Here is a 71,604-nt window from a genome sequence, read left to right on the forward strand (position 1 = left end):
CACTATATGGGAGTTCAGTAGCTCACGAGTTGGCAGACGCAGTATACAGCAGTGCTGTAGCCTGGGAGTAGAGAGAAGCAGTTTACAAGAGTTCTGTATGCTGTGTGTAGAGAGACATGGTGTGTGGGTGTTCTGCAGCCTGACTGTAGGAGATGCAGTGTTTGGGAGTTGTGTAACCTGGGTGTGGAGAGACACAGTATACCTTCATTCTGTAGCCTGAGTGCAGGAGACGCAGTTAGCACTGAATCTACAAATTTCTTTTGGTAGAATGGACATTTTGATGGTATTGATTCTTCTAATCCATGAGCATGGAAGATTTTTCCATTTTTTGGTATCATCTTCTATTTCTTTCTTTAAGAAATTCTGTAATTCTCATTGTAGAGATCTTTAACATCCTTTGTTAAATTTATTCCAAGGTATTTGATTGTTTTTGTAGCTATTGTGAATGGGGTTGATCTTAGAAGTTCTTCCTCAGCCATGGCATTGCCTGTGTATACAAAGGCTGTTGATTTTTGTGCATTGATTGTATATCCTGCTACTTTGCCAAACTCTTCTATGAGTTCCAATAGTCTCTTAGATTCTTTGGATCCCTAAATAAAGAATCATATCATCTGCAAAGAGGGATAGTTTGAGTTATTCCTACCCAATTTGTATCCCTTTAATTTCTTTTTCTTGCCTAATAGCTCTGGCTAAAACTTCCAGAACTGTATTGAATAGCAGTGGTGAGAGTAGGCATTCCAGATCTCAGTGGAACTGCTTCCAACTTTTCCCCATTCAATAGGATGTTGGCTGTGGGTTTTTCATAAATTGCTTTGATTGTATTGAGGAATGTTCCTTCCATACCCAGTTTGCTTAGAATTTTCATCATGGATTATTTAGGGGGGAGCGGCAAGATGGCGGAATAAGCAGGGAGCACACTATTAGTCCGGGGGGAGAAAAAGTTTAATATATGTGGAGATACTGCAGGGTCAAGGAAGAGTAGGGGAAGAAACAGCAGAGGAAACTCTTCCGGAACTAGTGATTCACAGTGGACCTGCGTGGAGAGCATGGGAGCCCGAGTTCGGGACACCAGTAGCAGACTCAACACACCAGTGCTGGAACGCGAGGTGAGCCGAACCTCAATAGCCCGAGATACCAGCGGGCAAGCGGAAAGAGGAGGCTAGAGGGAACGAGGCTTGAAACTCCGTGGGGAAAAATTCACCAGGCTAACTAGAAGAGAGAGAGGAAAAAAATAAAAAAAGTAACCGATACAGACACAAGTTTCTCTCTCTCCGCTCACCTCTCAAAGGCAAGCAAGACAGAGCAGGTGCCATTTTGGACATACGTCATAAGCAGGGCGACCTCAGGTCTGCACCAGCCCTGAGCCTAGCAGAAAAACCTGACTCTGGGGGGAGGGGTGAAATAACAGGAGATTAGCATCTAACTTGGCAACCCAGTGGGAGACTGCAGGAGAATTGGAGCCCACACTGAGGGCAGCAGAGATTCCCTGTGTGGTCCGTGGGAAAGAGCTTCCGATCTCTGGCTCCTGTGGGTATATCATTTGCCTGCTAACTACCTCCAATTACGTTCAGCTGTGCGGAATTACTTCCCTTTTAAATCAAAAAAAGAAAGAGAGATTTACCATGCCTAACCTGGGAGTGTCATCTTTGACACACCCTCAACCCTGAGGAACCAAACACAGCTCTCAGTCCACACTCATCTCAAGCCTCTAAGGCTCCACTGAAAGCAGACAGTCCACTTAATATAGAGCCATAGTGTAACAAGAAAAAACACCACAGTGAAGAAACCAAATATCTCCAACATGCCAAACAACAAACGCAAAAACCAAGCTAACAAGAACAAGGAAGACACTATGACGCCCCCAAATGAAAAAGACACCCCAATTCAAGATTATGAAGATGATGAGATCAAAGAAATGCAAGAAGCGGATCTCAAAAAATTGATAAGAACATTAAGAAGTTCTCAAAAACAAATTCTTGAACTACAGAAATCCTTAATGGACAAGATAGAAAATCTCTCTCATGAAAATGAAATATTAAGGAGGAATCAAAATGAAATGAAACAACTAGTGGAACAAGAAACTGTGATAGTGACGAGAAATCATAATGAAATGAAGAATTCAATAGATCAAATGACAAACACATTAGAGAGCCTTAAAAACAGAATGAGCGAAGCAGAAGAGAGAATATCAGACTTAGAAGACAGAGAACAGGAAAGGAAACAGGCAAACCAAAGAAAAGAAGAAGAAATTAGAAATCTAAAAAATATTGTCAGGAATCTACAGGATACTATTAAAAAACCCAACATTCGGGTTCTAGGAGTTCCTGAAGGCATGGAGAGGGAGAAAGGATTAGAAGGCATTTTCATTGAGATACTAGCAGAAAATTTCCCAGGTTTGGAGAAGGACAGAGGCATCTTAGTACAGGAAGCTTATAGAACCCCTAAGAAACATGACCAAAAGAGATCCTCACCACGACATGTTGTAATCAAACTCACCACGGTGAAACATAAAGAAAAGATCCTAAAATGTGCAAGAGAGAAACGTCAGATTACTCTTAGAGGATCTCCAATTAGAGTCACAGCAGACTTCTCATCAGAAACCCTACAAGCTAGAAGGGAATGGCGAGACATAGCCCAGGTACTAAGAGAGAAAAACTGCCAGCCCAGAATACTATATCCTGCAAAGCTCTCATTTGTGAATGAAGGTGAAATTAAGACTTTTCATAGCAAACAGAAACTGAAAGAATTTGTCGCCACTCGGCCAGCCCTGCAAAAGATGCTTAAAGATGTGTTACACACAGAAACACAGAAACATGGTCACCAATATGAAAGAAGGTAAAGGAAGGAAACCTCACAGCAAAAGATCACAGGAAGCTCAATTTCTCTTTGACATAGAATTAAACTCTGATGCTCTGTTAAAGCAATGTGTTAAAGTAATCTATTATGTTCTCTTGATGTCTGTTAAATTCTAATTGTTCAAAAACAGCTGAATTTTTATTAAGAGCTATGGGTTATTTAAATATGTGCTTATTTTCAAAAATTTGAATAATCACCTTGTAACAATGATCAAATTTGGTCTATGTTATGTCATGATTTTAAGAAATCTTATTTCAACCAGATAGTTTGGATTTTGAGCCTTCTTGGCATTCTTGACAGGCATTCAAAAAATCAGTTTCAAACAATCTGGTCTCTAAAATTTCCAGTAAATCCTGGACTTTGGTTTTTCCAGTTTGGGCCCAACTGAAAAAATCGAAGGACCTATGTCTCTCATCTTATAGAGACACCAACTAATCAGTCTATTTGGATTATATTTGAAGGACTGTCAAGATGTGATGTGGTACCAGACTTTAAGTTTCTATAATGGAAAATGCTATTAATACAAATGTTTGAGAATTAAAAAGTCTAATGATCTTGTGTTACTAGACATGATAGTTATCTTAATGAGAAAACCCCAGAGGCCTAAAGGGTTAAATACTTGTAAAATCCTCCAGGTGCTTTCAAAAATACTGTGAAGTAAGCAAGTGCCTCTTGTTGGTTGATAAGTTTATAATTTTAAACATGGCGACTTAAAGTCTTTTGTCATCCACAGTTATATATGATGTGCTGCTCATAAAACTAAAGCGTTGTTGGTTCTGTGTTTAGCTGTCCTCCTATAGGTTCCTATGGACTTTTTCCAGCCACTTTTATTGTATTCAGTACTTTGGGATGGCTCTGTAAACAGATGAAGCCAATAATGTATTAACAGTACCAACTGAGAGAAAGTATGGTTAACTGAGGTGACTAAAAAGAAAAAGCAATTCAAATCAATTGGCAATCTACAAAAAGAGTTAAAGATTTTAAAAGCTATTATTAAAATTGCTATATTGGTCTATTATGCTATATTATATGTGTGTACATATTGTATGTCCACATGGGGAAATTTTATTAAGAGTTTTATTTTAAATGGCTTATAGATAAGATTGTCCATAAATTTAAGCTGCTAAAATCCATCAAAGATACATTTTAATTTGAGGGACCTGAATCTGTGTATCATATGTTTTAAACGTGTTGGTAGAAAGAAACTAAAAACATTTTAGATGGTTGTGCTTAAGTTTACTGGCTAAACAAACTACACCATGTTAGATATTTAAGAGGTGTTTTCAAATACATGATTCTTAAAATTTATAGAAGGCATTGGACCTTCTGGTAAATGTTTTCTTAAGTTGTTATCTAGTGGTTGAAATGGTTTGCTAGGTATTCATGTGATATTGCTATTGTCAGCAAGCGATCTAGGACTTGCTCCCTCATTTCTCTATTCTAAGCCCAACTTGTTCTTTCATTTCTCTATTCTCTTCAAGGTAGGAAACTAATTCTATTATGAAGGAATCTGTAGGATGCACAATTTAATCTTTAGACCTTATAAAAGAGATGGCTAACATGTTTCTGTAATAGCATAGCCAAAATAAGAACTTAAATAATAATCTCATAGCTAGATTCACTTCGCCATCAGCGAAGTATACAGTAAGTAGAAAAAAACCTCCCTTTCAGACCAAAGGGAAAGAAAGTTTTAAAGTGAGAATATAATTTTCTTCATGGGCATTGTCTACGTTAGAAAAACTACTACAGAACATGCCTGTGACTATAGACTTGTAGTTCAGGCCACCGAAGATTAGAGATGGGACTTGGGCACTCCCTTGACTTGCATCCTCTGGTCTGCTTTAACACAAACCAGGAGGAAAAGAAAGCTAGGCATCAGAAGCAATGGGTGGCAGGCCTATTAATGGCTGATCTGTACAGTGATCTGCCCTCAAGGAGACCCAACAGGCCAGTCCACTGCAGTGGCTTTCCATGTGGTAAGCCTGGGCTTCAGCAGAAGTCAGCTTGTGAAGAGCCCTGGCAGCTCTGCCAAGAGTTGGATCACTGGAAATGGACCTGCCCTGGAGTCGAAGGATGCCCAGGTCAGAGCCACATATCTTATTGGCTCTAAGCTGAAAAGCCCTTCACTCAGCCCAACTTCCAAAGTGACCACTGCAGCTGAGGGGATGGTCAAGTAGGGTCAGCAACATTGCAGGCAGAACTGTAAATTTCTTGTTAGAGATGCCCCCTGCCTTTACCTGGCCAGCTCTCCTCCCAGGCCAGCCAAGTAATGAAAGTCAACAGAGTGCCTTCCCCTAGGAGGTTCACACCTCCCTTAGGATATACCCCATGTGAAGAGATATATAGGTCTGTGCCTCTGAATTTACAAGGCCTAAAGCCCACCAGATTATTATCAAGCCCCTTCTATCAGGTTCTATTTGCCTCTCAATCAGAAAACTTAATTGTAGCTTAGACAGCACCTTTCTTAGCTCCTCTAATAATGACTCTGTCCTTTGTTCTAGGTCCTGTCTAGTGCACTTGGGCCTCATTCCTTTGTAATCATAACCTCTACTCTACCACCAATGGCTCTACTCCCAGCCTGTGTGTACTGATGGTCCTCTTCCCCACTTAATGCTGTATAACTGTTCAAACCTGGTAAATGCCACTCTTAGGATCATTGGTTACTATCCTCACTCTGTCTTTTATGACCTTGTCTAAATATGATCAGAGTCGGTAAACTTGGAAGGCTTCCATAGCCTTGGCAACTCATGACGACAGCCTAGGATGGTTACTGGCGCCATAAACTAGAGTGTCAATTTGTTGGGTCAACAACAGGAGCCACTGTGCAGTTGCTCCTCATGTGGGATCTCTGTCCTTAATGTGCTGTACATTGTGATTTAATGCTATAACTAGTACTCAAACAGTATGTTTCACTTTGTGTTTCTATGTGGGTGCAAACTGTTGAAATCTTTATACTAAATTGATCTTCTGTATATAAAGAGAATTGAAAATGAATCTTGATGTAAATGAAAGGGGAAAGGGAGCGGGAGAGGGGAGGGTTGCGGGTGGGAGGGAAGTTATGGGAGGGGGAAGCCATTGTAATCCATAAGCTGTACACTGGAAATTTATATTCATTAAATAAAAGTTAAAAAAAAAGAATTTTCATCATGAAAGGGTGTTGTATTTTATCAAATGCTTTCTCAGCATCTATTGAGAGAATCAAATGGTTTTTCTTCTGCAGTCTGTTAATGTGGTGTATCACGTTGATTGTTTTGCAAACATTGAACCACCCCTGCATACCAGGGATAAATCCCACTTGGTCTGGGTGGATGATCTGATGTGTTGTTGCATTCTATTGGCCAGAATTTTATTGAGGATTTTTGCATCTATGTTCATCAGGGATATTGGTCTGTAATTCTCTTTCAATGCTGCATCTTTTTCTGGCTTAGGAATTAAGGTGTTGCTGGCATCATAAAAAGAATTTGGGAGGATTCCTTCTTTTTTGATTGTTCTGAATAGTTTGAGAAGAATTGGAGTTAGTTCTTTAAATGTCTGGTAGAATTCAGCAGTGAATCCATCTGGTCCTGGGCTTTTCTTTGTTTTGGAGGGCCTTTATTACTGTTTCAATTTCTGCGTCAGTTATGGGTTTAGGTTTTCTATGTCTTCCTGGTTCAATTTAGGTAGGTTGCATGTGTCCAGGAATCTATCCATTTCTGATAGATTTCCCTGTTTTCTGGCATACAAGTCCTTGTAGTAATTTCTGATGATTCTTTTTATTTCTGTAGTGTCTGTTGTTACGTTTCCTTTTTCATCTCTGATTTTATTGATTTGGGTCTTTTCTTTTTTTAGTTAGTTGGGCCAATGGGGTGTCAATTTTGTGTATTTTTTCAAAAAACCAGCTCCTCGTTTGGCTGATTTTTTGTAATTTTTTTTTTATTCAATCCTGTAGATTTCTTCCCTGATTTTAATTATTTCTCTTCTCCTACTAGATTTGGGTCTGGTTTGCTGCAGATTTTCTAGATCCTTGAGATGACTTGAAAGCTCATCTATTTGGTGCCTTTCCAATTTCTTGATGTAGGCACCTATTGATATAAACTTTCCTCTTAACACTGCTTTTGCTGTATTCCATAAGTTTTGGTATGTTGTGCTGTTATCCTCATTTACTTCCAGATTTTTTTAGACCTGAGGTCGCCCTGCTTATGACATATGTCCAAAATGGCGCCTGCTCCTTGTCTTGCTCACCTTTGAGAGGTGAGTGGAGAGAGAGAAACTCGTGTCCATATCGGTCACTTTTTTTTTTCCTCCCTCTTCTAGTTAGCCTGGTGAACTTTTCCCCATGGGATTTCAAGCCTCGGTCCCTCTAGTCTCCTCTTTCTACTTGCCCACTGGTGTCTCGGGCTATTGAGATTCGGCTCGCCTCGTGTTCCAGTGCCGGTGTGTTGATTCTGCCACTGGTGTCCTGAACTGTGGGCTCCCACGCTCTCCATGTAGGTCCACTGTGAATCACTAGTTCCGGAAGAGTTTACTCTGCTGTTTATTCCCCCACTCTTCCTTGAACCTGCAGTATCTCCACGTTTATGAAACTGTCTCTTCCCAGACTATCAGTGTGCTCCCTTCCTATTCTGCCATCTTGCCCTTTGAATCCATCCTTCAATCCAGGTTTCCCACACTGGCATCAGGGACCCAACCAGTTGAGCCATCTCTGCCACTTCCAAGAGTCGTATGAGTAGGAAATGGGTAGGAGACAGAATCAGGGGCTGGAACCCAGAGGCTCTGATGTGGCTTGGGTATCTTAACCAGAGACTTAGCTGCAGAGCTAAATGCCTGCCCCTTGGTGTGTGACTTTATGCACATCTTGCTGGGAGATGGTCTTAATGTTTCCTGCACCTATAGTGCCTGAAGCTCCAAGTTCCTACACTTTCCTTGCTGAATCGCTGTCCCCAGGATCTCAGGGTTTTCCTCACCACTTCCCACACAGAGCCTCCTTGCTGCTCTCTCAGCTGTGTTTTCTATTATTACATTGAAACCCCATCATTTTGTGGTACAAGGTGGGGGAATGAAAACATTCTAGAATCATGTGATTCAATTCAGTTCAGTTTCTGTCCACCTGAGTCCCTGGATGCTCACTTTTAGAGTTATCACTTTGTGTACTCTTTCTCCTAAGACAGCAAAGCCAGATGGGACTGGAGTTGTCCACAGCCTCATCCAGGTCACACAAGGCTCTGGCAGTTTCCCACTAGGGCCGTGACTTGTCGATGAGGATCACCTGGGAGTACGTCAACCTGGCTACTTCCCCCCCCCACCCAGTATTTACAAATGAGGATTTTCCCTCTACCCTGGACCCAGGAGATTTTCTTCTACCCTTCACCATGGGCGCTAACCCTATGAAAATACAGTGGCCCATCTTAGACTGGAATGTCATGGTTTTTTGCTCTGAAGCTAATGTAAACTCAGCCTTGGCAATCCATCCAAATTCCCATTTGAATATTCCTACCAATGACAAGTTCCACTGTCTTCTGCTTTAGCTGATTTCAGCTGTGGTTCTCAGCATTTGCCTTCTGGAGGTTGAAACTGCACGGTGGTCACTTCCAGTTTGTTCAGCTGTCCTTGTGAGGATAATAGAGATGACATTCACAATCTTTTTATGTCCAAGTGAAACTTTCAGAATCGATAACTTTTTATTTTATGGACATATAAATGAGTTTCCCCTAAAGTCACCTGTTTCCCTATGCAATGACAGTAGTTTTTTATATCCACCCAGGTGTGCAGACATCACCAATACTTTAAGAAGCACATTGTCACCCAAAGGAAAACAAATCCCTCCACCAGTCCAGTTCCACTTGCTTCAGTCTTATGCCCTGGCAACCATGAAGGGGCTTCCTGGCTTTCCTCACTATCACTCCATGAATGGATAGTATACATGTCACATACAAATACAAGAGATGCTATGAAGACACAAGCATGAGTTGAATTTTTATTCAGAATACAACACAGATGGACACAGTAAAACATGCTTACTGAAATACAGCAGTCACAGAAAGTCAGTGAGCATTTCTTTACAATACAGTACCTACAACAGACAAATTCAAAAGAAGGGGAAGTAGAGACATATGTTTGTGTTGTAATTCAGAATTTGTGTTGGGCACAACGCAAATTGTTGGTGCATATGGTGGCGATGGGCACATGGTATGTCATTGTAATTAATGTCCCTGAAATCTACTAACAAATTACAGAACAGTCAATGTTACATATCATACACACTGTAACAACTAAATGCCCAATGGAATCCATGGCAAACATGGTAGCAGTTTACGTAGATCCGCACAAGCCGAATGATCTTGGGACAGGTCAGGAGAAAAGCAGGGATTTCCCTGCCTGCAGTGTGGGCACCAGCAGGGAGAGATGCCCTCATCATGTCACACAGTGCAGAGAGCATTCACCAACTTCTACATTGGTTCTTTCATACCGTTTGGTTGTCTGTAGCAAGAAGGCCAAGACTTCGTTTCTCACCGCTTCCCTGATCCTCTCCTGGGGCTTCTTGACTACACCGAGGACGACGACTCAGCAGTGCCTGAGTCTGACTGTTCACTGACCACCTCCACACAACCTAGTCCCATGTCCGCAGCAAAAAGTCTCCCTGCCTAACTCTTCCACAAGACCAATTCACTGACAGTTACCCTGTGTTCTCCTAGTTGTCCCTGAGGACCTGGTGGAAGAGATTCAAAGTGAACGGCCAGGTGAGGTGTCAAGGTTGCCTTTCTGTGTCAGACACAGAAATGTTGTTTATTTTTGGCATCCTTTTTTATATATAAAAATATGTTCGTGCATATTTAACATGGCCTAAGCTTTTTCCTCAGTGGGGGAGATTCAAGTGCAGATCTATTATCCATTGAGACTAGATTCAAGATACTATTCAAAAATGACAGCCTGAGTCTACACCTCAAGTCCAACTTTCGCCTCCCTCTCATTCCTAAGACCTCCCCATCACAGCCACTGTTCCTGCACTCAGAGGGCAACATGGCAATGTGCAAACAGAAGGAAGTGAAGATTTGCAGGGAACTGAATTCCTCTTGACCCACTTTCTTTCTCCTCCTAAGCTCTTCACTCCCTTTCTGTGCCACAGGTGATGATTCTCATCCTGAAGGACCGGCGTCACCCAGGCAGTGGATACACTTGCACCGGGGATGCAGCCCTCCTCTCTCACTTGATGAGCTGCCCTCACTCCTGACCCCCAAGTTGCACTGTGATGTCATGCTGAGCAACCTAACTGGCCCTGCAGGAGCTGTAGCAGGAGCAGGTAAGCTGGGACCCACCAAGCTCAGAAGAGAGAAACCCAGGGAGTGTGATGGTGGCTTTGGTGCCCCCAAAACAAGGCTTATCCTGTACTGCAACATTTGCAGCATGCAAAGAATGCTTACTGTTTTCATTCCAGAGGTCTACATGTTCTCTCCAAGTGAATTACCCAAGAGCATGCAGGACGTAGAAAACCTTGACCCAGAGGAGGGAGAGGGAATGTGAGGAGCAGGCAGATAGGGGTAGTGGTGAGAAGTCCACATGGACTCCACTGCTTCATGTGCTTTAAAGCACATCACGCAAGCCAAGGAAATGGAACCCCAAACTGGAAAGGTGACCATCTTGCCTAAACCAGCAAGAGAAGAAAAGTGGTTGTACAGGATCTGGGCAGGCAAGAGAGGTATGCACCCTGGGAAGGTGCCAAGGCCAAATCCCCATTCTGTGTATGTCCCTAGGCCTGCTTGGCTGAGCCCTCCAGTAACCCTTAGGAGAGTCCAAAGGTCCTGGTAGGATCAGCAACTGTGTGAGAGCATTGGGGCCATTCCTAGAGGTGTGTGTGCAGAGTAAAGGCAGAGCTCGCAGACATCTCTGTAGCATTAGCTGTAGCTAATGCTTCACCTGCCCAACCTCACCAGTGGGGCCTGACCCAGTAAATCACTGCAGTTTGTGAGATATGGGAAGATGCCCCTGACCTTCCCTATCTCTGGCCTCTTGGGAAGAGCATGAAGCACAGAGAGGTCCCCAGATCTTGGCTGAGCACTGTAGCTCTGTGGGCACTCAGTGGCTCCTGACATGACCTGGGGGAGATGACAGAATACAAGCACTACTGGCATTTGCCCAAGACCTGGGCTCCCCTCAGCCCCTTGAAGGATGGGGGTCATCTCATGGCACCTTTCTTTTGAGGATCAAGGGAGTTTTCTATGTATAGGTCTTTTTTTTTAACTTTTGATATGATTAAGGTTTCTCTCTCTATCCATCAAATTCACTCATATCACTTGATGGCAATTCACTGCAATGTTCCTTTGAGTGAATTATAGGAATAGGACCACAGATCAGTTATGTTTCCTACATTTGTTTCCTAATTCTATATTTAAGTAACGTACATACTACTGGCTTCATTACTCTTTAAAAAGAAGTGTCTCAAATTGTCCATTTCACTTCAATTGACTGCATTATAGATACTCAGCAGTTATTTTGGATCAAGGAAAACATATTTGGGCTGGTTGTTTATAGCCCTCGTGTCTTCCATTGAGGAACAGTCCCTTTTTCTTCATATTATTTGTTGAACTCTTACTTAGTGTGGGGTTAACTTTACAACCATTAAGTGAATTGAAAATAGATCTTTGTAAAAATTAACAGTGGGGATGGGAGAGGGAGGATGAAGAATGGTTGGTGTGTTGATGGGAGGGAGGGAAAGGTGGGAATTATTATATTCCTAAATCTGTATATATAAGAGACATAAAAAAATAAGTGTCTTCCATAACTCTGTTGGTGCTGTAATATACTTCAGTGTCTTAAATACAACAACACAATTATTTTTCAACAAAACATACAGAGATCAGTTTTATGGTGCAGAGAGACACAACTTTACAGATGAGAAGAGAAAACCAAAGAGCTCTGGCAAGTTTTCCATAGTCAACACTCAGCTCTGTGAGGGCAGGAGCTGGATGCAGCAGTTAAGTCAACACATGGGATGCCCACAATCCATACCTCAGTGCCTGGTTCTGATGTGGGAAGGGAAGTAGTGAGGGGAGGAGTCAACTCATGTGGTACTATGAGCCACTGCTGGGCAGCTCAAGCCAACACATGCAGCAGTGCCAGCCACTACATGACTGCTCTGGCCCAACGCATCATGGGATGGCACCATCAGGGCAATTGTGAGTTGACAGCAGCTGCAGCTCACCCCTGCAGGACAGCCTGGGCCTGCCCACAACTCAACACTCCCTTTATGTGCAGCATCCACTCACACTTCCCATGCACCACTAAGCCCACATACTTCCAGGTAGCAAAAGGAAACACAAAACCCACACAAATTCCTCAACGCAGCAAATGTACAACCAGTGCTAGCTGTAAATATGCAATACGGCTGCAGGGTATGTCCCCACAATACCTTTAGGTCATTATAATGCCATTATTTTAAATTTACCATGGCCAGCACTCCCATTCCCATCAAGCACCTGAAGTCATGACAATCTGATAATTTTAAATTCAATTAAGTCCTACCCCAGACACCAGCTCTCACACTTACCAATAGCATAAAAGCGTGGTCTGAGCCTTGTTGAGGTTTCTGCAGTGTTGAAGTCTTTTTTCTATTTTGTCTGTGTGTTCACTCTCTCTCTCGAGCTGGCCTGACTTAGCTCTTAAATGTGCACTTTTCCTGTGCTTTACATGAATCCTGCATTTCTATGCACTTTTTGTCTCCACTTTGAATTCTTTCACATGTGGAGTGAAGAATCTGGAATAATCCCAGCCTAGGACCCCACTGCAAACAGTTTGATTCCAAGGTTCTCTGCTTCCAATTCAGTGTCCTCTAATGTACACCTTTCAGTCTAGATGCCCAAAGGAGTTTTCTTCAAGGTCAAGATTTTACTGGAATATCACTTGCAATCAGTTACTCCCACTGAGAAACCAGTAATCTATTCAGATGGAATTTGAAAGTATATTTCCATTGACAGAAAAAATTGAATTATTTTCAACATTACCTTTGTATCCCCATTTTGTTTTTTTCCCCAAGAACTTCATTTATACTTCATATTTCCTCTGGTTGCATCTGTATTCAACTATTTCTCTCAAATAGTAAGGAATCTTCTACTTGATTTCTATTCTTAATGTTCTCCAGGGTTATACAAGCACACTCCTGGCTTCCTGACCTGGGGATGCTCTGCTGCTCACTAGCCATGGACTCCCTCTGGTGGGGCAGCTGCACCAGGATCCCAGCTGCATCTGAAATAACCCCCGGCATCGCTTCTCAGCAAGAGACAAGAGTTACTTCACACAAGCCCTTCCCACCTCTGGCACTCCATACCAGGGACAGGTGACCTGCCACAGAAGAGGCTAGTACAGGTTGGAAGGATGCATGGATGATATGGTGCATCCTGGGACTTCAGAAATGCAGGCAGGGTAAGCAGTGGAGGTACTGGTCAGGCAGGGTGGGCAGTGGAGGCACTGGTCTGACCTCCTGGTGCACATGTGCATGACAGAGACAGTCTGGAAGCAGCAGATCCACACGTGAAGACAGCAGTGGGTGCAGCAGCAGCTAAGGCCTCATGAGACACGAAGAACTCCCCATGGGTGCCCTCCAGAGTGTGCACTGGGATCAGGCTGATCTGTCCATCCAGGAACCTTCCCTGTGGAATCTGTACAAACAGAAATGTCCAACCTGAGTGTGTGCCCAGACACATCCCAGCACTCAGACAGTTTGGTCAATTAATTAATGCAAAGCAAAAATGTACAAATAGCCATTGTTAGGACATCTGGGAACTACATGAAAGCTTTTCAAATAGTTTAGAATCTCTGGCTTGAAAATTACAGCAATATTCCAGAGGAAATATCCACAAACTTACAAATAGTAAATTCTATTGAAATATTGCATCTGGGAGAAAAAAATGTTTGTTTCAAAAGCCTGTGTGTGTGAGGAACTAACTATTAATGGAGAAGACAATTCTAAGATTAACATTTCAGTGATTAAGGTGACTACAAAGCATTTTGAATTGTATACTAGAGTCCAAGGTCACTTTTAAACTATGGCCTCTATAATGAAGGGCAGTGTTAGAGAAAGCACTAGATTTCAAAGCATGGATTTACATTTTAAATTAAATTCACAGGACGAAGGCCAAGCAGGAAACTTAAGCTGACTGTTCCATAGTAACACGTACAGTGACACTGCAGTTACTGCCAAAATGCTCTGAAGCTCAGAATCGGCAGAGAACCTGAAGTACCAGGCACAACCTGAGAGCAGTCACATTTATACAGGGTAAGAAGAGCAATTTCACTTACTGTGCATCATCCCCTCACCTATCTGGGTTTAGCAAACACAGACAAGGCTGCCTTCACCCCTGATTTCTGCAGGAAAGAACATGAAACTGCACAGCACACCTGGCCTCTGACCTGCTCATGTCGCCCTCCATGGGGTCAGGGTATGAGCTGGCTCTTCCTGCACAGTGAGCAGCTCACAGAGCCTGACTGATGGGATAAGCAGAGACAAGAGGAAGGTCAAGGCCTGCACTCAGAGCCAGGGATCATCCTGGATATTTCAGTGAGGTTCAGAACTGAGTTCCTCCCTGTGAAATGGGAAGGGGAGCAGTGATGGGGACTTGCGTGTGCCCAGCCTTACAGAGCACACCCTAGGCTAAGTCTCTGTCTCGCCTCCAGCTGATCACTGCTGGGTTCTGTGGACATGCCCCATGAAGACTGTGTATAAAGAGTGGGAGTGGTGGTTGCTTCTCTCAGTGCTCATGGGGAGTGAAATGCACGATAACAAATCTGCAAATTGCTGAATGAATGTCAAAAAGTCACTTGAATGGAAGCTCACTGAGTTACACAAGGCATGCATAGACTAGCAGATAAAATCAGGAAAAAGTACATATATCAGAACTCTTCAGATGTTAATGATAAAGAAGAACCATGGGGCCAGCGTCCTGGCTCACTTGTTAATCCTCCACCTGCAGCGCCAGCATCCCATATGGGTGCTGGGTTCTAGTCCCAGCTGCTCCTCTTCCAGGCCAGCTCTCTGCTATGGCCTGGGAAGGCAGTGGAGGATGGGCCAAGTCCTTGGGCGCCTGCACTCATGTCGGAGACCAGGAAGAAGCACCTGGCTCCTGGCTTCAGATCGGCACAGTGCGTCGGCCATAGCAGCCATTTGGGGGGTGAACTAACGGAAGGAAGACCTTTCTCTCTGTCTCTCTCTCTCACTAACTCTGTCAAATAAAAAAAAAAAAAAAAAGAAGAAGAAGAACCACACAGAATTACTGGAGATGAGGAATTCAATATTAATTTTTAAAAAATCTTCTAAGGAAGTAAAAAAAAAAAAATGGCACTGGAGTGGTTGCTTGGCCTTGCAGCTGAGATGCAGGGAAAGAGGCTTGATTCCATGCGCTAATGCTTGGCTTCAGTTCCCAGATCTAGGTTTGAGCTGCTACGGACACTTGGAAGCAGCAGATCAGGGCTCCAGCAGCTAGGGCCTTGCCACTCCTGGACTGAGTTCCCAGCTCCTGATTTGGCCCCAGTCCACCCCAGCCATGGCAGGCATTTGGGGACATAAGCAGTGGATGGAAATGTATTTTCTTCCCACCCTATCCCTCTCATTTGGTCAAAAACAAGTAAATTTAAAAAACTGTAAATGTATTTTTCCTTGTGAGAATTACCTAAATAAAGATGAGAAAAACTAACATCCAGTTTACATGAAATTGTTTTTTTAAAGAGTAAAATCATTTAATGAAAACGTATATTTTGAAATAACTAATCATAAGTTTCCTCTATTGGTGTCATATTTTACAAAAAATTCTTCACAGCTGTCCTAATGTTTGCATGAACAAAAATATTGTTAAATCCCTAAGCATTAAAATGATTTGGACAGAAGCTGCATGTTGGGCCTGCTGACCCAGGTAGATGTGCAAGCAGGGAGCCTAATTACGGTCCCAGCATTCAAGGGTGAAGAGTGTCACTCTAGCTAAAGGAGGTGTGTGGGGACTATACTGCCCATATACAAGGCCAGGACAGGTTAGGAAGCTGAGCCTTGTTCAGTCCAGCTCCTCTCTGAGTATAGCTCAGTGAGGTTTCCAGATGTCTTCTGGATCATCAATAACAGGTCACAACCTGCATGGTGGGACCAGTGTTGTGATGCAGTGGGCTAAGCTGCCACCTGCAATGCCAGCAACTCATATGGGCTCTGGTTTGAGTCCCAGCTGCTCCACTTCCAATCCAGTTCCCTGCTAATGTGCCTGGCAAAGCAGAAGATGGCCCCTGCATCCATGTGGGAGATGAAGTTCCTGGCTCCTGGCCTTGGCCTGGCCCAACTTAGGCTGTTGGAGCCATTTAGGGAGTGAACCAGCAGATGGACCATCTCCATCTCTCTCTCTCTCTCTCTCTCTCTCTCTCTCTCTCTCTGTCTCCTCTCTGCCTTTCAAATAAAATAAGTAAATGTTTGGGAAAAAACCTGTATGGTGTCCCTATTGAAAACATCCTCTTGTGGTAACACTTAGTTGTGTGCACTTGTGTAAGTGGATAGAAAAACTGAAGGAACTCTAAGGTATACACAAAACTGCAAAAATACTAAAATGAGCCTAGATATAGAGAAAGTTGCCCTACCTGTGTAGCTGTATCCTTGGGCCAGCATGCTTCAACAGCCTAGGAGGGAGGGATTTATTACTACCATAATTTCTAGAAATGTATACACACAAAATACATATACACGTATTATGTAATAATATAACTGGACATAAACCTACATCTCCTAAATACCTGAGTTTATAACAAGAAACTATACACATACACTAAATATACATGAAAAGCATATATATATATTTTTTTTTTCCCCCAGGGCACATTTGAGTTTATTTTAGGAAAGACATGTTCAAAGCAACAAATTACAGAGAGAAGCAGCTGAGACCCCGAGCCCTACTCCTTGCCCTTGAAGTTCCCCCAAAGCACCAGCCCCTCAAACCGTTCAGTCCCACACGGCCCCACACCAAGATCCACTGAATGCCCTGGCCACGTACAGGAGGCACCGGAATGGCAGTGCCAGAAGAGCTTCTGCCTCCTCAAGCCTGGGACAAGTGAGCCCACAAACAACCATGGTTGCCACCATCCCAAGCCCAGGCCCATGGTGGCACAGCCACTCCCAGCCCCTCAGAGCCGAGGGGAGAAGCCGGCCACCACGATGCTCTCGCCGGTGATGTAGCTGGCATCTGGGGAGCACAGGAAAGCCACAAGTCCCGCGCAGTCCTCTGGCTGCCCGATCCTCTGCAGCTTCTGGTTTTCCTTAAAGAGGTTCCAGAAAGCCTTGTTTTTGTGTAACACTTTGCTGAAGTCCGTCTCAATCAGCCCTGGGACGAGGCAGTTCACCCGGATGTCCCTGGGGGCCAGCTCCAATGCCAGGGTCCTGGTGAGGCCCAGCAGGGCAGTCTTGCTGATGTTGTAGGCTCCCAGCTCCACTTGAGGCATGTATGCCGAAATGGAAGTGACCAGGACGACGGCAGCGCTCCCCCTCCGCTCCGTGTGGGGTAGCAGCAGGCTCAGGAGCAGAGCTGGGGACTTCACGTTCACGCTCAGGATCTTGTCCCACACCTGCTCGCTGGCCCCTAGGGTGCTCCCCACCAGAGGGTTGAGAGCAGCATTGCACATCAGGAAGTCGATGCCTCCGCAGCGCTCCAGGGCCATGGCCACCAGTCTTTCCTGGTCCTCGGCCTTCCCTCATACTCATCACACACATTACACACGTAGTAATGTTTATGTCAGGCAATACTGGGCCCACAACTCACCTGATAAAGATCATGGGGGCATAAACACCCAGAGTCCCTCTGCTGCCAGACACAAGGGACCCTGGCAGACACCAATCACCAGGTCCACATCACTGAGACAACTGACACCAGATTTGTCACTCTCAGTGTGGAACTGGCTACTTCCCAAAACTGTCCACTGGAAGGAAAATGCATCCTCTCAATAACCTATCAGGTGTTCAGGTTCTCAGGTGCCACAGGGGTGGCTGCAGCTGGGCCCCTCCCTGGAGAACATTCCCTCATTCTGTGTTCTGAGGTGACCATGGCAGCAGTGCATGTACACATGAGCTCAGATAGCTAAAGGACAACTCAGCCCGGGTGCCAGTGGAGAGTGGGTGTTTGGGGACTTTACAGAGCCAGGGAAAGGCCCCATTCACTGAAGGCTACATGGGATGACAGACTTTGGTCTCAGAGTGGAGTCGACAAGGGGTACTTTTAACTTCATGCAGAGCCTAAACTGTGTCTCTGAGATTTACCTACTCTGGAAAAGTCTGAATTCTTCAAATGAATTCATAGAGCAGAGGCTGATTCAATTGGAATCTCTTCCTGTTATTGAAAAACAAGGATTGACAGCCCACATCTTCAAAGCATACTACATGGTATGGTTTCCTTGTAAACCTCATTCCTGGAGCCCAGAGCAGCCCTGAGCACCAGGCAGTACTGAAGAGGTGGGGCTGAGGGTGCCTCGTCCCAGTGGAAGCTACCAAGGGATGCTATCAAGGACAATCTCCCTGCAGAAGTTTGCGTCACCACAACTGGGGACATGGCAAGAAGCAGCCTCACATTTGTGGGAGTCAGAAAGGAGTCAGAAAGAAAGGACTCCCAAGGAGTCAGAAAGGAAGTCTCTGGTAAGGGCCATGGGAGAGGTTTGAAGATAGTATTATAGCAGTTAGGAATGAGCAGGAGCACCTGGAAGGGGGAAAGTCACCTTGGAGTCTATGGGGAAAGCAGAAGATGCTGCCAAAGATGAGGTTTTCGGTGCTTGAGTCAGTAGAAAGAAATCAGGGGGCTAGCACCATGGAAGAGTGGGGAAAGCCACTGCCACTACAGATCCAGCTCTCTGCTGTGGCCTGGGAAAGCAGTGGAAGATGGCCCAAGTCCTGGGGCCCCTGCACCCACATGGGAGACCAAGAAGAAGCTCCTGGCTTTGGATTTGCACAACTCTGGCTGTTGTGGCCAACTGGAGAATGAACAAGTGAATGGAAGATCTCTCTTTCTGACTCTTCTTCTCTCTCTGTGTAACTCTGACTTTCAAGTAAATAAATAAATAAATGTTAAAAAAAAAAAAAAGAAAAAGAAATCAGAAAAGAGACCAAGGAAAATGGTAGCGTGTATCAAAGTAACCATACAGATGGCTTTTGGTCACCTCCTCATTACAAGGTCAGCTGCTATATGGGTGGGGAAGGCTGTGTTTAAAGCCTGGATGGGTACTGTTAGTATATCGGGCATCCTGTAGCTAGTTCATGTTTTTGAAAGGTCCAAAATCTATCTGGTTTCTTCACTGGATCTGTCACTGACAAATGATAGTGCCGGGTGGTGTTGGTCTTGCACTTGCATCTCACTTTCCTGATCATATCTATAAAGTACAATTCTCACTGTGTGTAGGCCAGCAATGGTACTGAAGCCATAACCCATTCACCAAGTCCTAAGAGACACATGGGATGGAAACAAAGGGCTTCACAGATGGCTACTCCCTTTCATAACTAAATTGCCTGTGCTTCATTCTGAAATGGTGTGGGCCATGCATGTGCCCTGTCATCCACCTTCATCTGAAGATGTGGGGTGGAGGTTACATGCAGCATTCAGAAACTAAATATTTAATGGTAATTATAAGTATCCAAATTTCACTTTCATCATTGACCTCAGTGATTTTATTTTTGAAATTTCACAAAGCAAGTGGCCCAGAATCTAAGAGATTCCTACAGAATGAACCCTAATTCTATCTTATAGTATATTAGTCTTTTACTCAAAATGAAATCCACATGAACTACACTGGAACAAAGACAGACACTATGAACAATAAATGAGGTCACAGGACAAGATATTCTCTCCGTGGGATACAATAAAGTGCAATTCCTGTGCACTGTCCCTGGACCCACCAAATTCTAAAGTCAGAAAAAAAAGTTGTCTGGTACCTCACCGGTTAGTAGGAATCATTTTTTTCATTTCTTCTGGTCTATGGATCCATCTGGGACTGCTGGTAGGCTGGACACAGCACTACTTCCACACCCAGGTCTGAGTTCCAGACATTGTCTCAGACTTCTGGTCTCCAAATGGAGACATCTGGCCCTGGTTGAATCTAATTTGTGTCAGAGTCTATTTGTCTGGTAGTTCCTTCTGTATTGTTGTGTTTGTGTTGTCATTGTCATAGGGATGGGGCATGGATCATTACTTCCTGCTGATCCACCATTGGGTTTTGACAAAATTTCAGTGAATTTAAAAGGCACACAGCTAGATCTTTTATTTCACCCTAAATACTTATGATTTCCAGCTCTTCTGTGAATGAGAGTGGCTGTCAGGTAGCCAACACGGAGTTGCCACTGGAGGGATCTACTAACCTTTCTATAGCTTCATAGGTCCAAAAGGTGATCTACAGAAAATCTGGTCAACCTGACCAGATTCCATACAGTGAAACCTGGATTGATTTCCTTTCCAATCCTCACCATGGCTAAAAGGTTACCAAGAAGAACAGGTAAAAATGATAGGGGGATGGCATGTCCTCTCAGTTAAACTGAATGGTAGGTGCCACCACTTCCTGTTATTCAGGGCCCCCTGGGGTATCCATTCGCACTAGATGACCCCCTGTTATGGAACCAGTCCATTGGTCTCACCTCAGGAACCTCCAGTGACCACTATGCCAGAGGCCCCCTACTCTTCACAGATGATGGACTGCCACCAGGTGCACCATCCTTTCAGCCCCCCACATATGTGCAGTGGATCGACATATCACCTGAAGCCCTAAGGAATACCTGATTCTACACAGCCACCTGAACTGGTCTATGTTCCATTTTCCACAAGTGACTTGTATAATTGAAAAAATAAAAACTCTTCTTTTTCTGAAAAGACACAGGGATTAATCTCTCTCCTTGAATCTATCTTTTTCACATGTCAGCTGACTTGGGATGATTGCCAACTACTATTCCAGACCCTCTTCACCTTTGAGGAAAGAGACCACATCTGAAGGGATGCTCAAAAGCTAATCATAGGACCAGATGGTCAATCAACCTCTGAACCAGCCCAGTTGGAGGCAGTTTTGCCTGCAGTCTGACCCCAGTGGGACCCAAATGATGACAGAGGTACAGAGGCTCTTGATTGGTATTGCCAGACTCTAATGAGAGGGGACTTAGTGATGGCCAGGAAACCAACAAACCTTTCTAGGGTGTGTGACTTTTTTTTTTTTTTTTTTGTATTTTTGACAAGCAGAGTGGACAGTGAGAGAGAGACAGAGAGAAAGGTCTTCCTTTGCCGTTAGTTCACCCTCCAATGGCTGCCACGGCTGGCGCGCTGCGGCCGGCGCACCACGCCGATCCGATGGCAGGAGCCAGGTGCTTATCCTGGTCTCCCATGGGGTGCAGGACCCAAGTACTTGGGCCATCCTCCACTGCACTCCCTGGCCACAGCAGAGAGCTGGTCTGGAAGAGGGGCAACCGGGACAGAATCCGGTGCCCCGACCGGGACCAGAACCCGGTGTGCCGGTGCTGCTAGGCGGAGGATTAGCCTATTGAGCCACGGCGCTGGCCACGTGTGATTCTGTCTAAAGGCCGGACAAGTCTCCCTCAGCTTTCCTTGAATGACTCCTTGAGACTTACTGCTTATATACCCCTAGAGATCCAGAGACCCCCCCAAAATAGGGGTGCCATAAATGTAGCCTTTGTTTCTCAATCAGCACCTGATATTCAGTGTAAATTATAGAAATTAGAGGGATTTGAGGAAAAGCTTCTTTCTGAGTTGGTGGAGATAGCCCAAAAGGTTTATAACAGGAATGATCCTGTTACCTCTCAGACAAAAACGATGGCCAAAATGTAACTCAGGGCCATCTTCTCTAGACTTGTTCTGTGAGCAGGGCAGCCACCAGCTGGCTAGTAAAGACTCCTTGATTTGATTTTATTGATTAGAGTGGTCTTTGTTTGATGTGCCCCACAACAGAAGTTAATATAGAAACAGTACACAAATTGCATGGACATATTATTTGCATATAATTATAAATACTTCTTTATGATTTATATCCTGCACATTATATCACTTTCTCTTATGTTATGATCATTGTCATGAATTTGTGATATTATTATGTCTGTTTTCACAAAACTAAACACAAAATACCTTATTATGAGCTCTAGTCACTGTGCTGTGGAACATTAAAATTTATTTATTCTACATTTTTATATTCCTTATCTAACCTTTCTCTAGCCTACCCTGATAATACCCAGTCTCTAGTAACCATTATTCCAATTTCAGGTCTACTTTTACTAAACTTTCATGTAAGAGGGAAAAAGGGTTGTATTAAAATTTCTATGTCTGATTTCACCTAATATAATAACCTCCAGTTAAATCTACTTTGTGGCTAATGTTAAGATTTGATTCTTTTTATGGCTGAATAATATTCTGTTGTTTTTATATGTTGCATTTTTTTCTCTATTTACACATAAATAGGCACCTAGGTTGGTTCCATACTTTGATATTGTGAATTGTGCTGGATATGGGAGCTCAGGTGTTTCATGTGTTTATTTCATTTCATTCAAACACATGACTAGGTATCGGATGCTGGATCATAGATCAGATCTATGTTGAATTTTGTGGGGAACATCCATACTGGCCTCCAAAATGGCTGTACTAACTTTCATTCTCACCAGCAGTTTATGAGGACTCCTTTTTCTCCACATCCCCACCAGCATTTATTTTTTATCTGAGAACAGCTACTGGAACTGGAGTTGTAATTTGCATAATTAATTCTTGGGGGAATAGAGATCCTAAACAGACCAATAACCAAGGCAGAGATTGAATAAGTAATAAAGAACACATACAATCTAACACAATTGACTCCTGAGGCCACAGAAAACCAAACAGACAGAGATTCAATCAGTAAAAAAGACCCTCCCAAATAAGAAAAGTCCAGGAGTGGATGGGTTCAGTGCTTAATTATACCAAACTTTTAAGTGGTACTAGTTCCAATTCTTCTCAAACTATTCAAAACAACTGAAAGGGAGGAATTTCTCCCAAACTGCTTATATGAGGCCAGTATTACCTTAATTCCAAAACTAGAAAAAGATACAACAAAGAAAGATAATCATAGACCAACATCCCTAAAGAACACAGATGTAAAAATCTTCAACAAAATGCTAGCTAATAGAATCCGACAATACATCAGAGATCATTCATTCACCTAGGCCAAGTGGGATTTATCTTTGGTATGCAGGATTGGCTCATCACATGGAAATCAATAAATATGACACATCACATTAACAAATAGAAGAAAACCATATGATTATCTCAATAGATGCAGAGGAATAACTTGTTAAGATACAATATCTTCTCATGATAAAAACCCTTCATTCATTAACATATTCAAGGCACTTTATGACAAACCCACATCAGCCTCATACTGAATGGGCAGAAGTTGGAAGCATTTCCACTAAGATGAAGAGCCAGGTGAGGATATTCATTCTCATGATGCTAGTCAATATTGTTCTGGAAATTTTAGCCAGAGCCATTTTGACAAGAAAAAGCAACCAAAGTGACACCAATTGGAAAGGAGAAAGTCAAATTATCCCTGTTTGCAGATAACACAATTCTATATATGGTGAAATCAAGAGTCCCACCAAAAGACTACTAGAATTCATGAGAGTTGATAAAGTTGCAAAATATAAAATCAACACACTGCCAATAGTCTTTGTACACAATGCCATGGCTGAAAAAGAACTTATAAAAACAGTAGCATTCACAATAGTTACAATAAATTAAATACCTTGAAATAAATTTTACCAAGATGTGAAAGATTTCTACAATGAAAATTACAAAACATTAAAGAAAGAGAGGACACAAAAAATGGAAGACACTTCCATGCTTGTGGATTGGTAGAATTAATATCATCAAAATGTTCATTCTACCCAAAGCAATTTGCAAGCTCAGTGCAATCACAACCAAAATACTAATGGCATTCTTCACAGACAAATAAAAAAATGATGTTAAAATTCATGCAGATGGGTCAGCATTGTGGTGCAGCTGGTTAACGCCCTGGCCTGAAGTGCCAGCCTCCCATATGGTTGCCAGTTCCAGTCCCAGCTGCTCCACTTCCCATCCAGCTCTCTGCTATGGCCTGGGATAGCAGTGGAGGATGGCCCAAGTCCTTGGGCCCCTGCCCCTGTGTGGGAGACCTGGAGGTAGCTCCTGGCTTCAGATTGGCATAGTTCCAGCCAATCAGAAGTTGTGGCCAATTGGGGAGTAAACCATTGGATGGAAGATCTCTCTCTTTCTCTCTGCCTCTCCTCTCTCTGTGTAACTCTGACTCTCAAGTGAAAAAAAATTCATGCAGAAACAAAAGAGACCCTGAAGAGCTAACTTAAACAACTAAAACAAAACCAGAAGCATCACAGTATCGGATTTTAAGAACACATTTATAGGACAGTTATAATCAAAAAAAGTCTGGTACAGGTACAAAATAGACATGTAGACCAATGGAACAGAATAGAAACCCCAGAAACTAACCTACATACACACACAACCAACTAATTTTTCATAAAGAAGCTAAAATCAATGCCCAGAGAAAGGGCAATATCTTAAAAAATGGAGCTGAGAAAATTGGATCCATGTATACAAAAGTATGAAACAAGATCCCTATTTACACCTTATATAACAATCAACTCAAAATGGATATAAGATCTATGACATGATACCATCAAATTAACAGAGGTAAATGTGGGTGAAGCTTTGTAATGCATTGGCATAGCCAAAAACTTCTTGGAAAAGACTGCAGAAGCACAGGCAACAAAAGCAAAAAATAGGCAAATGAATTATACTAAGAAACTTCTGAACTACAAAAGAAACTCTTAACCTAATAAAAAAGCAATCAACAGAATGGAAAAAAATGTGAATTATGCAATAAAGAAATAATATCAACAACAACAAAAACAAACTAGTTAAGAAATGTGCATAGAACATGAAAAGGCATTTTTAAAAGGATGGAATTCAAATGGCCAATAATGGAAAAATGCTCAGGATCACTAGTCATCAGAGAAATGCCATAAAAACCACAATGAGGGGTTGGTGCTGTGGTACAGAATGCAAAGATACTGTCTGCACTATTAGCATCCCTGTGGGTGCCAGTTTGAGTCCCAGATGCTAAACTTTTGATCCAGCTCCCTGCTAATGCAACTTGGAAAGTAATAGAAGATAACCCAAGTCCTTTCACCTCTGTACCACGTGGGTGGTCCAGATGAATCTTCTAGCCAAGCCTTGACCATTGTAGTTATTTGGGGAGTGAACCAGTAGCTGGAAGATTCTCTCTCTGCCTCTGTCTCTCCTTCTATATAACTCTTTCAAATAAATAAATAAAGCTTTAAAAAATAAACAAAATAGCCTGTCACTTCATCCCATTTAGAACATCTATAGGCTGGTGCCGCGGCTCACTAGGCTAATCCTCCACCTGTGGCACTGGCACCCCAGGTTCTGTCCCAGTTGCTCCTCTTCCAGTCCAGCTCTCTGCTGTGGCCCAGGAGGGCAGTGGAGGATGGCCCAAGTGCTTGGGCCCTGAACCTGCATAGGAGACCAGGAAGAAGCACTTGGCTCCTGGCTTCAGATCAGAGCAGCATGCTGGCCATAGCGGCCATCTGGGGAGTGAACCAACAAAAGGTTCACCCTCTAATGGCCACTGTGGCCGGAAACAGAGTTTAGATTAATGGCATTCTGGGGTTAATGGTGGATGAGGAGTTACTGTAAATAATAGGAATTTAGAGATTAACAAAAATGCATTTATATTAGACTGTGCTTATGGTTATAGAACTCCAAAATTATGATAAGCATGGAATAGTCACATGGGCAGAGAGGCTCCTGACTTTCACAGAAAAAACTGAAGACAAACAAATAAGACAAGGTTGCACATATTTTGCTCAATTTTGTTCAAAAATATTTAAGACCCTAAACACAGGGTCTTACAATTCAATGAACAATATTCAGTATGAAAAAAATTACACACATTTAAGAAATTTTTGCACCAAAAATAACATTTAATTCCATATTTCTTATTTGCTATTACCTAATTCAAATTAATTCCAAATACACTTAAAGAAATACTTCATTTTTCGTATGTGAAAAAAAGTAAAAGAAAGATGTATTTGGCATCAATTTAAGATAAAGTACTACCTTCTAATCGCTCCACTTAGCATAATAAAATACCAATTCTGTTATTTCCAGATTATGTTAGTCTTAATAAACTACTTCCAAAGGCAATAATATTAGAGGTGAAAATAACTTAAATGTTTTAACACTGCTTAACCTTATACACCAAGTAAGATGCTGTTTGGAGTTTATTTCTTGGCATTAATTATACACACATATGGCCTACAGAGTGAAATTTTAATTCATGCATACAATGTGTACTGATGAATCAGGGTAAACAATTTTCCCTACTTTGAAGTGTAATACTTCATTATCAGAGCCTCGGAACACCTCTCTTCTAATTGCTCATAAAATATAGAATAGATTACTGTGGACTATGTCACCCCACCATTCTATGTAACACTAGGAACTCACTTCTAAAATCTAACTCTGATTTGGTACCAATTACTCCAAGTAGTTTTTACAAATTTCTTAATTAATGAGTTTGAAAAAACAGACACACAGAGAGAGAGAGACAGAGAGGGAAAGATAATACTCCCATCCACTGTTTTACTTCACGGAGGCTCAGCATTGCTAATCAAGACCACAAGGGTTATGACCTCACAGATGTAAAAATGGCTATTATACAAAAATAAAAATGATAACAAGTATTGAACCGGATGTGGGGGAAAGGAAATATATAAAATTGTTTGTGGGAATGTAAAATGGAAAACACTATGGTGGTGTCTCATACAAAATTAAAAATGGAACTAGCAAAACAAAGCTTTCCCACTACTGGATATACATCCAAAGGAACTAGAATCATCTATCTAAAAGATAACCTGGGGATCGGCGCAATGGCGCAGTGGGTTAATCCTCCGTGGATGTCATCGGCTTCCCATATAGGTCCTGGTGGTCACGGCTGCTTCTCTGCTATGACTTGGGAAATCATAGAAGGATGGCCCAAGTGCTTGGGCCCCTGCACCCACATGGAAGACCGAAAGAAGCACCTGGCTCCTGGCTTTGTATTCACACAGCTCTGGCCATAGCGGCCATTTGGTGGGTGAACCAATAAAAGGAAGATCTTTCTTTCTCTCTCTCTCTCTCTCTCTCTCTCTCACTGTAACTCTACCTCTCAACTAAATAAATAAAATCTTAAAAAATAAAAGTTACATTTCTTCATATGAAGACAAGAACAAGACAAGACTGTGTGAAAAGCCACACAGTCAACAGATGAATACAGAAAACATGATACATACACAATGGTATCACATTCAATACTAAAAAATATATACTATTTTTTCACAGCATGGATCCAAATGTATGAATGTGGACATCAGAATGCTTGAAGTAAGGCACAGAAAGATAAATACCACACATTGTCACTTACAAGAGGAATCTAAGAACATCAAACTTAAGCACAGAACAGAATAGTGGTTACCAGGGGCTGAGAATGAAGGAAATAAGATGGTGGTTTAAGGACACATATTTGCAGTTAGGAGATAAATTAACTCCTTGAGACCTAACACACAGTGCAGTATATTGAATATAAATACAGTATTAGATGGTCACAATTTGTTAAGATCTCAAGTACTCTTCTATAAACATATAATCTGAATTTGTTAATTTGATTGTCCTATCATTAAATAATGTATATGTACAGAAGAAACAAAAAGGTTAAAAATATGATTAAAATGTGAATTTTCCACAAACTTGAAGTCCGCTCACAAAGACGTTTGTGAAAAATAGGATTACAAGATAATGTGAATTTTCCATAATCTTTTAAAAGTTCCCTCACATATCAAAACATCAATTCACAGAATCTGAGTATATACAAATTTTGGGTGTCAATTATACTCAAATTTCAAATATTCTTGAAAATCTACCTTATATTAAATTATAAATTAAAAATAATTTAGGAATCTAGACTTGCACCTTTGGGATTGGGAAGGTTATCAGGGAACAGAAATAATTTTTAAAGCACTCATAATATGATTAGCTGAAATTTCTATTTTGAAAGTTCAAAGAGGGATAATCACCTGTCAAGGTAATGTGTAAGGGCTACGATGACATCCAAGTACCAGGTTACAGTGGCCTCCTGCCCCTCTAACGCTTCAACAAAAACCCTGAGCCAAATAAACCTGTTTTGTTTTTAATTTCCCAGGTCTGTGACACTTATGTCAGCAACATAAAGTTAGGTCAGAACCCCAGAAAGAGCTATGCTGAGAGGCCAAGGTCCAGAACTGAGTCCCTGATTCCGACATCTTCAGGAAACTTGGAGAGTTTCAGGTCACCCTGGGAAGAACTGAGCACCCCATAAATGACAGCCCCTCGTCTGCATAGACCCCATCACACAACCTGCTTTCTCCCTAGCGACCACCTGGTCCCCACTCACTATTGGGGAAGATGCGAGGCTGCCAACACACAGCTGCCCAGAGACGACTCCTGGGCTCCTGGGCCCACAAGTCTCTGCCAGGAAGGGACAGGACTCCTGGGGTCCGGTGCCAGCCCAGCCCCGACCCTGTGGACAGAGGGGCTGAGGGCAGTGCTGGGCCGGCAGCGAGACGGGGCCACAGACTCCAGAGCCCTCCCCGCCTTCCCCATTTCTGCACGCCCGCCCTGCACTCACCTTCTCACGGCTTCTGAGGGGTGCGGAATCCTGTGGGGAAAGACCCTTGGAGAACGGGGGATGAACCTCCCAGCAGCTCGGCCCCCTCCCCGGACCTCTCTCCGCTGCAGAACTGGACGACGATTATGGCGTCAAGATCCTGCGCGATTACGTAGCGTTTATTCTACTGCTCCTGATTGGACAGTTTAGATAGCTGTGAGCACGTACTAGTCACAAAGGATGCAACCAATCACCATCTCCACAGCGCTGACGTGCCAGATAGGAAAAAATAAGAGGGAGACCTGGGTTCAGTACCGAAACTTCCTTCTCCAGGGCTCCACCTTGACTATAGAAGGAGGGCTTTTCACCCCTGGTCCTGCCTCACGCTGGGCTCCCTCCTGCTCCCTGGTCCCTGCCACTCAGAGGATCCTACCTGGAGGGTGCAGGAAACTGCTTCAGATCAGTTACAATCTACTGGCTGTGTACTGAAATCTGAGCCTTCCTTTCAAACTTACATGTGACACATTTTTCTGTTGAGTCATTTGTGTTGTTTTAAATATTGATTTAAAGAATATTTTTAAAACATCATAGTATCACTTTGCTCCTAAATCCGTATATATGAAGCACGTGAAATCTGCTCACTTTATTTAAATATTTTTAAAATAAAAATAAATTAAAGGGAAATGAAAACTGGATTTTCAATAGTATCAAAAGGAATAAATACTTAAAAATGAAGTAAATCAAGGAAATAACATATCTAAAAACTGAAACTTATAAAGGATTATGGAAAGTATTAACGATTGAAAAAATTTGTAGAAATTTTTAGTGTGTTCATGAATTATAAAACATATATGTGAATTCATTAAGATTCTAAGTGACCTATAAATACAAATGATTCTTTATAACATCTCAGTAGTTACTTTTAACAGAAAAACTTAAAAACTGTAGAGAAATTCATGTGGAATATAAAAGGATCCAAATACCCATAATAACTCAAAAATAAAATCAAAGGGAGGATTCAAGATGGCAGCATGGAAGGAAGCTTACTACTCTAGTCTAAGAGAATATAGTTTAAAAAAAAATGGATAGAGTGCGATCTCTGGGAAGGGGTAGGGAGACAACAGTAGAGGAAACTCCATGCAAATTGGGGGCCACTGTGGACATACGTGGAGGGTGATGAGGCACAGAGCTCAGGACCCCAGTAGCCAAAGGCCTCTGCACCAGCTCTGCAATGAGATGAGACCAGAATGCAACAGCCCAAGTCACTGGTGATAAAGCTATGGGAAGAACCTGACATGGGCCCGGTTTGGAGCACTGGGCTAGGGGGGGTACAGTGTATCTGCCTACTTGGAAGAAAAAAAGGGGACACATTTCTCTCTCCCCAGTCATCCAGCAGTGGCATCATGTAACTAGCCGAGAGAAGGTGGGCATCATTTTGGACATATGTAAGAGCTGCACCAGCTCATGTCTGTGTGCCCATCAACCAGCTGAGGGAAGAGACGCCTGCATCTGAATGGGAGAACTGACGGGGGCTGAATGCTCATGACTGTGGGATGCTCGGGTGCCAGGACTGTGGAAACACGGTGACTGTGTGAGAGGGTGCAGGGTGTGTCAAGACCTTTGGCCAATCACTGTGGGTGGCTCCACATGCTTGGGGCTACCTGAGTTCCTGGTGGGGTCATTGCAGCAGAGTCCATGTTCACAGGGAGGACTGCATAGATTCTTTGTGTTGTTCTTGTGGTGGTGAGGATGAAAACTATACCCACTGGGGCTCATACACAGGTATTGTTCTCCATTGAAGAGAGGAGGTGAGCAGGAGAATATGCCAACAGAACAGAACAAATCTCCCCTCTAATAAAAAAGAGATTTACCACGTCCATCTTGGGTGTCACCCTGGACATCCCCTTAACCTTGAAGCACTGTGCAGAACTCCCTAACCACACCCAGCGTTCACCTCTGGGTATTCACTGAAAGAACAGACACTCTCCTAAGCCAAAGACAGACAGTTCAAAGATAAAGGACATCACAGAGGAAAAAAAAACAAGTATCACCACAAATGATAATAATAAATGAAACAATTCAAGAAAGAAGATTATGACAATCCCAAAAGAATAAAACTCTTCAATAATAGAATGTGAAGAAGTGATTAAAGAAATGCCAGAAATGGAATTCAAAAAATTGATCACAGAATTGTGAGTGATAAAAAAATAAATTTGTGAACTAAAGAAATCCATAAGAGGAAGGCATCTTGGCATAGCAGGTGGAGCTGTTGTGTGCAGTGCTGGCATCCCATACAGGTGCCGGAAGGTGTCCTGGCTGCTGCACTTCAGATCCAGCTCTCTTGTGTGGCCTGGGATATCAGTGGAAGATGGCCCAAGACCTTGGGTCCCTGCATGTCCACCGCAAGACCAAGTCCCCCATGTGGGGACGTGGAGCAGAATCCTGGTTCCTAGCTTTGGATCGGCGCAGCTCCAGCCCTTGTGGCCAACTGGGGAGTGAGCCCCATATTGAAGACCTCTATTTCTTTCTCTCTCTCTCTTTCTCTCTCTGCCCCTCCTTCTCTGTGTAACTTTGACTTTCAAATAAATAAATAAATCTTTTTTTAAAAAAACAAGAAATCTGTACATAAGAAAAAAGAAAAGTTTCCCTGTGAAATTGAGATTTTAATTTGAAATCAAAATGAAATATTGGATATGAAGAATTCACTTGAACAAATAAAAAATACAGTGGAAAGACTTAAAAACAGACTTGATGAGGCACAAGAAAAATATGAGTTAGAAGACAAATCTCTGGAAATTTAATATACTGCTCCAAAAAAAAAAAAAAAAGATACTATGAAATGACCCAACATACAGGCTTTATGAATTTCTGAAGGTGTGAAAAGAGAGAATGGATTAAAATGCCTATTTAGTTAAATAATTAAAGAAAACTTGCCTAATTTGGAGAAAGGAAGGGATGTCCAAGTACAGGAAGCACACAGAAAAACTAAGGGTATGAACAGAAAAGATCTGCATTGTGACAACACAAAGATTGTAAAATGTGCACCAGAGAAACACCCAGTTTACTTTCAGAGGTTCTCCAATTAGACTCACATTAGACTTCTCATCAGAAACCCTACAGGCTAGGAAAGAATGGCAAGATATATTCCAAGTCTTAAGAGAAAAAAAAAATGTCAACCCAGAATACTATACTCTGCAAAGCTCTCATTTATGAATGAAGGTGAAATAAAGAACTTCCATAACAAACAGAAATTGAAAGAGTTTGTCACCGCTCTTCCAGCCATACAAAAGGTACTTTAGGATGTGCTACACACAGCAACACAGAAATAGGCATAGATATTTTAACACTTCTATTCAACAGTGTAATGGAACATTGTGCTAAAGAAATCACACACACAAAAGAAAAAAACTCCAGATTGCATACAAAAGAGCAAACATGACTTGTAATATCTAAGACACATTTATAAGCGAAAGACATTCTGAGGTATTCACTAAAATCCTTAAGAAAAACTCTGTTATGTTCAGAATATAAAATAAAGATAAAAGCATCAATCATATTTCTGTGCAGTAGCAATGAACATCATGAAAATACAATTAGCATTAGCATTCAATGTAGCATAAAATTGAAAATATTAGTAAGAAATTTAAAAAAATGGATTTTATACTAGAAGAGAAAAATATAAAAACACAATTTTTAAAACAAAGCAGGGATTTCAGTAAGACATTTTAATACAGCAAAAATATGATTACTATTAGTTATTAGAAATGCAATCAAATCTAGGGAAATATATCAATTCCTATACAGTAAAATGACTGATTCAACCACAAATAAATGTTGCCAGGGACATGAAGAGCATGGAACCCTCATAAATTTCCAGTGCAGCCACTATGGACAGTAATCTGGCAGTTTCTCAGCTTGTTCTGCATAGGACTGTTTATCGCCTCAGTAGTTTATCCCCCAGGTATGCCACTAAAAGATACAAAATCAACATGCCCATAAAGGCTCACTGCAGCAGTATTCATGAAAGCCAAATATGAAAGCAACCCAAATACTAATGTGTAAGAAAAAAAAAGTGTGCAGTATATCTTTTATAATGGCATACTATTTGGCAATACACATCAATTAAGAAACAAAAGACCACAATAATAATGAAAGTCAAAATATTTTAAGAAAGCGAGAAATCAGAAGCAAAACCCCACACACTGTAGCATATTCAAAAGAATGGCCGATCTCTGGAGATAGAGTTTAGATTAATGCCTGTGTGGGGCTACTGGTGGACAAGGAGTTATCGTAAATAATATGAAGAATTTGGTGATTAATGAAAATGCATTTATATTAGGCTGTGCTTATGATCATAGAACTCCAAAAATCTGACAAAGCATGGAATACTCACTTGAAACATCATGGCTGGGCAGAGAGGCTCCTGACTGTGGGCTTCATAGAAGAAACTGAAGACAAACAAACATGACAAGGTTTCACATACTCTGCTCATTTGGTTAAAAAATATTTAAGACCATAAACACAAGGGGTCCTTACCATTCAATGGGCAATGTTTAGTATGAAAGAACTATCATTTAGGAAATTTTTGCACCAAAATTAACAGCACTTAATTCCATATTTCATATTGGATCTTGCAGACAGCTCCCGACACTTCCCCGTGGTGCAGGCTCCACGCTGCGCAGGTGCCGGGAGAGGAGCTGGGCCTCCAGGTCGTGGTCCAGAGGGTCACTCCAGTGTCGCAGGGTCCCCCGCGCCCGCGTCCTGTAGCAGCCCCCACCTGACTTGTCCCTCTGGTGGCCACAGCTCCGCAAGACGCCAGGGTGGCAGGAGACCAGCAGGCCGGGTTGTTGGCGCTCACTTCCGCAGCCCCACAGACATGGCTCAGCTCCTTCACACACTTGCACTGCAGGGGGCGGTTTGGGGCCGCCCGCGTCCTCCGTGTAGATGACCCGCAGGACGCGGGAGCTGCCCAAGCTCTTCTCCTCAACCTTTTCGGCCGCCTGGATGTGGGCCAGCTTGACAAGGGCGCTGTTCCTGGAGCCGGGCGTCTGGGCGCGGCTGAGGGCCTCGGTGGGGAGGGAGACACGGAGCTTCTTGAAGGAGGCGGCCAGGGGGCCCTCGGCCTTGGTCCTGTGGAGGAAGAGCGGCCCCTCCTTCAGCGGCAGCGCCTGCGAGCTCAGAGCGGCTGCAGGTGCAGCTCCTCCTCCTCCTCCATGTCCTGAGCTCGGTGACGAAGTCCCTCAGCGGCCCACGCCCGGCGCACTGTGGGCTGCAGAGGCTCCATCCACACCTCCTCGGCCCTGGACGCCAGCGTGTCCATGCTGCCCGCGTTCTGAACAGCCTGGGCCAGAGGAGCAGGGTGCGACCGGTACCGGAGTCCTCGTGCCGCTCCCGCAGGAAGAGCTTGGGCGACATGATAGCCAGAGAGAAGAAGCGCACACACAGGAAACTGGTGGCGGTGAGGAGTGGCAGGTTCTCCTGCTGGGCGCTGGGGAAGCGCTCACACACGTGCACGCGCAGGAAGAGCGGAAGGAAGGTGGCAAGGCCATGGCGGGGCATACGTGAACAGAGCGACAGTATGCGCTCAGCAGCGCCCTCAGGTGGGCGCGCAGCGTCTGTGCACCCTGCTCCAGCACCTCAGCCTTGTTCTATGGGCGGTGCAGCCTGGAGTCCCCTTCGTCCTTAACTTCCACCTTGCTGGGGTCCAGCTCCACGTACTTCTCTTCAAACACCCTGTCAAGGATGGTGCGCAGTACGCCGTGCATATACCGCAACCCCCACCTTCAGAAAAGACTCCTTGGAGTTGGAGGCCACAGAGTTGCTGTGAAAGAGGGTGTTTGCCTTGCTGGTGCGGCCCAGGTCCAGCTGGAACAGCAGGGCCAGGAATTCCATATATTTTAATTCCATATACACTTAAAGAAACACTTCATTTTTCTTATGTGAAACAATTTAAAATAGTAACTTCAAGAGCAACATGTAGGAGCAAGGAAAATACAATGCCAACAATAAATAATTTTATGTCAAACTTTCTAACAAAGCAAAAGAGAAAAGAGTCTTACTTTTATCATATGCAGGAATAAATAAATCAGGTTTGATCATCATTGCTATTTTCAAGATTCTGTGTCACTAAAATCTATTTTGGAAGGTGTCACTACGAGAGAAACCCTTTGTGTTTATGATAATAGATTTTTCAGTACATAATGCAGAATTACAAAGTGTTGCATTAAGCGTTGCTCCTGTGTTAAACCATTGTTAATCCTCTCTGAGGTAGGTAGCATACTAGGCATCTTGTAAAGGAAGTAACTAGGTACAAGAAGGCCAAGTGATTTGCCTAAACTCAGACAGCCCACCAGCAGCAGACCCTCAGTTCAAATCCAGGACTTCTGGCCAGCAGACAGGTTTTAACATGTACAGTAGATTTTACTTTTAAAACTAATTTTGAAAAGTAATTTTTTAAAAGTAGATTTTTACTTTTAAGGGTTTTAAGTAGGAAGAATATATAAGGTATGATAAAGAATAACATTAGTAACATTTTGGACTTCTTAGGATTTAAATACACAATAGATATCCAAAGAGAGATCTCAAGTAGGCAGTGTGATATACTAATCTGAAATGAAGGAGGGTTCCTGGGCTAGAGATACAAATTTGGAAATCATTAGTACATACACGGTAGTAAAAGTCATTAGAAAGAATATCAAAGATCGCACTCTAGAAAAATTTCATGTTTAAAAAGAAGGAAACGAGAAAAAAAAAAAAACAAAAGAAACAGACTATGATGAATACATTAGAAAGACAATAGAAATCTAGATAAATGAGTGATAGTTTTATGCTTGTTTCAGAATACTTATGATTAAGGCCAGCATTTGTCATTTTTGATTTATGGATGATAGCCATGCTACCTGGAAGAGGTGACACCTCATTGTGATTTTTATTTGCATTTCCCTGATGACAGTGATCCTGCATTTTTTGTCATCTGTCTGTTGGTCACTTTTATTTCACCCATTGAAAAATGCTTGTTCATGCCATTTGTTCATTTTTTAACTGGAGTGTGTTTTATTGTTAAATTTCTTGAGCACCTTATATATTCTGGATGTTAATCTAGTAATGAGTGCTTACTGTTTCCAAATGGGGCTTTTCTCCCTCTCCCTCTAAACAATACTTCAGGAAACACACCAGCTGTAGAGGCCATTTGGGGAGTGAACCAACTGGAGGGAAGACCTTTCTCTCTCTCTCTCTAACTCTGCCTGTCAAAAAAAAAAAAAAAAAGACAAAACAGACCTTAAGGCAAAAACCATTAACAAAGAACTAGAATGCACTTGTCTTTCCAAGACCATGATCCTAGCCAAGTTACTATCTTGCCTAGACTGTTTGAACAACCTCTTAGCCTAGCCTGCTTTATGCCCCTCAAACAGAGTGGTTTCCTAATAGTCTTTCATTGAAATTTTCCATGCTCTGCACGCACTCGGATTAGAACCCAAGCTCCTGACCATCATCTACAAAGCCCTGCAGGGGCAGCTTCCCCCCAGCTCCAGCCTTACTCCCTCCCAGTCTCCCCCTCCCTTGAGCTTCCGTAGCAGCAAATCCCTCTTGATCTCTAGGATGTATTACAATCCTTCTCCTATCAGGTATTTTGCATTGCTATTCCCTTTGCCTGGCAAGATGATCTCTCCACTTCCCCAGGATGGCTGCTTCTCACCCTTCATGGCCCAGTTTAAATGTCCTGTCTCCAGAAGCCGCCCTTGTCCACCTGATCTGAGGGAAACACGTTCACCCCCACCCCAGTTACTCTTTCATATTCTCCAGCTTGTCTTAAAACAAAAAGGCATTAAATACTAAGTAAGTACTGCATTTTGATTCTCAACTGATTGATTTCTTGTTTGTACTCTCAATTAGTGAAGAACTGGAGGGGAGAAAGATCCCCTCAAAATTTCAGCAGGCTTACAAATAAAAAATTAAACCTTAAGCTTTAGTTTGGACTAGGTTTAGCTGAAAACAAATAGATTTAGCTTAAAAGAAATAAGGTTAGCATAAGAAAGCTTTTTTAGGAAATGAAGGAAGGCCAGATAATGGTGAAACAAATAAGAAAAACAGAATTAACTGGAAAGGATAAAGTGATAGGGATATTTGTGCATGTTCTAATAAAAAGGAAGAAAAAATTCTGAAAATTTAGAAAGCAGAGTAGGAGGGGATAGGAAACCAAAAGTAGAGAACAGAGAGAGGAGAGGCAGAGAGGAAGAGGATGGGGCAGCATGGGGGGGGGATTTTTTCCTTTGTGACAACATTGAGCAGAGGTACACCCCAAATATTTCAGACATACCGTTGAACATTCCCCAATGATATTATTTGAAATAAAACCTTTTTCATGATTCTGATTAATTTACCTGGATAGGGGCCTCTTGAAATTTCTCTCACCATTGTCCATTCTCCAAATGAGATATCATATCTGGTTTGGAAACTGCAAGCCCTGTTCAAAAATAAATAAATAGGATTTGATTGATGTTGTGAGAACTACTGACAAATTCAGTCTCAGTTCTCAATTTTCTACGTAGAGTGGCTATTACAGGAAGATATAGAGCTGCACTGTCCAATACAGCTGCTAATAACAACGCATGGCAGTTTAAACCAGACTTAAATTAAAACTCCAGTTCTTTAGGTGGAGCAAATTTGAACTGCTCAAAAGCCACAAGTGGCTTGAATGTGCAATACAGGCTAGCAGAGATACAGGTTTCTGTTTTGTTTTTGTTTTTGTTTTAGGATTTATTTATTTATTTGAAAGTCAGAGTTACACAGAGAGGGGACAGGCACAGAGAGAGAGAGAGAGAGAGAGAGAGAGAGAGAGAGAGAGAGAAAGGTCTTCCATCCGATGGTTTACTGTCCAATTGGCTTCAATAGCTGGAGCTGTGCTGAACCAGAGCCAGGAGCTTCCTCCGGTTCTCCCATGTGGGTGCAGGGGCCCAAAGACTTGGGCCATCCTCTACTGCTTTCCCAGGTTATAGCAGAGAGCTAGATTGGAAGTCGAGTCTTGAACCAGCACCCATATGGGATGCTAGCACTTCAGGCCAGGGCGTTAACCTGCTGCGCCACAGCGCTGGCCCCATAGATTTCTGTTTTTTAGATTTATTTTTATTCATTTGAGTGGTAGAGTTACAGAGAGAGAGAGGGAGAGATAGAGAGAGAGGTCTTCCATCCGATGGTTCACTTCCTAATTGCCTGCAACGACCTGAGCTGAGCTGATCCAAAGCTAGGAGCTAGGAGCTTCTTCCAGGTCTCCCATGCGGGTGCAGGGCCCAAGGACTTGGGTCATCTTCCACTGCTTTCACAGGCCATAGCAGAGAGCTGGATTGGAAGAGGAGCAGCTGGGACATGAACCGGCATCCATATGGAATTCCAGTGCAATAGGCGGAGGCTTAGAGCCTACTATGTCACAGCGTTGGTTCCCAGATTTCTACCATAGCAGAACATTCTATTGCACAGTAACAATCTACAGAATTATAAAGGTATTTATCTCAAGAGAGCTTAATACTATGGTTTCATGTGATAATGAATCATGGGAAAGATTCAAAATGGGGGGGCCAGCACTGTGGCATAGTGGGCAATCTACTTCAGATCCAGCTCTCTGCTGTGGCCTGGGAAATCAGCAGAGGATGGCCCAAGTCCTTGGGTCCTTGTATGGGAGACCTGGAGGAAGCTTCTGGCTCCTGGCTTCGGGTTGGCACAGCTCCACCTGTTGTGGTCATCTGGGGAGTGAGTCAGCAAATGGAGGGCTGCCCCTCCCCTGCCTCTCTGGAATTCTTATTTTCTTTTTCTTTTCTTTTCTTTTTTTTTTGACAGCCAGAGTGGACAGTGAGAGAGAGAGACAGAGAGAAAGGTCTTCCTTTGCCTTTGGTTCACCCTCCAATGGCCGCTGTGGCTGGCGCACTGTGGCCGGCGCACCGTGCTGATCCGATGGCAGGAGCCAGGTGTTTATCCTGGTCTCCCATGGAGTGCAGGGCCCAAGAACTTAGGCCATCCTCCACTGCACTCCCTGGCCACAGCAGAGAGCTGTCCTGGAAAAGGGACAACCGGGACAGAATCCGGCACCCCGACCGGGACTAGAACCTGGTGTGCCGGCGCTGCAAGGCGGAGGATTAGCCTGTTGAGCCGCGGCGCCGGCAGAATTCTTATTTTTAAATAAATAAATATTTTTTAAAAAACAGGGGTAGGTGTTTGTCATAGTGGTCAAGATACTGCTTGGGACACCCACATCCTATCAGAGGCCTGGGTTTGAATGCTGTCTCCATTTCCAATGTACACCCTGGGAGGTAACAGGTGATGGCTCAAGTAGTTGGGTCCCTGTCATCCATGTGGGAGACCTAGGCTGAGTTCTGGATTCCTGGCTTCAGCTTGGTCCAGCTCTGGCTGTGAGACATCTGGAGAGTGACAAGTAGATGGAAGATTTCTTTCCCTCTCGCTCATCTGTTTTTCAAATTAATTAATTAATTAAAAAGAAAATGAACACTGATAATTCCTTTATGGAATAGATGAGAATAACTTTGGAACCGGATTCCAACAAAACATATGAAAGGACTTCAAAAAGTTCACGATAAATGGAATTAAAAGACACAAAAAATAAAATGTGATTTCTCAACATGAGCTTACAAGTTGAAGATACTTGTAAACAAGGATACCAGTCACTTGGTCCAACATGAAAGAACTGAGGGCTCTGGGGTTTTAACCACATCACTATAGCTTTTTAACTGAAGAAAAATGGGCATTCTTTAAAGATCTTTTAAGATTAGGAAACAAAAACAAGTCAGAAGGAGTGTCAGGTGGAAGCCTGATGATTTCCCTACAAACACTCAAAAAACCGCCCTTGTTCGACGAGCGGGATGAGGAGGAGCAGTACCGTGGTGAAGGACACTCCGGGAAAGCTTTCCTGCGTCGTTTTTCGGCTTAGCTTTGACTAACTTTCTCAAAAACACTCTGTAAGCAGATGTTGTTGTTCTTCAGCCTCTCAGAGAAAGTCAACAAGCAAAATGCCTTACGCATCCCAGAAACCAGCTGCCATGACCTTTGCTCTGACGAGACCACTTCCACCTTCAGTAGTCGTCGCTTTGACTGTGCTGTGTCTTCTGCATCATCCTGGTAAAGCAATGTTTCATCTCCTTTTACAATTCTCGAAAGAAATGATCTTGATCCAGTTTTACAATTTTCTGTGGTAGCCTCTGCTCTTATCTGGGGCTAACCTGGGGATCGAGTGGAAAGTCTGCTCCACTTTGTTTTTCAGTCAGAGCTAGGCAGACTGAGGCAGTTGGGATGTTTAGGGCTGGCTACTGTTGGTGCTACTGTCAGTCCTCTTTAATTCAAGCACAAGCAAGGTTCATTTTTCCCTTGCAAATTGTCATGGATTGTCTGCTGCTAATGTGTTCACCTTGCTGCTTCTTAAAATGAGTTTTCTATTTGTAAACTGATTTCTCTGGAGGCACTGTCCCCAAAAACCTTTCTTTTTTTTTCTTTTTTAATTTTATCTATTTATTTGAGAGGGAGAGTCACAGACAGTGAGAGGAAGAGACAGAGAGAAAGGCCTTCCTTTTGTTGGTTCACTCCCCAAATAGCTGCAATGACCAGAGCTGAGCCAATCAGAAGCCAGGAGCCAGGAGCTTCTTGAGGGTCTCTCACACAGGTACAGGGGCTCAAGGACTTGGGCCATCTTCCACTGCTTTCCCAGGCCATAGCAGAGCGCTGGACTGGAAGAGGAGCAGCAGGGTCGAGAAGTGGCATCCATATGGGATGCCGGCATTGCAGATGCAGGATTAATCTACTGTGCCATGGTACCAGCCCCCCTGAAAACTTTTCATAAACATAAATGATTTCATCATTCTTCCACCCCATGCTTCACCATAAATATGATGTTTGTTTTGTTTCAATTTTAGCAGAATTTGGAATCCAGGTGCTCTGTTAGGGTCTCCTTTCAAACTGATGTCTTATCCTCAAACTAGAACCTATTCAGACATGTTACAGCACGTCAGTAGGAGCTTATTTTGGTGTAAAAATGTGAAATCCATGTAGTTTTTTGTTATAATACACATTTCCACTGCATTTGTTATTCTACAATAAGCATATCATTTAGTTAAGAATGAAGGACAGCATGATGACCAACAATGTTCTCCAAAGATTCAGAGAGTCTGACACCTAAACTCAAAACTAAAATTCAGCTAGGTACTGTAGAAGCTCTGTGTCCTCAGTAAACTGGGTCAAGGGGGCAAATGTATCAACACAGAAGAGGAACTGACCTCACCCAGGGAGACAAGATTCCTGTCATTCTCCAGCATCACATCCTTGTGCAGGTTCCTCTGTGTAGGGTCCATCAGTCTCCAGGCCTCCAATGTGGAGTCTATAGCCACATCTTTGAAAGTCAGTGACTCCTAGAATAAATAAATTGTGATCACCCAGAGACTATACTATCAGCCCTGTTAGGCAGAATACCATGTATAAAACTGGAGAAAAACTCCAGAAATTAGAATCACCAAATGATTATGTATGCCAACTCCTTAATCCTTACAGGACATAAAGGTCTCTCCAGTGACAAGAACTTAAAACCATAAGAGGAAGCCTATTCCATCTTTGGAGTTCCACCTGAGAGTAGTTTTACCAAACTAATTCAAATCTGGTTTTCTAGAAACTACATATTGCTCCTACTATACTTTCTGGAGCCAAACAGCATGGCTTCTTCCTTCTCTAGAAAGTCTTTAAAAATTTGTGTACAGCTAGTGGTTTCTACCCAAATAATCTGCTATCTCAGAAAACCCTGACTTGTGTAAAAGATCACTGTCTTTCAGTTCTAATCTGCAGAATATGGCTTAACAAAAGATACTGCATCAATCAGACCACAGGTACAGAATGTTATAAGCTCTCTCTGAGACAGAAAAGAACACATAGGAATTTGGGGGCCAGTTCTTTGGTTAGGATATGAAATATGTACAAATGCTTGTACAAAAAATGGAAGAATGAGTCCAAAGTATTTTTAATGATGAACTACTGAGAGAAGGAGGAAACAGAGTGGAGAAGACTGAAATAGGACCTAGGCTCTTTTGAATAGTTCTTGTTTTGCATATTTGACTTTTGAACTGCAGAAATATTTTATATTGTTTTAAAACAAGGATTAAACTTCAAGAAAGCAATCTAGTAGAGTACAACCAGCTAGAATAGCATACCCACTTATCAGAGAGGAACTATTCTGAGTGATTTTCAAACACAGTCATTTTTCTGTACCTCTGAATAAGAACTCCGAAACAAAGACAGTAACAAAAAGAAGACATTTTCTGTAAGCAATCTTATTGGTGGTAGAAGTAGAAATGATATTCTGTAACTTTTGTGTGTGCAGTGCTGCATAAAGCAAATTAGCCTATCACTTTTCCTAAAAACTAATCAATTTGGTATGGGAGAACAAAGATATAAAGAGCATATAAATGATGAGATTAGGTTAAAAACTCCATGGTTCTGAATTTGAAGTCTCAGTACACCCTCATGAAATATTTCATGTTCAAAGGAAAGAACTAGCTTTAACAATATGAAGAAAGAATGCATTATGCTGGGGCTGGCATTGTAGAGTAGCGGGTAGAGTTGCCGCCTGCAGTGCCGGCATTCCATTTGGGCGCTGGTTTGAGTCCAGGCTGTATCACCTCCAATCCAGCTTTCTGCTATGGCCTGGGAAAGCAGTGGAAGATGGTTCAAGTCCTTGGGCCCCTGCACCTGCATGGGAGACCCAGAAGAAGCTCCTGGCTCCTGGCTTTGGAACAGCACACCTCTGGCCATTGCAGCCAATTGAGGAGTGAACCAGTGAATGGAAGACCTCTCTCCCTCTCTGCCTCTCCTTCTCTCTCTGTGTAACTCTGACTTTCAAATAAATAATAAATCTTAAAAAAATTAATAATGATATGAGCCTTAACCTCTGAAAATTAGGGATGTGTGTGAACAGGCTATGATACACTACTAAACCAACATAGTTGGAACTACTGATCAAGTGTTTCTTACAAAACTTATATTTCAAAGTCACTGTTAAAGCACCTTTTTAAAAATCAGATTAATATCTATTCCAAACACATATACACTTAAATGTCTTTAGGTAAAATTAAAATATTCAGCATAACATCTAATTTCTAGTCTTGTCTTTTACAGCTTTCCAACCTGATTTGGTAGCTTAGTCACAGTTCACTACTTCAAAGCCTGCCCGTAAGCTCTCTTCTCACCAGGATACACTCACAAATACTTTTGACAAGTTAAATCCCACCTGTAATTGGTAACAGCTTAAATCTATTCTCACAAATTTTCTGTTGACCAACTTAGCTAACACTAACGTCCCAACTGAAAGATTCTTTAAGAAAAAGGTCTATTTTTAATTTTTTTAAAAAAATTACTGTTTATTTTATTTTAGCAGATATGTCCATCTGCTGGTTTATTTGCCAAGTGTTCCAACAACCAGGGCTGCACCAGGCTGAAGTCAGGAGCTGTGAATTTTTGGAAAGATATTTGGTTCAGTATCAACAGTGAATCTTCTAATAGATTGTATTCTACCATAATGAACCCAAATTTCCTGTGTCAAACTATTAGGTTCAGTTTCCAGAGAGGGGTTGGTTGAGGCAAAGTTCCAAACTTCAGTAGAAGTAGAACATGCACAACTCAATACAGCAGGTTGGAAACAGAGGAAACCTTAACTCACCAGAGGTCCAATGGAAACAAACACAGCAGCCATGATCTCTGCTTCTGTGTTTCCCTCTCCAGAAAGAGTCGAGTCTGGCAAAAACGTATCTGCAGAAAACAGGAATTCACACAGACCAATCTCGCTTGGGAGTTTCAGATACAAGTGAGCATGGTCTCCCTAAGGGAACACAAGAGAGTAACGTTCAAGATGAGAAAAGACCAAAGACTTTTGGTCCAAGATCTTGAAATCAGTTGTAATAATTACTTTCTGTAATTGTTTTAAAAATTGATTCTAAAGGCAGAGAGAGAGACAGAGAGACAGAGAGAGAGAGAGAGAGAGAGAATATCTCAACCACTGGTTCACTCCCAAATGCCTGCAAAAGCCAAGATGGGCCAGGTCAATGTTGGGTGCCAGGAAATCAATCTGTCTCCCATATGGGTGGCAGAGACCAAATTATTTGAGCCATCACCTGCTGCCTCCCAGAGTGAGCATTAGCAGGAAGCCAGAACCTGGAACAGAGCCAGTACTTTATCCCAGGCGGTACAATATGGGATGCAGGCATTCCAGGCATCTTAACTGCTACACCAAATGCCCAGCCCAGATCTCGAGATTTTAATACTATTACAGGTAGTTACAGTTAGCAGGCCAGACACTGTACAAGGAGTTTCTTTTTAAAGATTTATCTATTAACTAGAAAGGCAGAACTACAGAGGGGTTGGGGGGTATTTCATCTTCTCCAAATGGTCACAATGGCTGGAGCTGAGGCAACCTGAAGCCAGGAGCTTCTTCCAGGTCTTCCATGTGGGTGCAGAGGCCCAAGGACTCAGGCCATCTTTCTACTGCTTTCCCAGGCCACAGCAGAGAGCTGGAATGGAAGTGGAACAGCTAGGACTCGAAGTGGCACCCAAAGGGGATGCCAGCACTGCAGGCAGCAGCTTTACCTACTTAGCCACAGCGCTGGCCCCAGAGCTTAAAAAATACTCTTGGGGCTGGCATCGTTTTATAGTGGGCAAAGCCACCACTTGTGACACCAGCATCCCACATGAGCATTTCTTCAAGCAACAGCAGCTCAGTGCAAAGTGGCCCCTGCCATCCATGTGGGAGATCCCTGGCTTCAGCCTGGCTCAGCCCCAGCCATGGTGGCCATTTGGAGGAGTGAACCAGTGTATAAAAGATGTCTTTCCAGCTGGCACCATGGCTTACTAGGCTAATCCTCCACCTGCGGTGCTGGCACCCTGGATTCTAGTCCTGGTTGGGGCGCCGGATTCTGTCCCAGTTGCCCCTCTTCCAGTCCAGCTCTCTGCTGTGGCCTAGGAAGGCAGTGGAGGGTGGCCCAAGTGCTTGGGCCCTGCACCCACATGGGAGACCAGCCTGGCTTCGGATCGGTGCAGCGTGCCGGCCGTAGCGGCCATTTGGGGCGTGAACCAATGGAAGAAAGACCTCTCCCTCTCTCTCTAACTCTGCCTATCCAAAAAAAAAGTCTTTCTCTCTCTCCCTCTCTTTTAAATAAATCTTTAGATTAAAAAAAAACTATCATTTAATGTTCACATCAAGTCAATGGAGAGTATATTTTTATTCCATATATAAGGCAAGAGAGGTTTACAATAAGGAAACTACTTATTTAAGGTCATGCAGATATATGACTTCTAATCAATGTAATTACTTTTATTTTCCTTAAAAGATTTATTTATCTTATTTGAAAGGCAGAATTACAGAGAGAGAGAGAGAAAAACAGACTGAGAGATCTTTCATCCTCTGGTTCGCTCCCCAAATGGCTGCAATGGCTGCAACTGGCAGATTAAGCCAGGAGCTCCTTCCAGTTCTCCCACGTGGATGCAGGAGACCAAGCACTTGAGTCATCCTTCGCTGCTTTCCAGGCCATTAGCAGGGAGCTGGGTCAAAAGTGGACCAGAGGCAGAGGGTTAACTCAATACGCCAAAGTGCCAGCCCCTAATCCATGTAATTTCAAACTCATACCTTTCCCACTAAATCAACTTGCTGTATAAAGTGGAAGAAAATTCAATCTCTTTGGCACAGTCACCCTCTCAGCAAACAAAGAAATATATATTCCAAGAATATCTTTTTCCTTCCTTTTGTGTGAACAATGTTTAATAAATATTTCTGCTTTTATTTGGAAGAATTAGAGAAAGAGACAGATAGACAGACACCTTCCATCTGCTGGTTCACTCCCTAAGTGGTTGCAATAGCCAGAGCTGGGCTGGGCTGAAGCCAGGAGTTTCATCTGGCTCTCCTATGTGGGTGCAGGAGCCCAAGGACTGGGGTCATCTTCCACTGCTTTCCCAGGCCATTAGCAGGAAGCTGAATTGGAAATGGAGCAGCCAGGAATTGAACCAGTGCCCATATGGGATGCCTGCATGGCAGGCAGCAGCTTTACCCATTACACAACAACGTTGGCCTTGAGTCAATTTCTTAAAATTTCCAGAGACAGCAGTTTCACTATAGTGAACACCACAACTTCAAAATTTAAATACTGGATACCTTGACATGCTCCTTCTAACCTCATATTCAAATAATTTTTAATCTATCTTTCTATATAAGGCAAATCCAAATAAACAAGACACAGGGATAACAAGAATGATAGAAAATAAAGTGGAATTCAATGCACCCATGTGGAATACCTGGAATAAGCTCCTGGCTCCCAGCTTCAGATCGGCGCAGCTCTGGCCGTTGGGCCCAATTAGGGAATGAACCAAGAGATGGAAGACCTCTCTCTCTCTCTCTGACTCTCCTTCTCTCTCTGTGTAACTCTTTCAAGTAAATAAATAATCCTTAAAAAAAGAAATTGAATAGAGTACATTCTCTAAACATGATGCAATAGAATACAAATGTAAAAGGAAGTTTGGAATGGGGGTGGGAATTTATTTATTTTTTTTGGGGGGGGGCTTGAACTTAAAATAGGTACTCCTTGGTAGCTACTAAGTCAAAAATAAAATCTTAAAATTTAATTGGCAGTGAGTTAGGAAATGAAAGTATTATACATTAGACATACATGATTGTTGCCAAAGTTTTAAGGAGATTGAATTGATATTCCTAAATACTTTTAGGTAGGATTTTGGGGAAGAGCGAAAACATCACGTGTTCAAAATAAAGAAGAAAAACACTTAGCAAGCCATAAGAAAACTAAGAGGTAAAAATGATAAAGGAAAAAAACTAATGAATTAAAAAAAAGCAAATAAAAAACAGGTGACAAAGCCAAGATCTGATTCTCTAAATAATGAAATCTACAAGCCACTGGCTAAAGCAGGAAAAACAAACAAACAAAAAAAAGGCTATAATAAACATTTAAAAACTGCATGCCAATAAAAATAAACTTTCCAAAGCATAATTTGTTTAAAAATGTTCTGTGACTGGAGGCAGGTGCTTCGTGCTGCTTGGGAGGCCAGGGACCCATATTTGAGAGCCTGAGTTTGAGTCTCAGGTCCCGATTCCAGCGTCCTGCTGACCTGCAGCCGAGCACAGACAACAGGTGGAAGACCTGGACTGACTTCTGAGCTGCAGGCTTTGGCCTGGCCCAACCGCTAGGGCTAGCAGGCATGTCGGGGGAGTGTCTGTCTTCCCTGCCTTTCCAATTACATAGTTAGACCTGAAAAGATGAATAAAGTCCCACTTGGTTACAATTCAGTATTTTTCGGCTTTCTATCAGCCGTATCTACACACCCACAGGAAGAAAAGGCTGCAGGTGACCCAGCCCAAACTCTCCTGAGACCTGCGCTCCACGGGGCTGTTTCCCACTCCTCATGTTCTATGCGGTCCAGGTGGACAGTGAGAAGCGGCCACACACAGTGCGGAAAGAGCCTAAAGGAGGAGACTTCCCTCGCTTGTCCAGACCCCAAGTTGGTGCGGTCGTCTAAGAGCGACGCAGGGCCCCGCGTTCCCCAAGCAGGCTGCAGTGGCCAAGGACGCTGCCGTCAGCTCAGGGGGCGACAGGTGGTGTCCCCGTGATTCTCCGAAATGCCACCAACACGGGCCGCGAGGAGGAGCGGCGCAGGTTGCCCGACGGGAAACCCAGGTCCACCCGCCGGCCTCGCCCTCTCCTCCTACCCGCTCTGGGCTTCCCCTCCGGGAAGGGCCAGCCCCAGCCCAGGCCCCGCGTCCGGAGCCCGGCAGGACCCCCGACCCCGGAGAGAGGGCTCGGGACCCGGGCGAGCGGGGCGCCCAGGACGAGGGATGCCCGGGCGGAGCCGGAGCCCGCGCCCGGGGAGCGGCCCAGCCCAATCATCTCCCTCACAGGTGGGCGGGCCTGGGTCCGCCCCGGGACGGGGGCGCCGGAGCGAGCGACCACGGCCCGGAGGCCGCTGCGAGCCAAGCGCCGAGGGAGGGTCGGGGGGAGACCGAGGCCTGGCGCCCGGGGCAACGGCTACCTGGCGGCCACACTGAGGACAACCGAGGACGCTGGCAGAGCAGGGCGGGAGCACTTCCAGCAATGGCGCCCACTCGGCGGCGAACTGCCAAGCAAGCCAGTGCGCCTGCGCCAACGCGGCGCCAGAACTACAATACCCAGAAGGCTCCGCACGTATGGCCCCGCCCCTTACGTCGGCCTTTGTGAGCGAGTTGACTGTGTTTAACCCTGCTCTTTGGGGACCTCTGTAATCCAGCGGATCACCCTGTTCCCTGATCCTCAGAGGCTGAGTGGGCAACCCAGACTTCCACCCTCACCTGACTGTGGAACAGATCAGTTACTACAGGGGTGATGTCAGCGTGTGCAAATCTAGACACCTGCTGGTGGCCTATTGGGGCGCCTGAAATATTCTCTCTGCTCAACACTGACAAGGGACTCCCCTCCCCAAAGCTGCCAAGGGAGGCTGGGTCCAGAGTTTGGAATTTCACTCTCAGCCAAACCAGGTAAGTGACTTTTTACCCACCACGCTGGTGCCAGGTGAGGCTGGCTTGCTATAAACCCAAGGTTTAAGCAACATCTGGGTTACCATAATACTCAAAGTGTACCAAAATTTGGCAAAAGACATGAATCCACAAATTCAAGAAGGTAAGAAAAGGCCCAGCAAGAAAACACACAAAGAAATCCACTTGGAAAGTAAGAGAACTCAGTAAGAGAGGAGACCACGCCATGCAAGTAGCAGCAACAACACGTTCAAATACCGGTGGATTTCTCATGAGAAAGCTGGGATGCCAAAAGAAAGTGGAAGAAAGCACTGAAGAAAACAACTGTCAACGCAGAATTCTCTATTAAAATATACATAGGATTTTTCTATGATAATATACATAGGAATCAAAGCATTCTCAGATAATGGAAAACGAAGATAATTTATCATGGGCAGATCTACTGTAAAAGAATGGCCAAAAAACTGGGGACAAGTAAAAGATTTCAGTCATAGGAATCTGAGAAAATTCACTACCAGCTGCGACAGGCAAATAATATCCTCCCAAAGATGGTCACGTCCTAATCCAGGGAATTCGGAAAAGAGCTTGGCAGATGTAATTCAATTAAGATTCGATTAAGAAGGGGAAAATACACCAACTTATCCAGGTGGACACAATACAGTTTACCTATGGCCCTTTAAGGTGGAGATCCTCCCTTCACCATGGTCAGAGGGGGATGCAACTACAGGAAAATGGCACAGGGGCTGGTGTTATGGACAAGAAAGTCAACCTGATGCTTGTGATGTTGACCTCCCAGGCTGGAGTGCTGGTTCCATTCCTGACTGTTTTCCACCCAGCTTCCAGTGAATATGCTTGGCAAGGTACCAGAAGATGGCCCAAGTACCCTGCCACCAATGTGGGTGATGAGGTTGGAGTTCCAGGCTTGGCCTGGCCTTGACTTGGCTGTTGTAGTCTTTTGGGGAGTGAACTAATGGATGGAAGATATCATTCTTTGTCTATCACTTTGCCTTTCAAAGAGATATATCTTTAAAAAAGAGGGAAGCACAGAGGACAATCATTTTTGAAAATCTGAGAGGCAGAGAGAGACATAGAGAGGTTCCATCCACTGGCTCCTTCCACAAATACAACCACTTCTGCTTCCCAGGGACTGCTTTAACAGGACATTGCAATCAGGAGCCAAAGCTGAGAACTGAACTAGGTACTTTGAAATGAGGCATGGACAGCATAACCACAATCTGGAGGATTCCCCCGCCCCCAAAACTGATCACGTGATGCGTACATATTCACATAGGATGTCTACCTCTTAACTTCCCCTTAGCAAGCCAGGGGCGGCTCTTGGTTCCCTAGCAACCGGGGGCGAATGTTGATGCGCAGACCAAGCCCAGAAGCCTACCTTCCCACTAGAGGAGACAAGACGAAAGGAGACGAGACCCGGGCTGGACTGTGCGGAGAGAGGTCGGTCCACAAGTGTACTCCGCAGATCACCTCAAAAGCCCAGGTGTCCCGCGTGGGCGGTGGGGCCGTGAGCACTTGAGCAGGAACCCGCCCCTTCCCAGGTGTGCATTGTTAGCAGGAAGCGGGAGCCAGGAGCTCCCGGGCCTCGCTCGAACCCCGGCACCCCAGCACGAGAGATTTTGCGGGTGCCCCAGCGGTGTCCTAAGGGCTGCCGAGCCCCACGCCCGCGCTTGGGCCCCTGCCACCCACGTGGGAGACCCGGATGGAGTCCAGACCGCTGGCTTTGGCCTGGCCCAGCGCTGGCTGCTGTGGCCATTTGGGAAGAAACCAGCAGATGAAGGATGGATCGATCTCCCTCGATCTCTCTCAATCTCTCTCTCTCTCTCTGTCTGTAACTGTGCCTCTTTGCTCGGCGCCGTCCTCGTCCAGCAAGAGACAGAGACCGAACACTTTGCACGGGGTTCCTTTATTGCTCGGCAAGCAGGAGATCCAGCTTCGATCTCTTCTGGGCAGGAACTTCCCTTACACCCGCGTAGCAAGGGTTTATATGCACAATACACGTCACAAATCAGGTGATAGGCTAGAAGCGCGGGGATAGGACAATCTCGTGGCAAGGCGGGAAGGAGCGAGCAAGAGCGGGAAATCTAAGGCGGGAAGGAGCGAGCAAGAGCGGGAACTCCCTGAGATGAGGAAGAACCCGGAAGCAGGGAGTCGGCGCCATCTTAGGGGCACGGTTCCTCCGGTCTGGTTCCCTACATCTCCCTCCTTTTGTTTTTGCACAAATCACATCCCCGACGGCCCTGGCTCATGAGGGCCGGGAGAATATTTACTAGGCAGAGAGTAGAGGTGCATACCCAGCGTGCTTGTGATCCGTTAGTTACGGAACTTCAAGGGCCTGGCCACAACCCCTGATGTCTCCGTTAGGGATCAGTTTTTATTCCCTTTTGCTGGGGCAGGCTGGGAATTGAACCTGCATGCATATGCATATGCTCTCCCAGGACCCCCGGAACCCCCGGGTGGACTCCTGCTGCAGTACCTTTGGTCTCGCATACCCAGTTTTCGCTCCCCGTCAGGGATGGGTGATACAGCCCAATGAATGAGAGGGGGAACAAGACAACTCGAGGAAGGTGTGTGCCTGATGGAGGCATTGTCCATATGTGAGGCGTGAGTAGGGATGGGGGGACGAGGGTTTTAATCGCTTTGTTAGCTGTTGGTGGCGGAGCTGGTCCTGTGGGCCTCCGCCATCAGAGATATGCACGGGTGCCGTAGTGCGCCAGCACGCCCACTGTCCAGGCGTACCAACACAGGGGGCTGAGAGGTAGGGGGATGAATGGACCACCTGTGGCAAATGGTCAGGACTAGAGGACCTGCGAGTACTTTGTAACTGGGTGGCATAGTACGACTGACCGCCAGAAGTGCATTGGAAGTATGAGGAATCGCAAGAGCTGTGCATGGATTCTTGAAAGGTCAAGCAAGGACAGGAGTGGTTTTTGCTATGGGGATCAGAAACGCGGGGTTTGGGCACACATATGTAGCCGCGTGGTAGGCCGGGGATCCCCTGGAGGGGCAGATATGCAGTTTTGTCCCCACAATCAGCTGTGGCGATGTGAGTACGCTGCAGTACGGTGTTGCTGGTCCCCCCCTTGCAGTCGCAAGGGTTGCCTACGTTCTGCAGTAAAGCAGTGGGGTTGGAGTTAAAGCCCGCATAAGAGCCAGGGAGCAAAGCCGCTGCCAGTATGAAGAAGCGGAAGGGGTGCATCTCACGTCTCGTTGTTTTGTTGCAATTTGTCGTCCTGTGAGAGCGTGGTAATCTCGGTTATCTCGGGGGAGATGTCGTCCGTAGGTGATAGAGGTGTATCTTGTGGCGGCGGGGCTGTTTTTCTGACCAATCTTTCCGGTATCCAGAGAGGTTCTCTTCCAGATTCCTGTGGGAAGACACAGACCGCGCCTCGGTTCCAGCATAATACCGGATCCGGGCCGTACCACTTTCCCGTGAGGACATCTTTCCAACGGACATAGCCTCGTGAAGATGGCTCCTTTAACATGTGTCTCTCAGCGGGGGACATAGAATGATCTGTCAAATTCAAAAAGTTTATAGTAAACAGTGCAAGGGAGAGGCGCATTCGAGGGGTTTTGCCCGTGGCAATTCCCTCCTTTTGTTTTAAGAGAAAAGCCTTGAGGGTTCGATGAGCCCTTTCAATTATGGCCTGTCCCTGAGGGTTATAAGGGATTCCAGTTTTATGTTGTACCTGCATACGGGTGCAGAAATCTTGGAATGATTTACTTGTGTATGCAGGACCATTATCTGTTTTTAAAGTTTTTGGTTTGCCCCAGGCTGCCCATGCAGCAAGGCAATGATTAATGACATGGGTGGTACGCTCACCCGTCTCCAGAGAAGCAAAAATTACTTGGGAACAGGTGTCAACTGACACATGAACATACTTTAAGGTCCCAAACTCGGATATGTGGGTGACATCCATCTGCCAGATATGTCCTGGTAGTAATCCTCGGGGATTAACCCCCACCGAAGGCACAGGGGTTAAAGTAGGGCATGCGGCACAATGGCGAACAATATCGCGAGCGGCAGCACGAGAAAGACCGAATTTGGCGGCAAGGGTTTTTGCGTTTACATGGAACTCTGAATGAAACTGGATAGCCTGCTCTTCTGGGGAAGAAAATTGGAGTATCCAAATGGGGCGTGTGGCTTGATCAGCTATAGCATTGCCTGTGGTCATGGGTCCAGGTAAGGAAGAATGAGCTCTAATATGAGTAATAAAGAAAGGAGCAGACCGATTCCAAATAGATTTTTGCAGGGTGAGGAAAACTGTCGCTACGGAGGATGAAGAATTGACTGGTCCTGCGGCCTCAAGGATAGACACAGAATTAACCACATAGCGTGAATCAGACACAATATTGACAGGTCCGGGGAAATCAGAGAAGACTTGGTTAACTATAAGAAGTTCAGTTACCTGGGGGGAGTTAGTAGCGAATTGGAATGTTTTTGGCACAGATCCTGAAACAACATATGCACCGACTCCTGTTTTAGAACCGTCGGTATACACTACTGGGGCTCCCTGTAAGGGCTTTTGGGATGTGGACTTTGGAAAAATAACTGGGTGAGACTGAACAAAGGTTAGCAAAGGATCAGAGGGTGTTCTGTTTGTAATAGTTGCGGAAGTGGAGCAGACTAAAACCGCCCAAGCATCAGTACAAGCGATTAGCACACGTACCTGTTCCATGGAATAGGGGACAACAATGGTGGATGGTTCGCGTCCAAAATGTTGGATAGCCCTCTGAATGGCTAGGAGAGTTATCTCCGCCACTGCCACGGGATAGTAACTAATAGATCTAGTAGATGACATTGAGGGATGGATCCAGAGGAGAGGCCCATCCTGCCATAGGACCGCGGTGGGCTGTTTAAGGGTGTCGAGGACCCAAAGAGTAAGGTCTCCCGCAGGGTCCCAACGTTTTAGGGCAGCTTTACTAAGGGCATCGTTGACAATTGACAGTGCTTGTTTGGCCTCAGAGGTGAAGGTTCGGGGGGAAGCAAGATCCGGGTCTCCTTTAAGTATATTAAAGAGGGGCTGCAATGCAGCATTAGGAATGTTAAGGTAGTGCCTAATCCAATTGATATCCCCTAAAAGTTTTTGTAAGTCATTTAGAGTGGAGATAGCATTGATTTTTATTTGAATTTTTTGAGGTCTAATTTGAGTAGGGGCGACTATAGCCCCAAGATAAGAAACTACAGACGACAATTGCACCTTATTAGGTGCAATATGCAGCCCTGCCCCTTCCAGCACTTGTTGGAGTGTACTGTATAAGGCCAGGAGCCTCTCTGCTGTGGGGGCTGCACACAGTAGGTCGTCCATATAATGTAGGCACCTGCAGTCGGAATATCGGTCTCTAAGAGGTTTTAGTACTTGGGCTACATAGACTTGACACATGGTGGGGCTATTAGTCATACCCTGAGGCAAGACTGTCCACTCCCAACGCTTGTCCGGTTGTTCCTGGTTCTGGGTGGGGACAGTAAAAGCAAAACGTGGGGTATCCTTTTTGTCCAATGGAATGGAAAAGAAACAATCCTTAAGATCTATTACAATAACAGGCCATTGGTTGGGAAGTGCCGAAAGCAGAGGAAGACCACGTTGCACAGGGCCCATAGGCTGCATCTGTGCGTTGACTGCCCTAAGATCATGTAAGAGTCTCCATTGACCTAATTTTTTGCGGATGGCAAAAATAGGCGTATTCCATGGAGAGGTGGATGGGATCAAATGACCAGCGTTGACCTGCTCCAAGACCAGAGTGTTGACTGCCTCCAGTTTCTCCTGAGATAGGGGCCACTGTGGAACCCAGACGGGTACGTCCGTTAGCCACGAGATGGGTAAAGGCTCCACTGGTTTAGGAGGCGAAACAGTGACCCCTAGGAAAAACCCAGGCCAACTTTACTTGGTCTTTGTTTTGGTTCAATGGGGGAAGGGTGGCCCTGGAGCTGGACACCGAGTCCCTTGCCTGGGACGTAACCCATATTTTGTAGCATAGATCGTACTGCAGGGGAAGTGGTGACCAAAGCAACATCCATTTCGGCCAGGACGTCTCTCCCCCAAAGGGAAATGGGTAGAGGTAAAATGAATGGAGAAAACTGTCCTCTATGACCCTCGCTATCCTGCCATGACAACAAGGCTGCACTGATTTTTGGGAAATGAGCAAAACCAAGTCCTTGCAAGGTTTGTTCCGCCACATTTGTAGGCCATGTACTAGGCCAGTCCTTTGTTGCTATAATGGATTTGTCGGCTCCTGTGTCTAAAAGTCCCTTAATGTCCTTGCCATTAATCTGCAACACTAAAGTGGGACGTTCATTTAAAAGCATATGTAAGCCGGTAAAATTAATGCCAGAGGACCCAAAGTTACCAGCGCCGCGAACGTGGTTTTTAGCTGGGATTAAAGAGTGAAGACTGGGCAGTAATAACATTTGTGCGATACGGTCTCCAGGATTGATTACTAAAGGTCCCTGAGGGGCCTGAACCATGATCTTTACTTTACCAGTGAAATCAGAGTCAACTACCCCGGGGATCACAGCTAGCCCTCGGAGGGCGGCGGAGGACCGACCCAACACTAATCCAACCGAATCCGGGGGCAGAGGACCGGAGCAGTCGCTCTCCACTAATTGTACCCCCATCTCCGGAGTTAAGAGGAGAGGGGAGGTGGCGCGGAGGTCCAGGCCTGCGGACCCGTGAGTGGCACGGGCTGAGGGTGCACTGGGTGTAGCGCAGACACGGGAGGTGGAACCTGAGAGTAGATTTGATTTTGGGGGCTCCTCGCTGGGTTGGGGAGCCCCCTCTGGCCGTTTTTTGGCCCCTGGGCGCTACCTGTAAGTGGGTTGCCATCGATATCGAAAGCAGAACGGCATACCTCTGCCCTATGAGGGCCCTTGCGGCAACGGCGACAAGGCTCTATGCCTGAAGGCTGTGCCGTGGAATACCCATGGCTGAGATTGGGGCAATCGCGTTTTCTGTGACCCGGTTGATGACATTGGAAGCAAAGTCCTGAAGATATGGGGGGTCGGGTCGATTTAGATTTTGGACTGTTTTCTTTGACTTTTGCCAGCATCGCAGCTAGGCCCGCATTAGTAAGTGGCCCACCGGTATCTCTGCAGTATTTTAACCAGGAGTCCAGAGATTTATGTCTATATTGTCGAAGAATGTTTTTGCACTCTTTATTAGCCTGCTCAAAAATAATTTGTTTGACCAGTGGCTGAACGTCAACCTCGGAAGGGAAAATACGCGACGCAGCCTCAAGTATGCGAGCGACAAAATCAGCGAAGGGTTCGGCCGTGCCCTGAACGATCTTGGTGAGGTGGCTAGCTGAGTCACTTGGATTGGACGCCTGCCTCCACGCACGTTGGGCACAGTTGGAAATTTGCCTGTATACTTGTCTAGGGAATTGGGTCTGGTCAGCCTGATAAGGTCCACGCCCTAAAAGCATATCAGCATTCCACGTAGGGTGGCCGTCCTCAGCATTTTCATCTGCCTGGTCATGACAGCACTCTGTATTCATAGATTGCCACAAAAGAAAGCCGCCTGGACTTAAACAGGCCCGAGCCAATTGGGTCCAGTCGCTAGGTGTTAAAATGGACTGGCCGACTGATTCAAGGAGTGACAATGTGAATGGGGCTGTGGGTCCATAGTCATGGACCGCAGCCTTAAGTTGTTTTAATACTGTCATGTCCAATGGTTCGTGCCGGGCCTCTCGCGTGCCCAAAGCCAAAACAGGGTAAGCCTGAGCGGGGGCAGCGGGAGCGCCAGTTCGCAACTGTTTCCAGGCTTGTTGATGAAACTGTCTGCCTGAAAAAGGTGGCACATTTGGGACGTTTAATGGCCATGGCGGCACGGGTGTTAGATGGGGCTGAGGCACGCCTACATGACCGCCAGTAGGAGGCGCTGCGTCTTTAATCTGATGGGCGGGCACGACATCGATAGGAGGAGCCGTAGGCACTAGAGGGCGTAAACAGGCATCTTTTAACTTTTGCCGCAGCTGCGCATACGTAGGAGGCGGGGATTTAGGATCGCCGTCCCCTTCCCCCTCAGACTCAGAGGAGGCGGAGCCACATTCGGAGCCTGAGGCCAGTGAGGAAGTCTGGCATCCCGTGTCCTTAAATTGTATGAGGTCCCGGGCGCCGTCCGAGCTCTGAGAACGAACTTCCTCGAGAGCCTCGCGAACCGCCGTAAGAGTCGGGCGGTCCGCTCTCACCGACCTCTCCTCTTGGAGGCACGCCCGCAGTAGTTCCCATAAGGGGAGAACAACGGGGTCGATATCGGGTTCCTGGGGATCGTTAACTGTGCGCCGGAGATCCTTTCCTAATTTCTCCCAAGACTCAAGAGTTATTTGGCCCTCGTGGGTGAGCCACGGCGCAAAGAAATCAACACTTCCAAGGAACCTGACAAGTGTGGTCTTAGAAACCTTAATCCCTTTGCTACGCAATAATGCTTTTAACGGATTAAGCAACATTGAATGGCTAGATGAATTTCCCATTTTCAGTTTAAAGCGGGAAGACACGTCCGCTATCTTATTTTCAGTTTAAAGCGGGGGAACAAGTCTGCTATTCTTTCAGTTTAAAGCGGGGAAACACGTCCGCTATCTTAGGGTGCGTCCACCCTCCAACCACGAGATATACCTCACTCGCGGGGCCCAGACGGTAAGACTGACCTCGCTTACCTTCTACTTACCGGGCAACGTAGAGGAAGCTCCCCGTACGGGCCACCAGCTGCTCGGCGCCGTCCTCGTCCAGCAAGAGACAGAGACCGAACACTTTGCACGGGGTTCCTTTATTGCTCGGCAAGCAGGAGATCCAGCTTCGATCTCTTCTGGGCAGGAACTTCCCTTACACCCGCGTAGCAAGGGTTTATATGCACAATACACGTCACAAATCAGGTGATAGGCTAGAAGCGCGGGGATAGGACAATCTCGTGGCAAGGCGGGAAGGAGCGAGCAAGAGCGGGAAATCTAAGGCGGGAAGGAGCGAGCAAGAGCGGGAACTCCCTGAGATGAGGAAGAACCCGGAAGCAGGGAGTCGGCGCCATCTTAGGGGCACGGTTCCTCCGGTCTGGTTCCCTACACCTCTTAAATAAAAAAATTTAAAAAAAATAAAAGCAGGGGAGACCACAGCAGTGCCTGTCATGCAGGGAACATGAGCCGGCTGCACAGGGCACCCCGCCCCCACAGCACCCCGCCACCCTCCCGCACCCCGCCCCACCATGACCCCCTCTACAGCTCGACTGAGTCGCCTCGCCAACGAGCGAGTCTTGCAACCCGGGGCATTTTCTGGGGAGACGCCCAGTCTGAGGGCTGCTGGTACTGACAGGGAGTGACAGGTGTCCGGGACAGCCGGGTGACCGGGCCCTGGCGGGGTCACCTGGGGGACAAAGCCGCGAGACCTGCAGGGTGGAAGAGGGCGCTCAGCGTAGCACCGCCACTAGGGGACAGGGAGGGCCGCGTCCGGATGGGGAGGGACGCTGGAAGTGTCGCAAGAGTAGGAGCTGGGCCCCAGGGGCGCCCCCTGGCAGGGCATCCCGCTGCCCAGCGGAGGCCTGGCGACCAGGATGCCGGACCCGTCCCGTGAGCTGGCCCCGCTGCCCGGCCCAGGCGCGACGCCAACAGATGCTGCGGGGCTGGAGGCGGGGGACCCTGAGCCGGTAGCGGCCCGCGCGGTCCGCACCAGCCTCCACAGCCGCTGCTGTCGCACCCCCTCCTTGCCGCTCGCCACTGGTGGGGCCTTACGGATGCACTGTCCCACCGGCGCGCTGAACGGATTCCCCAGGAGGAACTGCATCTTGCACGGAAAGCCCGGCGGCGGCAGCGGCGGCGGACGGGGCGTCCAGTCTGCCCGCCCGGGGCTCCGCCACTGCCACCACCCGAGGTCACGACCTGACTGAGGCTCGCCCCCGCCCTACCCTCAGCAATGCCGAGCCGCCCGGCCCTTGGCCACGCCCCCTTGCCGCGTCTCTATTGCGCAACGCCTACACAGCCCTCATCCCATTGGCCTTCGCCTCTACCTCAACGAAGCTCCCACCCACCCCGCGGCGTCCCATTGGCCGGAGAGCGAGCTAGGTCGCTGGAGTCCCCGGCAGGCGTAGCGGCTCCTCCCCTGGCCCGCCTCCGAAAGAGAGGCTTTGCGTGTTCATTCGCCCATATGTCGGTCAAGCTAGAGAATCCTTAGTAGTATTGGATAAAGGACGAGTCCATCACTCAAACCGGGACGAGGAGAGGCGGTGCCTCCACAAATATCCCCGCCCACAGAAAGCGCTGATTCGGGGGTAAACGTTGGTTGCCTTAAGCCTGGTTGGTGTGGTAGGATTTCCCCGCCCCGAGAACTGATCACGTGATGCGTCCATGTTCACCCGGGATGTCTACCTCTTCACTTCCCCTTAGCGACCCAGCGGCGGCGCTCGGTTCCCTAGCAACCGGGGGACGCTGTTGCTGCGGGGACCCAGTCCGGAAGCCGGGGCCTGGGACGAATGAGACGAGACCCGGGCTGGACTGCGCAGTCCACTAGTGTGCTCCGCAGATCACCTCAAAAGCCCAGGTGTCCCGCGTGGGCGGTGGGGCCGTGAGCACTTGAGCCGGAACCCGCCCCTTCCCAGGTGTGCATTGTTAGCAGGAAGCGGGAGCCAGGAGCTCCCGGGCCTCGCTCGAACCCCGGCACCCCAGCACGAGAGATTTTGCGGGTGCCCCAGCGGTGTCCTAAGGGCTGCCGAGCCCCACGCCCGCGCTTGGGCCCCTGCCACCCACGTGGGAGACCCGGATGGAGTCCAGACTGCTGGCTTTGGCCTGGCCCAGCGCTGGCTGCTGTGGCCATTTGGGAAGAAACCAGCAGATGAAGGATGGATCGATCTCCCTCGATCTCTCTCAATCTCTCTCTCTCTCTGTCTGTAACTGTGCCTCTTAAATAAATAAATTTAAAAAAAATAAAAGCAGGGGAGACCTCAGCAGTGCCTGTCATGCAGGGAACATGAGCCGGCTGCACAGGGCACCCCGCCCCCACAGCACCCCGCCACCCTCCCGCACCCCGCCCCACCATGACCCCCTCTACAGCTCGACTGAGTCTCCTCGCCAACGAGCGAGTCTTGCAACCCGGGGCATTTTCTGGGGAGACGCCCAGTCTGAGGGCTGCTGGTACTGACAGGGAGGGACAGGCGTCCGGGACAGCCGGGTGACCGGGCCCTGGCGGGGTCACCTGGGGGACAAAGCCGCGAGACCTGCAGGGTGGAAGAGGGCGCTCAGCGTAGCACCGCCACTAGGGGACAGGGAGGGCCGCGTCCGGATGGGGAGGGACGCTGGAAGTGTCGCAAGAGTAGGAGCTGGGCCCCAGGGGCGCCCCCTGGCAGGGCATCCCGCTGCCCAGCGGAGGCCTGGCGACCAGGATGCCGGACCCGTCCCGTGAGCTGGCCCCGCTGCCCGGCCCAGGCGCGACGCCAACAGATGCTGCGGGGCTGGAGGCGGGGGACCCTGAGCCGGTAGCGGCCCGCGCGGTCCGCACCAGCCTCCACAGCCGCTGCTGTCGCCCCCCCTCCTTGCCGCTCGCCACTGGTGGGGCCTTACGGATGCACTGTCCCACCGGCGCGCTGAACGGATTCCCCAGGAGGAACTGCACCTTGCACGGAAAGCCCGGCGGCGGCAGCGGCGGCGGACGGGGCGTCCAGTCTGCCCGCCCGGGGCTCCGCCACTGCCACCACCCGAGGTCACGACCTGACTGAGGCTCGCCCCCGCCCTACCCTCAGCAATGCCGAGCCGCCCGGCCCTTGGCCACGCCCCCTTGCCGCGTCTCTATTGCGCAACGCCTACACAGCCCTCATCCCATTGGCCTTCGCCTCTACCTCAACGAAGCTCCCACCCACCCCGCGGCGTCCCATTGGCCGGAGAGCGAGCTAGGTCGCTGGAGTCCCCGGCAGGCGTAGCGGCTCCTCCCCTGGCCCGCCTCCGAAAGAGAGGCTTTGCGTGTTCATTCGCCCATATGTCGGTCAAGCTAGAGAATCCTTAGTAGTATTGGATAAAGGACGAGTCCATCACTCAAACCGGGACGAGGAGAGGCAGTGCCTCTACAAATATCCCTGCCCACAGAAAGCGCTGATTCGGGGGTAAACGTTGGTTGCCTTAAGCCTGGTTGGTGTGGTAGGATTTCCCCGCCCCGAGAACTGATCACGTGATGCGTCCATGTTCACCTGGGATGTCTACCTCTTCACTTCCCCTTAGCGACCCAGCGGCGGCGCTCGGTTCCCTAGCAACCGGGGGACGCTGTTGCTGCGGGGACCCAGTCCGGAAGCCGGGGCCTGGGACGAGATGAGACGAGACCCGGGCTGGACTGCGAAGTCCACTAGTGTGCTCCGCAGATCACCTCAAAAGCCCAGGTGTCCCGCGTGGGCGGTGGGGCCCTGAGCACTTTTGCCGGAACCCGCCCCTTCCCAGGTGTGCATTGTTAGCAGGAAGCGGGAGCCAGGAGCTCCCGGGCCTCGCTCGAACCCCGGCACCCCAGCACGAGAGATTTTGCGGGTGCCCCAGCGGTGTCCTAAGGGCTGCCGAGCCCCACGCCCGCGCTTGGGCCCCTGCCACCCACGTGGGAGACCCGGATGGAGTCCAGACCGCTGGCTTTGGCCTGGCCCAGCGCTGGCTGCTGTGGCCATTTGGGAAGAAACCAGCAGATGAAGGATGGATCGATCTCCCTCGACCTCTCTCAATCTCTCTCTCTCTCTGTCTGTAACTGTGCCTCTTAAATAAATAAATTTAAAAAAAATAAAAGCAGGGGAGACCTCAGCAGTGCCTGTCATGCAGGGAACATGAGCCGGCTGCACAGGGCACCCCGCCCCCACAGCACCCCGCCACCCTCCCGCACCCCGCCCCACCATGACCCCCTCTACAGCTCGACTGAGTCTCCTCGCCAACGAGCGAGTCTTGCAACCCGGGGCATTTTCTGGGGAGACGCCCAGTCTGAGGGCTGCTGGTACTGACAGGGAGGGACAGGCGTCCGGGACAGCCGGGTGACCGGGCCCTGGCGGGGTCACCTGGGGGACAAAGCCGCGAGACCTGCAGGGTGGAAGAGGGCGCTCAGCGTAGCACCGCCACTAGGGGACAGGGAGGGCCGCGTCCGGATGGGGAGGGACGCTGGAAGTGTCGCAAGAGTAGGAGCTGGGCCCCAGGGGCGCCCCCTGGCAGGGCATCCCGCTGCCCAGCGGAGGCCTGGTGACCAGGATGCCGGACCCGTCCCGTGAGCTGGCCCCGCTGCCCGGCCCAGGCGCGACACCAACAGATGCTGCGGGGCTGGAGGCGGGGGACCCTGAGCCGGTAGCGGCCCGCGCGGTCCGCACCAGCCTCCACAGCCGCTGCTGTTGCCGCCCCTCCTTGCCGCTCGCCACTGGTGGGGCCTTACGGATGCACTGTCCCACCGGCGCGCTGAACGGATTCCCCAGGAGGAACTGCACCTTGCACGGAAAGCCCGGCGGCGGCAGCGGCGGCGGACGGGGCGTCCAGTCTGCCCGCCCGGGGCTCCGCCACTGCCACCACCCGAGGTCACGACCTGACTGAGGCTCGCCCCCGCCCTACCCTCAGCAATGCCGAGCCGCCCGGCCCTTGGCCACGCCCCCTTGCCGCGTCTCTATTGCGCAACGCCTACACAGCCCTCATCCCATTGGCCTTCGCCTCTACCTCAACGAAGCTCCCACCCACCCCGCGGCGTCCCATTGGCCGGAGAGCGAGCTAGGTCGCTGGAGTCCCCGGCAGGCGTAGCGGCTCCTCCCCTGGCCCGCCTCCGAAAGAGAGGCTTTGCGTGTTCATTCGCCCATATGTCGGTCAAGCTAGAGAATCCTTAGTAGTATTGGATAAAGGACGAGTCCATCACTCAAACCGGGACGAGGAGAGGCGGTGCCTCCACAAATATCCACGCCCACAGAAAGCGCTGATTCGGGGGTAAACGTTGGTTGCCTTAAGCCTGGTTGGTGTGGTAGGATTTCCCCGCCCCGAGAACTGATCACGTGATGCGTCCATGTTCACCCGGGATGTCTACCTCTTCACTTCCCCTTAGCGACCCAGCGGCGGCGCTCGGTTCCCTAGCAACCGGGGGACGCTGTTGCTGCGGGGACCCAGTCCGGAAGCCGGGGCCTGGGACGAGATGAGACGAGACCCGGGCTGGACTGCGCAGTCCACTAGTGTGCTCCGCAGATCACCTCAAAAGCCCAGGTGTCCCGCGTGGGCGGTGGGGCCGTGAGCACTTGAGCCGGAACCCGCCCCTTCCCAGGTGTGCATTGTTAGCAGGAAGCGGGAGCCAGGAGCTCCCGGGCCTCGCTCGAACCCCAGCACCCCAGCACGAGAGATTTTGCGGGTGCCCCAGCGGTGTCCTAAGGGCTGCCGAGTCCCACGCCCGCACTTGGGCCCCTGCCACCCACGTGGGAGACCCGGATGGAGTCCAGACTGCTGGCTTTGGCCTGGCCCAGTGCTGGCTGCTGTGGCCATTTGGGAAGAAACCAGCAGATGAAGGATGGATCGATCTCCCTCGATCTCTCTCAATCTCTCTCTCTCTCTCTGTCTGTAACTGTGCCTCTTAAATAAATAAATTTTAAAAAAATAAAAGCAGGGGAGACCTCAGCAGTGCCTGTCATGCAGGGAACATGAGCCGGCTGCACAGGGCACCCCGCCCCCACAGCACCCCGCCACCCTCCCGCACCCCGCCCCACCATGACCCCCTCTACAGCTCGACTGAGTCTCCTCGCCAACGAGCGAGTCTTGCAACCCGGGGCATTTTCTGGGGAGACGCCCAGTCTGAGGGCTGCTGGTACTGACAGGGAGGGACAGGCGTCTGGGACAGCCGGGCGACCGGGCCCTGGCGGGGTCACCTGGGGGACAAAGCCGCGAGACCTGCAGGGTGGAAGAGGGCGCTCAGCGTAGCACCGCCACTAGGGGACAGGGAGGGCCGCGTCCGGATGGGGAGGGACGCTGGAAGTGTCGCAAGAGTAGGAGCTGGGCCCCAGGGGCGCCCCCTGGCAGGGCATCCCGCTGCCCAGCAGAGGCCTGGCGACCAGGATGCCGGACCCGTCCCGTGAGCTGGCCCCGCTGCCCGGCCCAGGCGCGACGCCAACAGATGCTGCGGGGCTGGAGGCGGGGGACCCTGAGCCGGTAGCGGCCCGCGCGGTCCGCACCAGCCTCCACAGCCGCTGCTGTCGCCGCCCCTCCTTGCCGCTCGCCACTGGTGGGGCCTTACGGATGCACTGTCCCACCGGCGCGCTGAACGGATTCCCCAGGAGGAACTGCATCTTGCACGGAAAGCCCGGCGGCGGCAGCGGCGGCGGACGGGGCGTCCAGTCTGCCCGCCCGGGGCTCCGCCACTGCCACCACCCGAGGTCACGACCTGACTGAGGCTCGCCCCCGCCCTACCCTCAGCAATGCCGAGCCGCCCGGCCCTTGGCCACGCCCCCTTGCCGCGTCTCTATTGCGCAACGCCTACACAGCCCTCATCCCATTGGCCTTCGCCTCTACCTCAACGAAGCTCCCACCCACCCCGCGGCGTCCCATTGGCCGGAGAGCGAGCTAGGTCGCTGGAGTCCCCGGCAGGCGTAGCGGCTCCTCCCCTGGCCCGCCTCCGAAAGAGAGGCTTTGCGTGTTCATTCGCCCATATGTCGGTCAAGCTAGAGAATCCTTAGTAGTATTGGATAAAGGACGAGTCCATCACTCAAACCGGGACGAGGAGAGGCGGTGCCTCCACAAATATCCCCGCCCACAGAAAGCGCTGATTCGGGGGTAAACGTTGGTTGCCTTAAGCCTGGTTGGTGTGGTAGGATTTCCCCGCCCCGAGAACTGATCACGTGATGCGTCCATGTTCACCCGGGATGTCTACCTCTTCACTTCCCCTTAGCGACCCAGCGGCGGCGCTCGGTTCCCTAGCAACCGGGGGACGCTGTTGCTGCGGGGACCCAGTCCGGAAGCCGGGGCCTGGGACGAGATGAGACGAGACCCGGGCTGGACGGCGCGGAGAGAGGTCGGTCCACTAGTGTGCTCCACAGATCACCTCAAAAGCCCATGTGTCCCGCGTGGGCGGTGGGGCCGTGAGCACTTTTGCCGGAACCCGCCCCTTCCCAGGTGTGCATTGTTAGCAGGAAGCGGGAGCCAGGAGCTCCCGGGCCTCGCTCGAACCCCGGCACCCCAGCACGAGAGATTTTGCGGGTGCCCCAGCGGTGTCCTAAGGGCTGCCGAGCCCCACGCCCGCGCTTGGGCCCCTGCCACCCACGTGGGAGACCCGGATGGAGTCCAGACTGCTGGCTTTGGCCTGGCCCAGCGCTGGCTGCTGTGGCCATTTGGGAAGAAACCAGCAGATGAAGGATGGATCGATCTCCCTCGACCTCTCTCAATATCTCTCTCTCTCTGTCTGTAACTGTGCCTCTTAAATAAATAAATTTAAAAAAAATAAAAGCAGGGGAGACCTCAGCAGTGCCTGTCATGCAGGGAACATGAGCCGGCTGCACAGGGCACCCCGCCCCCACAGCACCCCGCCACCCTCCCGCACCCCGCCCCACCATGACCCCCTCTACAGCTCGACTGAGTCTCCCAGCCAACGAGCGAGTCTTGCAACCCGGGGCATTTTCTGGGGAGACGCCCAGTCTGAGGGCTGCTGGTACTGACAGGGAGGGACAGGCGTCCGGGACAGCCGGGCGACCGGGCCCTGGCGGGGTCACCTGGGGGACAAAGCCGCGAGACCTGCAGGGTGGAAGAGGGCGCTCAGCGTAGCACCGCCACTAGGGGACAGGGAGGGCCGCGTCCGGATGGGGAGGGACGCTGGAAGTGTCGCAAGAGTAGGAGCTGGGCCCCAGGGGCGCCCCCTGGCAGGGCATCCCGCTGCCCAGCAGAGGCCTGGCGACCAGGATGCCGGACCCGTCCCGTGAGCTGGCCCCGCTGCCCGGCCCAGGCGCGACGCCAACAGATGCTGCGGGGCTGGAGGCGGGGGACCCTGAGCCGGTAGCGGCCCGCGCGGTCCGCACCAGCCTCCACAGCCGCTGCTGTCGCACCCCCTCCTTGCCGCTCGCCACTGGTGGGGCCTTACGGATGCACTGTCCCACCGGCGCGCTGAACGGATTCCCCAGGAGGAACTGCATCTTGCACGGAAAGCCCGGCGGCGGCAGCGGCGGCGGACGGGGCGTCCAGTCTGCCCGCCCGGGGCTCCGCCACTGCCACCACCCGAGGTCACGACCTGACTGAGGCTCGCCCCCGCCCTACCCTCAGCAATGCCGAGCCGCCCGGCCCTTGGCCACGCCCCCTTGCCGCGTCTCTATTGCGCAACGCCTACACAGCCCTCATCCCATTGGCCTTCGCCTCTACCTCAACGAAGCTCCCACCCACCCCGCGGCGTCCCATTGGCCGGAGAGCGAGCTAGGTCGCTGGAGTCCCCGGCAGGCGTAGCGGCTCCTCCCCTGGCCCGCCTCCGAAAGAGAGGCTTTGCGTGTTCATTCGCCCATATGTCGGTCAAGCTAGAGAATCCTTAGTAGTATTGGATAAAGGACGAGTCCATCACTCAAACCGGGACGAGGAGAGGCGGTGCCTCCACAAATATCCCCGCCCACAGAAAGCGCTGATTCGGGGGTAAACGTTGGTTGCCTTAAGCCTGGTTGGTGTGGTAGGATTTCCCCGCCCCGAGAACTGATCACGTGATGCGTCCATGTTCACCCGGGATGTCTACCTCTTCACTTCCCCTTAGCGACCCAGCGGCGGCGCTCGGTTCCCTAGCAACCGGGGGACGCTGTTGCTGCGGGGACCCAGTCCGGAAGCCGGGGCCTGGGACGAGATGAGACGAGACCCGGGCTGGACGGCGCGGAGAGAGGTCGGTCCACTAGTGTGCTCCACAGATCACCTCAAAAGCCCATGTGTCCCGCGTGGGCGGTGGGGCCGTGAGCACTTTTGCCGGAACCCGCCCCTTCCCAGGTGTGCATTGTTAGCAGGAAGCGGGAGCCAGGAGCTCCCGGGCCTCGCTCGAACCCCGGCACCCCAGCACGAGAGATTTTGCGGGTGCCCCAGCGGTGTCCTAAGGGCTGCCGAGCCCCACGCCCGCGCTTGGGCCCCTGCCACCCACGTGGGAGACCCGGATGGAGTCCAGACTGCTGGCTTTGGCCTGGCCCAGCGCTGGCTGCTGTGGCCATTTGGGAAGAAACCAGCAGATGAAGGATGGATCGATCTCCCTCGACCTCTCTCAATATCTCTCTCTCTCTGTCTGTAACTGTGCCTCTTAAATAAATAAATTTAAAAAAAATAAAAGCAGGGGAGACCTCAGCAGTGCCTGTCATGCAGGGACCATGAGCCGGCTGCACAGGGCACCCCGCCCCCACAGCACCCCGCCACCCTCCCGCACCCCGCCCCACCATGACCCCCTCTACAGCTCGACTGAGTCTCCCAGCCAACGAGCGAGTCTTGCAACCCGGGGCATTTTCTGGGGAGACGCCCAGTCTGAGGGCTGCTGGTACTGACAGGGAGGGACAGGCGTCCGGGACAGCCGGGCGACCGGGCCCTGGCGGGGTCACCTGGGGGACAAAGCCGCGAGACCTGCAGGGTGGAAGAGGGCGCTCAGCGTAGCACCGCCACTAGGGGACAGGGAGGGCCGCGTCCGGATGGGGAGGGACGCTGGAAGTGTCGCAAGAGTAGGAGCTGGGCCCCAGGGGCGCCCCCTGGCAGGGCATCCCGCTGCCCAGCAGAGGCCTGGCGACCAGGATGCCGGACCCGTCCCGTGAGCTGGCCCCGCTGCCCGGCCCAGGCGCGACGCCAACAGATGCTGCGGGGCTGGAGGCGGGGGACCCTGAGCCGGTAGCGGCCCGCGCGGTCCGCACCAGCCTCCACAGCCGCTGCTGTTGCCGCCCCTCCTTGCCGCTCGCCACTGGTGGGGCCTTACGGATGCACTGTCCCACCGGCGCGCTGAACGGATTCCCCAGGAGGAACTGCACCTTGCACGGAAAGCCCGGCGGCGGCAGCGGCGGCGGACGGGGCGTCCAGTCTGCCCGCCCGGGGCTCCGCCACTGCCACCACCCGAGGTCACGACCTGACTGAGGCTCGCCCCCGCCCTACCCTCAGCAATGCCGAGCCGCCCGGCCCTTGGCCACGCCCCCTTGCCGCGTCTCTATTGCGCAACGCCTACACAGCCCTCATCCCATTGGCCTTCGCCTCTACCTCAACGAAGCTCCCACCCACCCCGCGGCGTCCCATTGGCCGGAGAGCGAGCTAGGTCGCTGGAGTCCCCGGCAGGCGTAGCGGCTCCTCCCCTGGCCCGCCTCCGAAAGAGAGGCTTTGCGTGTTCATTCGCCCATATGTCGGTCAAGCTAGAGAATCCTTAGTAGTATTGGATAAAGGACGAGTCCATCACTCAAACCGGGACGAGGAGAGGCGGTGCCTCCACAAATATCCCCGCCCACAGAAAGCGCTGATTCGGGGGTAAACGTTGGTTGCCTTAAGCCTGGTTGGTGTGGTAGGATTTCCCCGCCCCGAGAACTGATCACGTGATGCGTCCATGTTCACCCGGGATGTCTACCTCTTCACTTCCCCTTAGCGACCCAGCGGCGGCGCTCGGTTCCCTAGCAACCGGGGGACGCTGTTGCTGCGGGGACCCAGTCCGGAAGCCGGGGCCTGGGACGAGATGAGACGAGACCCGGGCTGGACTGCGCGGAGAGAGGTCGGTCCACTAGTGTGCTCCGCAGATCACCTCAAAAGCCCAGGTGTCCCGCGTGGGCGGTGGGGCCGTGAGCACTTGAGCCGGAACCCGCCCCTTCCCAGGTGTGCATTGTTAGCAGGAAGCGGGAGCCAGGAGCTCCCGGGCCTCGCTCGAACCCCGGCACCCCAGCACGAGAGATTTTGCGGGTGCCCCAGCGGTGTCCTAAGGGCTGCCGAGCCCCACGCCCGCGCTTGGGCCCCTGCCACCCACGTGGGAGACCCGGATGGAGTCCAGACTGCTGGCTTTGGCCTGGCCCAGCGCTGGCTGCTGTGGCCATTTGGGAAGAAACCAGCAGATGAAGGATGGATCGATCTCCCTCGATCTCTCTCAATCTCTCTCTCTCTCTCTGTCTGTAACTGTGCCTCTTAAATAAAAAAATTTTAAAAAAATAAAAGCAGGGGAGACCACAGCAGTGCCTGTCATGCAGGGACCATGAGCCGGCTGCACAGGGCACCCCGCCCCCACAGCACCCCGCCACCCTCCCGCACCCCGCCCCACCATGACCCCCTCTACAGCTTGACTGAGTTTCCTTGCCAACGAGCGAGTCTTGCAACCCGGGGCATTTTCTGGGGAGACGCCCAGTCTGAGGGCTGCTGGTACTGACAGGGAGGGACAGGCGTCCGGGACAGCCGGGTGACCGGGCCCTGGCGGGGTCACCTGGGGGACAAAGCCGCGAGACCTGCAGGGTGGAAGAGGGCGCTCAGCGTAGCACCGCCACTAGGGGACAGGGAGGGCCGCGTCCGGATGGGGAGGGACGCTGGAAGTGTCGCAAGAGTAGGAGCTGGGCCCCAGGGGCGCCCCCTGGCAGGGCATCCCGCTGCCCAGCGGAGGCCTGGTGACCAGGATGCCGGACCCGTCCCGTGAGCTGGCCCCGCTGCCCGGCCCAGGCGCGACACCAACAGATGCTGCGGGGCTGGAGGCGGGGGACCCTGAGCCGGTAGCGGCCCGCGCGGTCCGCACCAGCCTCCACAGCCGCTGCTGTCGCCGCCCCTCCTTGCCGCTCGCCACTGGTGGGGCCTTACGGATGCACTGTCCCACCGGCGCGCTGAACGGATTCCCCAGGAGGAACTGCACCTTGCACGGATAGCCCGGCGGCAGCAGCGGCGGCGGACGGGGCGTCCAGTCTGCCCGCCCGGGGCTCCGCCACTGCCACCACCCGAGGTCACGACCTGACTGAGGCTCGCTCCCGCCCTACCCTCAGCAATGCCGAGCCGCCCGGCCCTTGGCCACGCCCCCTTGCCGCGTCTCTATTGCGCAACGCCTACACAGCCCTCATCCCATTGGCCTTCGCCTCTACCTCAACGAAGCTCCCACCCACCCCGCGGCGTCCCATTGGCCGGAGAGCGAGCTAGGTCGCTGGAGTCCCCGGCAGGCGTAGCGGCTCCTCCCCTGGCCCGCCTCCGAAAGAGAGGCTTTGCGTGTTCATTCGCCCATATGTCGGTCAAGCTAGAGAATCCTTAGTAGTATTGGATAAAGGACGAGTCCATCACTCAAACCGGGACGAGGAGAGGCGGTGCCTCCACAAATATCCACGCCCACAGAAAGCGCTGATTCGGGGGTAAACGTTGGTTGCCTTAAGCCTGGTTGGTGTGGTAGGATTTCCCCGCCCCGAGAACTGATCACGTGATGCGTCCATGTTCACCCGGGATGTCTACCTCTTCACTTCCCCTTAGCGACCCAGCGGCGGCGCTCGGTTCCCTAGCAACCGGGGGACGCTGTTGCTGCGGGGACCCAGTCCGGAAGCCGGGGCCTGGGACGAGATGAGACGAGACCCGGGCTGGACGGCGCGGAGAGAGGTCGGTCCACTAGTGTGCTCCACAGATCACCTCAAAAGCCCATGTGTCCCGCGTGGGCGGTGGGGCCGTGAGCACTTTTGCCGGAACCCGCCCCTTCCCAGGTGTGCATTGTTAGCAGGAAGCGGGAGCCAGGAGCTCCCGGGCCTCGCTCGAACCCCGGCACCCCAGCACGAGAGATTTTGCGGGTGCCCCAGCGGTGTCCTAAGGGCTGCCGAGCCCCACGCCCGCGCTTGGGCCCCTGCCACCCACGTGGGAGACCCGGATGGAGTCCAGACTGCTGGCTTTGGCCTGGCCCAGCGCTGGCTGCTGTGGCCATTTGGGAAGAAACCAGCAGATGAAGGATGGATCGATCTCCCTCGACCTCTCTCAATATCTCTCTCTCTCTGTCTGTAACTGTGCCTCTTAAATAAATAAATTTAAAAAAAATAAAAGCAGGGGAGACCTCAGCAGTGCCTGTCATGCAGGGAACATGAGCCGGCTGCACAGGGCACCCCGCCCCCACAGCACCCCGCCACCCTCCCGCACCCCGCCCCACCATGACCCCCTCTACAGCTCGACTGAGTCTCCCAGCCAACGAGCGAGTCTTGCAACCCGGGGCATTTTCTGGGGAGACGCCCAGTCTGAGGGCTGCTGGTACTGACAGGGAGGGACAGGCGTCCGGGACAGCCGGGCGACCGGGCCCTGGCGGGGTCACCTGGGGGACAAAGCCGCGAGACCTGCAGGGTGGAAGAGGGCGCTCAGCGTAGCACCGCCACTAGGGGACAGGGAGGGCCGCGTCCGGATGGGGAGGGACGCTGGAAGTGTCGCAAGAGTAGGAGCTGGGCCCCAGGGGCGCCCCCTGGCAGGGCATCCCGCTGCCCAGCAGAGGCCTGGCGACCAGGATGCCGGACCCGTCCCGTGAGCTGGCCCCGCTGCCCGGCCCAGGCGCGACGCCAACAGATGCTGCGGGGCTGGAGGCGGGGGACCCTGAGCCGGTAGCGGCCCGCGCGGTCCGCACCAGCCTCCACAGCCGCTGCTGTTGCCGCCCCTCCTTGCCGCTCGCCACTGGTGGGGCCTTACGGATGCACTGTCCCACCGGCGCGCTGAACGGATTCCCCAGGAGGAACTGCACCTTGCACGGAAAGCCCGGCGGCGGCAGCGGCGGCGGACGGGGCGTCCAGTCTGCCCGCCCGGGGCTCCGCCACTGCCACCACCCGAGGTCACGACCTGACTGAGGCTCGCCCCCGCCCTACCCTCAGCAATGCCGAGCCGCCCGGCCCTTGGCCACGCCCCCTTGCCGCGTCTCTATTGCGCAACGCCTACACAGCCCTCATCCCATTGGCCTTCGCCTCTACCTCAACGAAGCTCCCACCCACCCCGCGGCGTCCCATTGGCCGGAGAGCGAGCTAGGTCGCTGGAGTCCCCGGCAGGCGTAGCGGCTCCTCCCCTGGCCCGCCTCCGAAAGAGAGGCTTTGCGTGTTCATTCGCCCATATGTCGGTCAAGCTAGAGAATCCTTAGTAGTATTGGATAAAGGACGAGTCCATCACTCAAACCGGGACGAGGAGAGGCGGTGCCTCCACAAATATCCCCGCCCACAGAAAGCGCTGATTCGGGGGTAAACGTTGGTTGCCTTAAGCCTGGTTGGTGTGGTAGGATTTCCCCGCCCCGAGAACTGATCACGTGATGCGTCCATGTTCACCCGGGATGTCTACCTCTTCACTTCCCCTTAGCGACCCAGCGGCGGCGCTCGGTTCCCTAGCAACCGGGGGACGCTGTTGCTGCGGGGACCCAGTCCGGAAGCCGGGGCCTGGGACGAGATGAGACGAGACCCGGGCTGGACTGCGCGGAGAGAGGTCGGTCCACTAGTGTGCTCCGCAGATCACCTCAAAAGCCCAGGTGTCCCGCGTGGGCGGTGGGGCCGTGAGCACTTGAGCCGGAACCCGCCCCTTCCCAGGTGTGCATTGTTAGCAGGAAGCGGGAGCCAGGAGCTCCCGGGCCTCGCTCGAACCCCGGCACCCCAGCACGAGAGATTTTGCGGGTGCCCCAGCGGTGTCCTAAGGGCTGCCGAGCC

General features: G+C 48.9%; 1 protein-coding gene, 1 long non-coding RNA gene and 1 pseudogene across 8 annotated transcripts; all 3 read right to left on the reverse strand.

The window, feature by feature from the left end:
- Positions 1 to 8,795: 8,795 nt before the first annotated feature.
- LOC133755030 (uncharacterized) lies at positions 8,796 to 57,952 on the reverse strand. 7 transcript variants are annotated; one of them, XR_009865352.1, is made up of 7 exons: positions 57,812 to 57,952; positions 43,241 to 43,329; positions 40,815 to 40,946; positions 36,924 to 37,006; positions 32,936 to 32,990; positions 16,435 to 16,473; positions 8,796 to 13,484 (listed from the first exon to the last, which is right to left on the reverse strand). It is a non-coding gene; the product is annotated as an uncharacterized LOC133755030 (long non-coding RNA). The 7 variants fall into 7 exon arrangements; XR_009865350.1 differs by having other exon boundaries at positions 43,241 to 43,399; XR_009865354.1 differs by lacking the exon at positions 57,812 to 57,952 and adding an exon at positions 51,302 to 51,320.
- LOC133755031 (dehydrogenase/reductase SDR family member 2, mitochondrial-like) lies at positions 16,889 to 17,532 on the reverse strand. Its single transcript, XM_062185350.1, has one exon. The coding sequence runs from the start codon at positions 17,503 to 17,505 to the stop codon at positions 16,975 to 16,977; it is 531 nt and encodes a 176-aa protein (XP_062041334.1). The 5' UTR covers positions 17,506 to 17,532; the 3' UTR covers positions 16,889 to 16,974.
- On the reverse strand, positions 33,012 to 34,540 carry LOC133755029 (ras GTPase-activating protein 4-like; annotated as a pseudogene).
- Positions 57,953 to 71,604: the final 13,652 nt, after the last annotated feature.

Source organism: Lepus europaeus, unplaced genomic scaffold, assembly GCF_033115175.1.
Source record: "Lepus europaeus isolate LE1 unplaced genomic scaffold, mLepTim1.pri SCAFFOLD_385, whole genome shotgun sequence".
In the NCBI taxonomy this organism is placed as follows: Eukaryota; Metazoa; Chordata; class Mammalia; order Lagomorpha; family Leporidae; genus Lepus; species Lepus europaeus.

Excerpts from the sequence above, each read along its gene's own strand:
- LOC133755031 (XM_062185350.1), bottom strand. The coding sequence starts at position 17,505 with ATGGCCCTGGAGCGCTGCGGAGGCATCGACTTCCTGATGTGCAATGCT.